The 72,089-nt window shown below is 38.2% G+C and overlaps 3 protein-coding genes across 3 annotated transcripts; 1 reads left to right on the top strand and 2 right to left on the bottom strand.

Annotated features, from left to right (window-relative positions):
* Positions 1–33,006: 33,006 nt before the first annotated feature.
* LOC102670358 (uncharacterized) lies at positions 33,007–33,561 on the bottom strand. Its single transcript, XM_006596746.1, has 2 exons — positions 33,376–33,561; positions 33,007–33,294 (listed from the first exon to the last, which is right to left on the bottom strand). The coding sequence occupies exons 1-2, from the start codon at positions 33,559–33,561 to the stop codon at positions 33,007–33,009; spliced, it is 474 nt and encodes a 157-aa protein (XP_006596809.1).
* Positions 33,562–37,590: 4,029 nt separating this feature from the next.
* Positions 37,591–39,084, bottom strand: LOC100789391 (uncharacterized). Its single transcript, XM_006596745.1, has 2 exons — positions 38,080–39,084; positions 37,591–37,998 (listed from the first exon to the last, which is right to left on the bottom strand). Exons 1-2 carry the CDS (start codon positions 39,082–39,084, stop codon positions 37,591–37,593), a joined length of 1,413 nt encoding a protein of 470 aa, XP_006596808.1.
* Positions 39,085–57,814: 18,730 nt separating this feature from the next.
* On the top strand, positions 57,815–62,467 carry LOC100788862 (protein TRACHEARY ELEMENT DIFFERENTIATION-RELATED 7). The gene is made up of 2 exons (XM_003544029.2): positions 57,815–57,937; positions 61,901–62,467. Exons 1-2 carry the CDS (start codon positions 57,815–57,817, stop codon positions 62,465–62,467), a joined length of 690 nt encoding a protein of 229 aa, XP_003544077.2.
* The last annotated feature ends 9,622 nt before the right edge of the window (positions 62,468–72,089 follow it).

The raw sequence follows: 72,089 nt of genomic DNA, 5'->3' as shown, positions 1-72,089 counted from the left end.
CTTAATCTCAGAACAAAACTTTGCTAGGTAAAGAATAAATTCTCTAAGCTCAGTGATTCTCTTGAAACGATATCCTTTTGTTTCTCTTTAAATTCTCAACTTAATCACTTTTCACTTCTTGCTCATTTTTCTTCTTTCTTTAATGTTGGAATGAGTTTCCTTTTATAGTTGTTGTGTTAAACCAGTAGCCTAAATACCTTAAGAGGGGGGTGAATTAAGTTTCACAATTTTTCCACTAACAAACTTTAACCCCCCCCCTTTTAAATGATAGGCTTAGAATGAAAAAGAAGAAGAAGAAGAAGCAATAAATTTAACAATGAAGTTCTCTTAGAATATCTCTCTCTTAGTTTTCGAAGTCAGACACACATATATATAGGCCCTTCGTGCCTTTTCAAAATGGTTTGAAGAGATGTGTCTTTTCAAAAAGCTTTTTCTAAAATTCTTCTTTGGTAATCAATTACAGGTTTCTGGTAATCGATTACACAGTTATATTTTGAAGGGTTATGACTTTTCAAATTGAATTTTAAGAGTTCTGTTGCTGGTAATCGATTACACATCAATGGTAATCGATCACACATTCAAAATTCAAATTTCAAACCCTTTTACGAAGTTGATTTGCAAACTTGTCTTCTTGTAATCGATTACATTGCCTGGTAATCGATTACGAGTGCCTTGATATGTTGGAGACAATGTGTTTTGAGGCAAAAGCTGATCTTGAATGAATCTTGAAGCAATGCTTTCTTGTTGAAGCAACCTTGTATTAATCTTGAAGTAATGCTTAACCTTTGAATGGTTGTTGAAGTAATCTTGAAAGCAACCTTGTATGATTATTCTTTGACATCATCAAAATCATGTATTTATACATTCAAAATCTCCCCCTTTTTAATGATGACAATCATTATCAAGTGAATTCTTCTCAGCATCATCGTAACATGCATTATTCATATTCTCCCCCTTTTTGATGATGAGAATAACTATGAACCAAATTCTTTTCGGCATCATCAAAACCTGAAACCTCTTTGATTCACATTCTCCTTCTTTTTGATTATGACAATAATCCGTAGGTTAGGAGTAAAAAAAACAAAAGAGTATATATCTGTATAGTTTACTCTCCCTTGATTTTGCAATGATTGCTTATATAAAAAAATAGATAAGTCCCCTTACTATCTTATCTTTTATCTATCTCTCCCCCTTTGTCAACATCAAAAACAAATCATGAACAGAGAGGAGAATAACATTAAGCAATTTATAATGAATTAAAAGAGTAGAGCATGCCATACCGTTCAAAGTACCATTTCTTAGCCCAAAAGAAAATGTTACCGCTTGTTTGAATATATGAGAATCAAATTATATCAAAAGGCCTTAAAACTAACTATTTTTTACTCACAAAAATAAATATTCAGTATAAATAATCAAAATATATAATAATCAAAAACAATCATCAAAAGTAATCAATAATCAACATAACTCTCAAAGACAATCATCAAGGACAATCAAAACTCAATCAAAAATAATCATCAAAAGTAATCAGTAATCAACATAACTCTCAAAGAAAATCATCAAGGACAATCAAAACTCAATAAAAAAAACAATCATCAAAAGGATTATTGATAAATCTTGTTGGACAAGTGGCCTCAATAAATTAAGAGGGGGGTGAATTAAGTTTCAAAATTTTCCCACAAACAAACTTAAACCCCCTTTTTAAATAATAAGCTTAGAATGCAGAAGAAGAAGAAGAAGAAGAAGAACAAGCAATCAATTTAACAATATTCTTTTAAATGCCCAAGACAAAGTAAACTGCAGTAAAATAACTAAGATAAGGGAAGAGAGAAATGCAAACTTGATTTGTACTGGTTCGGCCACTTCCCATGCCTACATCCAATCCTCAAGCAACCCACTTGAGATTTTCACTAACTTTGCAAAAACCCTTTTTACAACTTCTGAACACCAAAGGAATCCCTTTCCCTTGTGTTCAGGAAACTCACAATTCAAGAGACAACCAGTCTCTTGATGACAACTTACTTTCTGAGATGAACAAAAAGATTTCTCTCCTTTAGAGTGGATAACACAATTTGATGTTCCTGGATAAACTCTCAATAAATTTGCAAGTGTTTGCCCAAGAGTTGTTGAGAGAGCATTTGACAATGAAGTTCTCTTAGAATATCTCTCTCTTGCTTTTCGAAGTCAGACACACATATATATAGGCCCTTCGTGCCTTTTCAAAATGGTTTGAAGAGATGTGTCTTTTCAAAAAGCTTTTTCTGAAATTATTCACTAGTAATCGATTACAGGTTTCTGGTAATCGATTACATAGTTATATTTTGAAGGGTCGTGACTTTTCAAATTGAATTTCAAGAGTTCCATTGCTGGTAATCAATTACACATCAATGGTAATTGATTACAACTTTTAAATTCAAATTTCAAAACCCTTCTAAAAGTTGATTTTTCAAAATTGTCTTCTGGTAATCGATTACACTGTCTGGTAATCGATTACCCGAGCCTTGGATGTTTTGGAAACATTTGAGGTAGAAGCTTGATCTTGAATTATTCTTGAAGCAATGCTTGTTTGTTTAAGCAACCTTATATTAATCTTGAAGCAATGCTTAACCTTTGAATGTTTGTTGAAGTAATCTTGAAAGCAACATTGTTTGATTATTCTTTTGGCATCATCAAAACCTGCATGATTCACATTCTCCCCCTTTTCGATGATGACAATCATCTGTAGGTTAGGATGAACAAAAAAAAATTATCTGTATGGTTTACTCCCCCTTGATTTTGCAATGATTGCTTATATGAAATAGTTGAAGATTACATATATTTCATATAAAAAAACTGTCTCATAAACCCTTATTATCTTATCTTTTATCTATCTTTCCCCTTTGTCAAACTCAAAAACAAATAATGAGTAGAGAGGAGAAAAACATTCATCAATATATAATGAATTAAAAGAATAGAGCATGCCATACCGTTCAAAGTATCATTTCTTGGCCCAAAAAGAAAATGTTATCTCTTGTTGGAATATATGAGAATCAAATGATATCAAAAGGCCTTAAAACTAACTATTTTGCACCCACAAAAATACATATTCAGTATAAATAACCAAAATATATAATAATCAAAAACAATCATCAAGAGTAATCAATAATCAACATAACTCTCAAACACAATCATCAAAGACAATCAAAACTCAATCAAAAGCAATCATCAAAGACAATCAACATAACTATCAATCATAATCATCAAGGACAATAAAAAACTCAAGCAGAAAACAATCATCAAAAGTAATCATCAAAGACAACCAACATAACTATCAATCATAATCATCAAGGACAATCAAAAACTCAAATAGGAAACAATCATCAAAAGTAATCATCAAAGACAATCAACATAACTATCAATCATAATCATCAAGGACAATCAAAACTCAAGCAGAAAACAAGCATCAAAACTCAATTAAAAGTTAAAAATCATAGGGAAAAAAAAATAGACAAACATTAAAATCATGTTGTTGGATAAATGGCCTTTATCACATAATCGATGAATACTTAATAAACTATGCTTAAGATCATCAATAAGTAAAGCATTTTCTATGGAGGTAGAGGAATTCGTACCTATTTTTCCAATTCCAAAAATTTTACCTTTTTTTGTTGTCTCCATAGATCACATATTCACTATCTTTGGGAGAAATATGAATAAACTTTGATGCATCTCCCGCCATGTGTTTGGAGTAATCGCTATCAATGTGCCAACTCTTCTCCTCTTTCATAGTCTTTCACCATGAGATCCAAATTTATGATTTCATTTTCTGAATTACTTGAAGAATACATGCCATTATCTTCCCAAGTGATGCATGTTTTCTTTTCTTTCTTTTCTTTGAAATTTCTCTTGTCGGATTTTCCCATTCTTTTCTTTCGCATTTATAGCATTTTGGGACTAAGGAGGAATCTTCTCCTTTCTTCTTTGGATTGATATTTGATCTCCTTTGATTTCCTTTGTTTCTTAGAAATTTGTTGAATCTCTTCACAAAAAATTTGAAATCATCTTCTTCTTCTATTGCAAGAGACATATTAGTGAGATCTCTTGATTCTGTAATTGCTGTTACTTTTGGTTGCCATTGCCTGCTTAAACATCTCAACACTTTGTTAATAAGATCTTCATTAGGAAATATTTTTCCCAATGATGCAAGATGATTAAATATATGAGTAAATCTCTTTTGCATATCTTGTATGGTGTCAAATTGATTCATTCTAAACAGTTCATATTCATGTGTGAGAGTGTTTATTCTAGATCTCTTGACATCAGTTGTGCCTTCATGGGTTACTTGTAATGTATCCCACATTTCTTTTGCATTTTTACAATTTGAGACTCTAAAATATTCAACCATGCCTAATGCAGAAGTGATTATAATTTTGGCCTTTAAATTGTATTGAACCTTTCTTCTTTCATCATCATCCCATTCTTCTCTAGGTTTTACTATAGTTGTATTTCCCACTACCATTGTGGGAATGAAGGGACCTATTTCAATGGCTTCCCATATATTTAAATCTAAGGCTTCTATCAAGATCTGTATTTGGGTTTTCCAATAATGATAACCCTCACCATTGAACATAAGAGGCCTATTAATAGAATTTCCCTCAGGAAATGGAAAGTTAGATGATGCCATAATTATTCTTGAAGTTTTAAACTTTAGACAAGAATCTTGCTCTGATACCACTTGTTGAACTAGTGGTCTCAATAACTTAAGAGGGGGGGGGGGTGAATTAAGTTTCAAAATTTTCCCACTAACAAACTTTAATCCCCCTTTTTAAATGATAGACTTAGAATGCAAAAGAAGAAGAAGAAGAAGCAATCAATTTAACAATGAAGTTCTTTTGAATATCTCTCTCTAACTTTTCGAAGTCATACACACATATATATAGGCCCTTCATGCCTTTTCAAAATAGTTTGAAGAGATGTGTCTTTTCAAAAAACTTTTTCTGAAATTCTTCACTAGTAATCGATTACAAATTTTTGGTAATCGATTACACAGTTATATTTTAAGGGATCAGGACTTTTCAAATTGAATTTCAAGAGTTCCATTGCTGGTAATCGATTACACATCAATGGTAATCGATTACCCATTCAAAATTCAAATTTCAAACCTTTTTTAGAAGATGATTTGCAAACTTGTCTTCTGGTAATCGATTACATTGCCTGGTAATCGATTACGAGTGCCTTGATATGTTGGAGACAATGTGTTTTGAGGCAAAAGCTGATCTTGAATGAATCTTGAAGCAATGCTTGTTTGTTGAAGCAACCTTGTATTAATCTTGAAGCAATGCTTAACCTTTGAATGGTTGTTGAAGTAATCTTGAAAGACACCTTGTTTGATTATTCTTTGACATCATCAAAATCATGTATTCATACATTCACATTGTCGCAACCTACCCTTTGGCGGGAGGAGGATGCGAGGCTCACGGGTGCGTCTTCCAAGAAAGGAAAAATGCGCAGAGTCGCCACCAACGTTTATTCGAGGAAAATGTCGGGAAATCCAAAAAGTGGTCTACGAATCTTAAGAAGTAAAGGTTCGGGAGTTGTTTACGCATGGGGAAGGTATTAGCACCCCACACATATGTCACAAGGGACGAAAACCTTTAATGAAATGTGCAAAATCGTGACTTCAATTCTTAGTTTATTTTCCCATTTTCTGTTTTTTTTTTATCTTTTTGGGGTCGACAAGAGCGGGGCTCTCGCTCCTACGTATCCTCAATTGCGATGAGGAACTCAGACCTACGTAGTTCTTTGAAAAGCAAGAAAGTTATGCGAGGTGTTGATTTTAGACTTTTAAACGGTTCGTTTTAACCGATAAAAGTAAAAAAAGGGACACCGTTAAGGCGTTGGACCTTTGAACAGATTCAAATGATTTTCTTATGGACAAAAGCTTGATTTGTGAGTTGATTTTAGCTTTGGGTTCACTTGGTTATTTCTCTACTCATTAAAAGAGAACTTTCAAAGTAAATGACCGGTTGAAACTTACCTTTTTGGTGATTAACCGAGGTTACAACATAAACGATCGGTTGAATTTTATTTTAAAGGTGATTAAATGAGATTACCACATAAACGATTGGTTGAAATTCATTTTAACATTGATTAAGTGAAATTACGGCTTAAACAATCGGTTGAAACTTGCTTAAAACAAAGAAAAAGAATACCGCCGGTAGAAGCATGAAGATGAAGATATACAAAGCAAGAATAGACCCCTAAGGGTGCATAGAATGAATTCAAAGCTTCAAAATAGAAAACTAACCGGTCGAAGGTCGAAAAATGATGAAGAACAGTTGAAGAACGACAAAGAATGTTCACAAAATTGATCACAGAAACATCACGGAAGCATTACGGAAGCGCCTCGGCCTTGATTTTTCTTCTTTTTTCTCCTCCTCCTCCCTAATTTCAGTGAAATATGCTTACTAAGGATGCTGAACCCTTTCCCCTCAACCCCCCATGCCTATTTATAGGAAAATGGGGGGAGGAGGTTGCAACACATCTTGCCCAAGCGAGCTGGTTGCTTCACCTTGAAGCCTTCTAATGGGCCTAGGTGGGCACAAGGGCTGAGGAATGCCCCCAAATTGACCATTTTGCCCCCATTTTGAGTATTTGGCTCATTTCCTTCCGAAATGTCACCAAACCCTACGGATTGCGCAACAATTGGTGTTAAGCAGCTCAACTCGATTGGCGAAAATCCACATATTGACAAACAATCATCCCCGGAGGAAATTAGGATATGACAGTTGCCCCTCTTTACTTATATTTTATTGGAGATAAAAGGGAAGTAAATATAAGACACTAATTTCGTTCGATCGATCTCTCCACCCAACTGACCACTAGCCTAATCAGCGAAATTTGTCAAAAGAAAGAGCATAAGAGATATCAGGTGCATGAACAAAAAGGCCTTGGAGCCTTGAAAGCGATAAAAACGGATGATTGTGATGGTCTCTGCATGCCATCAGACTTGATTGTCTCTAGATAGCAAAGGAGACTTTAGTAACTTTGAAAACAATAAAGAGTGGAAGAGGGAACTGCAATAATCTCGGAAACAATTAAAATCTCGGAAACAATCCCGCATGCCATCGGACTCACTTCTCTTTGGATGGCAGAGGGAACTGCAATAATCTCGGAAACAATTAAAAACAGATGACCATCATCGTCTCCGACACCATCGGACTTGCTTGTCTCTGGATGGTAAAGGAGACTAAAATAGTCTCGAAACAACGAAAACGAATGACCATGATGGTCTCCACATGCCATCGGACTTGATTGCCTCTGGATGACGAAAGGGAGACTACAATAGTCTCATTCGAAAGACATTGAGTCTTTGACCAAAGAGGCAGATGACCATATTTGTCTGTACGTGCCATCGGACTTGATTGTCTCTGGATGACAAAGGGGAGACCACAACAGTCTTGGTTGAAAGAGTCTTCGACAAAGGGAGCAGATGACCATATTTGTCTCTGCATGCCATCAAACTTGATTGTCTCTGGATGACAAAAGGGAGACCGCAACAGTCTCGATTGAAAGACATTGAGTCTCCGACAAAGGGAGCAGATGACCACATTTGTCTCTGCATGCCATCGGACTTGATTGTCTCTGGATGACGAAGGGGAGAATTTAATAGTCTCGATCGAAAGACATTGAGTCTCCGACAAAGGGAGCAGATGACCATATTTGTCTTTGCGTGCCATCGGACTTGATTGTCTCTAGATGACGAAGGGGAGACCGCAACAGTCTCGGTGAATCTTTCAACTAAAACACGAACACGCCTAGCAAAGAAACAAACCTCCAAACCGATCAGAGCAACATATATTTTTGAAGAAAAACAATGTGTCTATTGGGGAAGGAAAGCATGCTGATAGGATTTCTCATAGCAACAAATGAGATTTGGGATATTAGCGTTTCGTTTCTAAATGAGCATTTAGAAGAAACATTGGGTCCAATTGAAATAGAGGGAAATCACTCAAAGTGTATAAACCTCACACAGGCAAGTGTTTCATCCTAATTCCGAACCACAGATATGTCATGACTTGACTTTGCAAATCATGGATTAATAGGAATTTTTTAGGAAGTTGGATTTTGGTGGGGAATTTGGCTTTTAGGTGTTCTAGCCTATCCCTTGTCTTTTTTTTCTCTTTTCTCTTTGGTTTGATGCGGAACAAGCGCGTGCACAAAGGGTTTGGGTGGCAACTAGGGAGGTGTCTGCTTCAGGCATCCCCCAGGTTTCAAACAAACTTTGTTGCTTTTTTCCTTTTTCTCTTTTGACAATTCTGCACATTGTTCAGACATTGTCTGGTCCTAAGAACTTTTTTGTATTCTTTCTTTCTTTCTTTTTTACTTTCCTCCAATCATTGATTGGTTGATTTTCTTTTTCTCTTTTCTTTTCTTTTCTTTTGAAGCACATTTATAACCCAAAGATAAAAGAAGCTTATTTTGGGGAGATCCTTATATTCTTTCTTCCAAGGGTAAGGGTAGAAATTCCTATCCTGGGTAAAGATTTATGGCCAAAGAGTTGAGGTTTGGCTCAAAAAGGCTTGCGGAAGGATGGACATGATGTATGTTGGGATCTATGTTTAGCAAGTGATTCAGGAATAAGGGAATGCCCCAAATTATTTCCACAACACGCATATAATGATGATGATTAGAAATTCATGCAAAATTGATCATGCATGCACCCATGCGGACACTCAAGCATCAAGTTTGGTGGCCATGTAACACTAAGGCTTAGGGTTCATTTCCCCCATTCAAATCAATCCAATGTTTCTAAAAAATGCTCTTTATCAAGTTATGCACACATCCGAGGCCATTTTAGGCATTCGGGAAAAATATTTCATTGCATTAACCCTTTAAGTGCACACATTTTTGTTGGATCAAGTGGCCTCAGAATAATTAAGAAGGGGGGGTTGAATTAATTATTCCTAAACCTTTACTAATTAAAAATTTACTCTTATAAGGCTTTTACTTATGTTGTTAAGAAAATAAGGAGTAGAAGAGAAACTTAACAGAAAGTAAAAGCAGAAATTAAATGCACAGCGGAAAGTAAAAGGGTAGGTAAGAAGGAAACAAACACACAAGAGTTTTTATACTGGTTCGGCAACAACCCGTGCCTACATCCAGTCCCCAAGCGACCTACGGTTCTTGAGATTTCATTCAACCTTGTAAAAATCCTTTTACAAGCAAAGATCCACAAGGGATGTACCCTCCCTTGTTCTCTTTGAACCTAGTGGATGTACCCTCCACTAGAACTGATCCACAAGAGATGTACCCTCTCTTATTCTCAGTCAACAACCCAAGTAGATGTACCCTCTACTTGTACCATAAAGGATGTACCCTCCAATGTGTTAAGACAAAGATCTCAGGCGGTTAAACCTTTGATACTTTGTGAATGAGGATACAAAAGAATTCTCAAGCAGTTAGTCCTTTGAACACTTTTGTATTAGGGAAAGGGAAGAATCAAAATAATTCTCAGACTGTGTTGTTTTGAATTCTTTGACAAGGGAGAAGGGAGACACAAAAGAATTCAGGCGGTTAGTCCTTTGTTCTTTTGGAAAAGGGAGAAGAGAGACACAAAAAGAATTTAGGCGGTTAGTCCTTGGCAAATTCTTTTTGGCAAAGGGAGAAGAGAATGAAAAGATGAATAGCACAAGTTTTCAAGGTTTGGAAAACCAGAAAACTTCATAAAGCTTTTGGTACAAAGAAGAAGAAGAAGTTCAAAGAGATTCAAGGCTTGTAAAGGATTGTATGAATAAGTGTTCAAGATGCTTGAAATGCAAAACAAAGCCTTGCTTTTATAGACTCTTCATGTCTGGTCAAGACAACCATTTAGAAGAGTTATAACTTTTAGAAAAACTTAAAACCAATTTGAAAAAGTCAAAAACTATTTGAAGAGTTACATATTTTGATTTTATTCAGAAACAATCACTGGTAATCGATTACCAAATCAGTGTAATCGATTACACAAAGCTTTTATGTGAAAGGATGTGACTCTTCACATTTGAATTTGAATTTCAATGTTCAAAGGCACTGGTAATCGATTACCAAAACATTGTAATCGATTATAGATTTTTGAAATTAATTGGAACGTTGTAAATTCAATTTGAAAACTTTTTCAAAACCATTTTGCTACTGTTAATCGATTACAGCAATCTGGTAATCGATTACCAGAGAGTAAAAATTCTTTGGAAAACATGTTTTGAGAAAAATCATGTGCTACTCAATTTTTGAGAAAAAACTTTTTATACTTATCTTTATAAGCCTTCTCTTGATTCTTGAATCTTGAGTCTTGAATCTTGATCTTGATTTTTGAGATCTTGAACCTTGAATCTTGATTCTTGACTCTTAACTTTCTTCTTGAGTCTTGAATTCTTCTTGATTCTTATCTTGAACTCTTGAATTGTTCTTGATTCACTTGAGTTGTTCTTTGATTGATCTTGGATTCACATGAGTTGTTCTTTAGTTTATCTTTGAGCTTTTTGTCATCACCTTTGTCATCATCATTTGTTATCATCATTGTTATCATCAAAACACCTTTGAATCACCTCTGATTCACCATGAAGCTTTGCTTTTACAATTTTTTTTTCAAAAATCCTTTTATGTTCTGACCCGTGAATTTCCCAAAGAAAAACTGGCAGTCATTTTCTTTTAAAAGCGTGTTGGCTTTTAGTTAATTTTTTTTCTTTTGGCTTTTTCTTTCAATCAAATTCTTTTAAGCAAAAACATTAGAAATAGTTTGCAACCTGGGCACAGTTGGTATCCAAGATTACGCATTATCGAAAGGAATAAAAGACGTGCTATAAAAATACACAAGACCTCTATTTTTGGTGTTTCAGGAAAACCATCGTAGAGTACATGCGACAATATACTAGAAGCGGTAAAATTACTCACAATGAGATAACAGATAACTGAAAGCAATAATGTCAAGTTTAGTTTTATCATAATGGAAATAACAAAAATAACTGAAAGCAATAATGTCAAGTTTAGTTTTATCACAATGGAAATAACAAAACAAAATGAAAGAAATAATGCCAAATAAAGATAAATCACAAGTTTGGCGACCCTAGCCGTACGACTCCGCCTCCTCCAAGGAAAAAGTCCATCACATCGGCCATGTCATCGTCTTCCTGGGCCTAGTCTCCATCTCTGGAGGTCCCTGCGGGCCCTGCCCCTGTCTGAAAATCGGGCCAATCTCCAGGCCATGCTGTCGCAACCTACCCTTCGGCGGGAGGGCGACGCGAGACTCGCGGGATGCGTGTTCCACGAAAGGAATACACGCGGAGTCGCCACCAACGTTTATTTGAGGAAAACGTCGGAAAAACCGGAAAAGACGCGATCTACGAACTTTTAAGTGAAAGGTTCGGGAGTTGTATTTACGCACGGGGAAGGTATTAGCACCCCACACGTCCGTCCCAAGGGACGGCAGCCTTTAATCGAATGTGCGAACATGACTTTGATTTTTTATGTTCCCTTTTTATGTCTCTATATCCTTTATACCCTTTTTATATTTTTCTCTTTTTGTGGTCGACAAGGGTGTTTCCCTTTGCTCCTACGTATTCCTCAATTTGCGATGAGGAAATCAGACCTACATAGTTCTTTCGGAACAAAGTGTTTGGTTAAGTTATTTTTGTCTTTTTTGTAAAATATGTTTTTATTGAACAAAAGGTCATTTAAGGTGTTGGACCATTAAACGGTCTTTTGATTTTGAAAGGAGAGAAACGTTAAGGCGTTGGACCATTAACGACCTCTTGTTTTTGAAAGGAGAGAAACGTTAAGGCATTGGACCATTAACGATCTCTTGGGGTGGTCGACAAAAGCGGGGCTTTTGCTCCTACGTATCCTCAATGAGGAACTCAGACCTACGTAGTTCTTGCTTTTTGTCAAGTGATTCTTTTTTACTTAAGTGGTGATCATTTTAAGGCGTTGGACCTTAAAAATGATCCATTTTACTTAGTGAGAAATTGAAATGACAAACTTCAAAAGCCTATTTTTATGGACGAGCTTGACTAGGCGAATTGATTTTAGCCTTTAGTTTCACTTTAGTTATTAATCAATTCGATTAAGAATGAGAAATCCCAAAGAGAAAACGTCCGATTGATTTTCCGCTTTATTTTACTAAAAGATGTTTTTTGATTATTATATTATTTTTTACCTCTTTTTGATTTCCAACGTGGTTACGGCACGACCGAACGGTCGGAATTCATTTTAACCGAAGTTAACGGATAATACAATTCAAACGTTCGGTGGAAATTTTTTTTATTTTTAAGTTAAGCGAGAAATGACTTAAGTAAAATGGCTTGAGCACGTCAAGAGGGGGTATAAAAAAGCAAATGAAACAAGAATAGAAATACACAAAACACAATGTGGACCACCATGGGTGCATAGAATGAATCGAAAAGCTTGGTTCGAGGTACTTACCCATTGAAGATCGAAGAACGATGAAGAACAAATGAAGAACGTCGAAGAACGGTCGAAACCTTTGCGAAATTCTTCACGGAAAACGTTACGGAAACGTTTCGGAAGCGCCTCGACTTAGATTTTCTTCACGGAAACAATTTTTCCAAGCAAATTCGAAAGAGAGAGAAGTGCCTAAGGGGTTGAACCCTTTTCTTCTTCACTTCCTCCCCTATTTATAGCAAAATAGGGGAGGTGGTTGCCGCCCAGCTCGCCCAGGCGAGCTCAGCTCGCCCAGGCGAGCCAGGTTGCTTCCTCCAGAAGCAACAGCCTTCTGGAGGAATATTCTGGAGGGCCCAAGTGGGCCTGGGTGCTATTTGCACCCCCCATTTTTACTAAGTACACCCCCCTCTGCTTTTTTTTTTGGTGATTCTTTTTTCGTAAAGTTACGGAAACTTACGAATTTCGTAACGATACTTGTTTTCTTTCCGTAATGTTACGGAACCTTGCGGATTACATAATCATCCCCTTTTTGACTTACGGAATGTTACGAAACCTCACTTAATTATGCAACGATGCTTCCGTTTGATTTCCGGTGTGTCATGGAAACTTACGGATTGTGCATCAATATATTTTTTTTTGGTTTTTCGGCATGTCCTGGAATTTCACAAATTGCCTAATGATGGGTGCCAAGCACCTCACAAGGACCAAAGAAAGGTCGCATGTCATCAAGCAAAGGTCCCCGGACGAAATTAGGGTATGACAGTTGCCCCTCTTTACTTGTCTTTTATTGGAGATAAAAGGAAAGTAAAGATAAGACACTAATTTCGTTCCTCTCGATTTGACGAGAGTCGCTGGTGACCATAAAATCTCCACATGCAAATGACTTGTTGTTCCCGGAATTTCTCAAATTGCCTAATGATGGGTGCCAAGCACCTCACAAGGACCAAAGTAAGGTCGCATGCCATCAAGCAAAGGTCCCCGGACGAAAATTAGTGTATGACACTAATTTCGCTCCTCTCGGTTGACGAGAGTCGCGGGTGACCATGACTTGTAGTTCCCGGAATTTCACAAATTGCCTAATGATGGGTGCCAAGCACCTCACAAGGACCAAAGAAAGGTCGCATGTCATCAAGCAAAGGTCCCCGGATGAAAATTAGTGTATGACACTAATTTCGCTCCTCTCGGTTGACGAGAGTCGCGAGTGACCATGACTTGTCGTTCCCGGAATTTCACAAATTGCCTAATGATGGGTGCCAAGCACCTCACAAGGACCAAAGAAAGGTCGCATGTCATCAAGCAAAGGTCCCCGGACGAAAATTAGTGTATGACACTAATTTCGCTCCTCCCGGTTGAGAGTCACGGGTGACCATAAAATTTCCGCATGTAAATGACTTGTTGTTCCCGGAGGAACAAAAGGTGCAGAAGACTATGTCAGTCTCTGCATGCTATCAAGCGTTCTGTCTTACAGATAGCAAAAGAATGTTTATACGGATAACCACTCGGGTATTTCCGCGTATCATCGGGCCCGCCGCCTCTGGATGACACAAGGGTGCAGAATGACCAAATTTTGTCTCTGCTTGTCATCGGGCCCGCCGCCTCTGGATGACAAAAGGGTGCGGATAACCGTAAGGTATCTCCGCGTATCATCGGGCCCGCCGCCTCTGGATGACACAAGGGTGCAGAATGACCAAATTTTGTCTCTGCTTGTCATCGGGCCCGCCGCCTCTGGATGACAAAAGGGTGCGGATAACCGTAAGGTATCTCCGCGTATCATCGGGCCCGCCGCCTCTGGATGACACAAGGGTGCGGATAACCGTAAGGTATCTCCGCGTATCATCGGGCCCGCCGCCTCTGGATGACACAAGGGTGCATGTCACATGACCTCAGGGTCAGTATGACAAAGATTATGGGGCGGCCGACAAAAGCAAGGCTCTTGCTCCTACGTATCCTCCAATGAGGAACTCAGACCTACGTAGTTCTAGATAATTTGTGAGACTTGAAAAGTCTCCATCGGAAAATGCTGACATCTCCAGAAAGGGCGCAGATGACCATATTGGCCTCTGCTCGTCAATCACACTTGGGGTGACTGAATGACGAGGTGCGGATAACCGTAAGGTGTCTCCGCGGGCTACCAGCTCTTGGGTCATGGCAACAAAAGGCGGTGTGGTCGACAAAAGCGAGGCTCTTGCTCCTACGTATCCTCCAATGAGGAACTCAGACCTACGTAGTTTTGGATGGTGTGAGACTTGAAAAAGTCTCGGTGTTTTCTTCGCTAAAATGCAAACATGCTTTAGTAAAGAGATAAATATTCCAACTGATTAGAGCAGCATACACTTTTTTGAGTGAAAAACAATGCGTTTACCGGGGAAGGAGAGTCTGCTGATGAAATCCCCCATAACCTTAACTGAGATTTTGGATGTTAGCATTTCGTTTCTAAATGAACATTTAGAGGAAACACTGGGTTCGACAAAATAGAAGAAAATCACTCAAAGTGTATCAATCTCGCACAGGTAAGTGTTTCATCCTAATTCCGAACCATAGATATATCATGACTTGACTTTGCAAATTATTTCCTATCAAATCAAAAATTACATGTGTGATCATGGATCAATAGGACTTCCCTTGGGAATGGGTTCTTTTGGTGGGTTTTTCGGCTTTTGTGTGTTTTTGGCTTTTGATTTTTTGTTGGCTTTTCCTTTTCTGTTTTTGTTTAGTGTGGGGCGAAAAAGTCGCTAGCGCACTGATTTTGGTTGGCAATTAAAGGGAGAAGACCATTTTAGGTCATGGTTTCCTTTCCTTCTTTTTGTTCATTTGGTGACAATTCTGTATTGTTCATATATTGTCCGGTCTAAAGACCTCTCTGCACATTTCTTCTGGTTTCTTTGACCAGGAACTTTCTTCTTTTTTTTCTTTACTTTCTCCCATTCTTTGGTTGGGTCTTTACTTTCTCCCATTCTTTGGTTGGGACTTTTCTTTCTTTTCTTTTTTCTTTCTCCCTCTCTTTGATTGGGAATTTCCTTGTTTCCTCTTTTTCTTTGATTGGAAATTTCCCTTCTATTCTTTTTTGCTTCCGAGGGTAAGGATTGACATTCTCACCCTGGGTCAAGGTTTATGGTGAGTCAGGATCTTGGCTCAAGCCTTGTAGAATGGCTAGGCATGGTACATGTCAGGGTTTGGTTTGGTTCAAGGATAAAAGGGATGCCCCACATTATTTCCATGACACAAATGCAAACATGATGATTTGGAAACTTCATGCAAAACTGGTCATGCATGCACCTATGTGGACACTCAAGTGTCAAATTTTTATGGTCATGTGATGCTAGGGCTCAAGATTCATTTCCTCTATTTTTAGTCAACCCAATGTTTCCAAAATATTCTCTTTTATCAATTTGTGCATTCATCCGAGTCCATTTTGGGCGTCCGGGAAAATTTTCACAGCATTCACCCTTCAGGTGTATATACATTTTTTCAAAAACTAGTTATGATCAGTGAATTTTTTTCAAAGAAAAGTTGGAAGTCATCTCTTTTCAAAAGCATGTTGGTTTTTCAACTAGACAACTTATTTTTCTTTTTTCTCTTTTTTCTCCCTTTTTTATTATTATCATTTGTTTATTTCTTTTTCTTGTTTGTTTTTTTTTTCTTCTTTTTTTTTTCATGAGGTATTTTGCTATATACATGCATATCCAAGGTATCTTGCTACCTAAACATACATATATATGTTTTGTAAGGTATTTTTGCTATATACATGCATATCCAAGGTATCTTTCTACCTAAACATACATATATATTTTGTGAAGTATTTTTTGTTTACATACATGCATATCTAAGGTATCTTTCTACCTAAACATACATATATATATTTTGTGAAGTGTTTTTTGTTTACATACATGCATATCTAAGGTATTTTTCTACCTAAACATACATATATATATTTTGGGAAGTGTTTTTTTGTTTACATACATGCATATCTAAGGTATTTTCACTACCTAAACATACATATATATGTTTTGTAAGGTATGACTACCTTCCGAGCTTGCGCTTGTTTTATTTAAATTCCCAGGATCATGAGCAACTAGGTGCGTCCTACTATAAAAAGTGATCAAATAGCAGGCAGAAATTTAAAAGGTACTAGGTTGCCTCCTAGTAGCGCTTCTTTAACGTCTTGAGCTGGACGCATGATGGCTTGTAGGTCACGGACCTAGTACTTTGCTTACCTTTGGCTTTGGACTTGGTCGCCTGCTGGTCGGCCATGTGTCGTAGGCAACGCTCTAACCTTTTTGCGGATGAGCTGAGGTGAACTCTAGAGGTGGTGGCGGTGTGTCTATTGCCCGCTACCGGCCATCCCAATGCTGCTGTGGTGTTTCGCCCTGCGCCTGCCTGGGGGCGTAGTACTTCTTGATGAAAGCTCGATTAGTAGGGGGCCTGATGCCCTTGCTGGAGGTGACAGGTACTCCGTAGAACTGACAGAGACCCGTAATTAGAGCTTGACAACTCCAAGACCCTGTTGGACTTCTTCGGGTCCACTGGGTGTCTTGCAGGCGCGATCCCTGCAAACAATAGATGAAATCAGAAATCAGTTGAGCGATGTGCATACTTACCTATGATGACGTGACCTTGCCGGGGGGGTGCGGGCACCCTGTAGGACTGATAGAGGCCCGTAACCAGAGCTGGAAACCCCAGGGCCCTGTTTGACTTTTTCGGGTCCACTGGGTGTCTTTGTGGGTGCGATCCCTGCAAACAATAGATGGTATCAGAAATCAGTTGAACCATATGCATACTTACCCACGTCGGGACGACACAGACCAACTGATACTTTTGCAGGGGGAGATTGGCAATGCGGTCGCTGGGCAGAATGTTGCTAAGTAGCAATGTCATCTATATCTGTATAAGAGTGGTCATGTTGGTGCGCATGATCCGCACTCGTCTCTTTGCAGTGGCACGGGTGAAATCTTGCCCCGGTATGCATAGTAGCTGTGTGATAGCCTCCCTTTCTGGTTGTGCTTGCACAGTTGGCCCTCCTCCAATATCAGGGGGTGGCCTAGGAACCGTTAAAAGGAAACTACTGGCCCCTTAACCGGGAGTGAAAGTCTTGGTTAAGCATTTAAGGATAGAGGACCTTAAATTCTCTTAAGGTGTGGATGTGGGGCACACTGCAAATGAGGACATGTAGCCCTCTAAAGGTGAGGGCGTGCAACCCTCTCAAGGCGAGGATGTATAGTCCTCTGGAGGTGAGGGCGTGTAGTCCTCTCAAGGTGAGGGCGTGCAGCCCTCTGTTGGCGAGGACGTGTAGTCCTCTAAAGGTGAGGGTGTGTAGCCCTACGAAGGTGAGGACATGCAGTCCTCTGATGGCGAGGGCGTGTAGCCCTCTGAAGGTGAGGACGTGTGGTCCTCTAAAGGTGAGGGCGTGTAGCCCTACGAAGGTGAGGACCTGTAGTCCTCTGAAGGTGAGGGTAACTAGTACCCAAGGCGAGGGCGAGTAGCCCTCTCAAGGCGAGGACGTGTAGTCCTCTGGAGGTGAGGGCGTGCAGCCCTTTGATGGTGAGGACATGTAGTCCTCTCAAGGCGAGGACGCGTAGTCCTCTGGAGGTGAGGGCGTGTAGCCCTCTGATGGTGAGGACATGTAGTCCTCTCAAGGCAAGGACGTTTAGTCCTCTCAAGGTGAGGACGTGCAGTCCTCTGAAGGTGAGGATGTGTAGTCCTCTAAAGGTGAGGGCATGTAGCCCTATGGAGGTGAGGACTAGTACCCAAGGCGAGGGCGGGTAGCCCTCTCAAGGCAAGGACGTGTAGTCCTCTGGAGGTGAGGGCGTGCAGCCCTCTGATGGTGAGGACATGTAGTCCTCTCAAGGCGAGGACGTGTAGTCCTCTCAAGGCGAGGACGTGTAGTCCTCTCAAGGCGAGGACGTGGAGTCCTCTGAAGGAGAGGATGTGTAGTCCTCTAAAGGTGAGGGCGTGCAGCCCTCTGTTGGCGAGGACGTGTAGTCCTCTAAAGGTGAGGGCGTGTAGCCCTACGTTGGCGAGGACGTGTAGTCCTTTCAAGGTGAGGGCGTGCAGCCCTCTGTTGGCGAGGACGTGTAGTCCTCTAAAGGTGAGGGCGTGTAGCCCTACGAAGATGAGGACATGCAGTCCTCTGATGGCGAGGGCGTGTAACCCTCTGAAGGTGAGGACATGCAGTCCTCTGATGGCGAGGGCGTGTAGCCCTCTGAAGGTGAGGACACGCAGTCCTCTGATGGCGAGGGCGTGTAGCCCTACGAAGGTGAGGACATGCAGTCCTCTGATGGCGAGGGCGTGTAACCCTCTGAAGGTGAGGACATGCAGTCCTCTGATGGCGAGGGCGTGTAGCCCTCTGAAGGTGAGGACACGCAGCCCTCTGTTGGCGAGGACGTGTAGTCCTCTGAAGACCAGGGTACTAGTACCCGAGGGTCCATCCTTATGAGAAAGCAAGAGACCGACTCATCGAGAGAGCCGGTCATCCCAAATTCAAAAGATTTGGACATTTAGATGTAGGGAATCTATGTAGTTAACATGATTTTGAGGGATGCAAATGCATGCAACCTTTGTTGTGAAATTTGGGTAAATGCGGACTTTATATGAAACAATGCAATGTAATGGAAAATTGTACAATGTTCATGGCATTCTTTCCCTATTTTGTGATTTTGATTTTGATTTGATTTTTTTTTTTTTTTGGAAAACATAGATTGACTGCCCTTTTGAAAAAGGTGATAATTCATGCAACCTCATCCTATCTTTTTGCAAATCTCTCCGGGAACTCCCTCAGAGTGTATGTTCTTTTTTATTTAGTCACTTGACCATTTTGGAGTGACGGCAATGGAGTCGTTTGATGTTTAATCAATCCATTGAAATCCTAGGGTTTGTCCCCTTTTTTTTTGTTAAAAACATCGATGGGTGAGAACTTTTGATCAGCCCCTATGTTCACTTGAGGCTCATGCACGGTGCCCCTCATTGCCCCAGTGTAAGGCTTTGAGGTACCAATCGTTGTCTTTCGTCATGACCTTGTAGCTGGGAACCTATTGAGTGAGAACTTCTAATCTGCCCCTAGGTTCGTTTGAGGTTTATGCATGGGGCCTTTCATTGCCCCAGTGTAGGGCTTAGAGGTACCAATTGTTGTCTTGTTTTCACAACCTCGTAGTGAGGAAGAATGAAAGACGCAATTGATTCTTGCAAAAAGAATTTTCCAAGGACGAGAAATAGTTGAAGGATTTTTCAGCTGATGGATTAAGTCAAATGACTCCTATGTAGAAGCAAGATGTTTTGATGTCTTGATGATGCTAAAGGATTAAGTGCTTCTAAGTTTTATTCAAGACAAGAATCCAAGAAAGTCAAGATATATGATCAAGTTGATTTCTAGAATCTTTTGGAAGAAGTTTCCAAATTGAAAAAACAAAAGGTTTGACCAAAGAATTCTATCATTTCAAATTGAGATTTGCTCTCCGGTAATCGATTACCAGCAGCTGAAAATGTTTATAACAGTCACTAGAAATTTGAATTCAAAATTTATAATGTGTAATCGATTACACATGGATGGTAATTGATTACCAGCAATTTATTCAAATTTTAAAGCCTGTGATCTATTACACAAGTCTTGTATCGATTACCAGAGGAGATTTTCAGAAAATAATTTCCAAGAGTCACATCTATTCAAATGGTTTATGAATGGCCATCAAAGGTGACTTGGAAACACGAATTTAAAGAGAGTTTTCATTGCCCACAAAGTTTATCCTCTCAAAAGATTAAGAGTTTTTCTGAACTGAACTATCTTATCCTCTCAAAAAGATTCCTTGGTCAACCACTTGCATATTCAATAAGGAATTTTGATTGGTCTTCATTGTACAATCTATCCCTTTTAAGAGAGATTTCTTCTTCTCTTCTTCTTACTTCTGAAAAGGGATTAAGAGACTGAGAGTCTCTTATTGTAGAGGATTCTTGAACACAAGGGAAGGGTTGTCCCTGTGTGGTTCAGACTTTGTAAAAGGAGTTTTACAAAGAGAGTGGAAAATCTTAAGTGGGTTTCTTGAGGACTGGACGTAGGCGCGGGAAGTGGCCGAACCAGTATAAATCAAGTTTGCATTCCTCTCTTCCTTTAAACTTCTTTTATTGCTATTTATCTTTTGCTTTAAAGAAGTTTATTTTGATTTGTCTTTTGAGTAATTCATGTTAAGGGTGCATTGTTAATCCAAAAAGAAAGAGTGATAGTTCAATTGGGGAATAGTCTTTGCATCTTAATTCAACCCCCCTTTTTCTTAAGGTAACTGAGGCCATTTGTCCAACATCCTATTCTTGATAACTCACTTCTTTCTAAAAAGACAAAATGAGGTCACATGAACGTCTATATTTTTACTTGAAAACACAGTCAACCAAATGCCTTTTTATTTTTTATTATGAAACTTATTTTTTATTTTGAAACTTATTTGTTTTGAACTTTACTCGTTGTTTTACGGCAACCCCACCAACGTGCAAGACGAGTAATCTATGATTGAACGGTCTTGGAAGTCCAAACTCAGGAGCACAGGTCGCTTGAGCAAACTAACCAATGGCTTGCACTTGAAAATCCTGATGAGTCATTAGAGACATCTAACAACAGTTTTCAAAATTGCCCCATGTGTGGCATCTCTTGTCAATGTCAGGATTTACACGCGATTCTCCTCAAATTTCAGCTAGCCCGCATCAATTAGACCTTGCACCTTACGCCTGAGGGTCATACAGTGCTCAATGGAATGCCCCAGGGCTCCCCCACGATAAGCACACGTTGCGTTCGAGTCGTATCCTCAGAAAAATGGAGGTTGAGGAACCTTGGTTGGGGTTATGGCTACCATTGAATTATTGAGTGGATATGGGATCAAGTTTAGCATATGACAACGGAATTTGGGGTGAACCCTATAGGCTTTTTGCTGCAAAATTCCTTTTTGTTGGTGTTTTTTTGGTTTGTGCTAAAGGTGGTCTTCGTTATTGGAAGTGCGGTAGACAGGCTTTGTGGTTGATTTAGGGATGGCCTTTGTGGATAACTGGGTGGTGGGTAAGGAGGAGGTTTGTTATTGACTGAGTAATGACATTGTTGGGTTTGGTGGGAAACTTGGCCGTATAGGAATGGCAGTCACAGCATGGGTTTCTCCCTCTTTCTCACCCTCTTCATTTGCCCCAGTTTTCTCAGTCGTCCTAGTAGGATGATCAAATTTGCCTCTTTTCGGACCCACATCGATCCTTTCACTGGCGAAGACCAAATCCGCAAAGCTTTGAGGGTGCGTAGCCCACCATCTTTTCATAGTAGAGTATCGATAATGTGTCTACCATCACGATCATCGTCTCCCTTTCCATCATTGGGGGTACCACCTGGGCCGCCAGATCCCTCCACCTTTTGGGCGTGTTCTTTGAAAGATCCGTCCCCCTTTTTGCAAATGTTCTGTAGTTGCATCCTATCCGGAACCATATCAAAATTGTACTGATACTGCCTAACAAAGGCAACCATTAGGTCCTTCCAAGAATGGACTCGGGAAGATTCCAAGTTAGTGTACCAGGTAACAGCTACCCCAGTAAGACTTTCTTGGAAGGAATGTATTAGCAATTCCTCATCTTTTGCGTATTCCCCCATCTTCTGACAATACATCTTTAGATGGTTCTTGGGACAAGTAGTCCCCTTGTACTTGTCAAGGTCCAGCACCTTGAACTTGGGAGGGGTGATGATATTGGGTTCTAGGAACAACTCTTTTAGGTTAGCAAAGGCATAATCTTCACCTCCTTCAATGGCCCTGAGCCTTTCCTCTAGATGATCCAACTTTCCCATTTCTGCCATAGCATGAGGGTTTTTACTTGTCGTGGAATGCAAGAGGTGTAGTTGTGGGTGATACTGAGGGCTTTCCAAAGGGTTTTGTAGGGGTATACCACCAACTGCTTGCCCTTCCGTGGCATATCCGAGGCAAGGCTCGAAGTCGGCTAGATTGTGGTGGGGAATTTCATGTGTCCCCCCCACGGTTTAAGAGACATGTGCATGATCAGTTTGGGGTTGTTGGCTCTCAATGGGTATAGGAGTGGAGTTATTGACATTCTTATTGGGAGTGTACGCCACTTTGGGTGGCGTATAGTTGAGAGGCAAGCCATATGGCGGGAAGGCGTGCTCGTTTTGAATTTGTACATTATGGGGGCTGCCCGTACTTCCCAAATCTTTGCCTACCATATCTGAGGTTGGATGATTCATTTGGTTGATGCCGGATGGGGACATCAGGTTCACCTTAGCAACAACGCTGGTAGCGGCAATTGCAACCGCATTGGCTTCCATTATCTTCTTCACGCTCATCATGGCCTCCATCATTGTGGCCATTTTCTCTTTAATGGCCTCCATGTCGGCCTTCATCTTCTCTTGTATCTCCTCTACTTCACCCATTACTCTAGCTCTAGCACAAGTTCGGTGAGGACGCCGTAAAGCATGTTTTTTTTTTTTTGATAACAATGATTAAGTTCATTTTATTTTATTTTATTTTATTTTTCAAGGAAAGAATGCAATGAGCAATGCAACCAATGAAAAGCATGGATGTATGCGAATGATGTACAGTTGAAGATTGCGAATTTTTACGCAGGATATGGGGTTGAATCAATTTAGATTTTCAACATGGTCCATGACATCTTTGTCAAGGTGAAACTGGAAGTAACAAGGACATCAACAATCCTAAATATGTTTGGCAGTAGACGAAGCAATGATGTGACTCGATTCATCTTTTGCCCCAATTTTGCAAGACGGTTACTTCCATATTTTGACTTGATGAACCTTTTTATAAAAGCATGAGCATGGTTCAACCCTATAATCCAAGGAATGGCAATTCTGATCGCCAATACTTCAACAACATCTCATAGGGATGAATGACTCGGGCATACTTTAAGCTATGCATGGAAAATGTAATTATGAAATTGAGATGCCCGAAGAAACTCCATTTCCTAGTTAACCATGCATTAGGTACCATGTTCAATTATTTTGTTTTGTTGTTGTGTGTTTTTTTTTTTTTTTAGAAATGGGTTTATGATCCCAACATGGTTGGCTCATGGTGCCTAACACATGCAACTAAGAATGTAGTGTGAAGTTTCACGCTTCCCCTTTTTTGTTTTTGTAGAGGAAAACACAAGGATGAGCAAACATGAAAACAAATGGTATGCAATTTTGCAGATCAAAAAGTTTGTTGAACGCATATGCATGATGATGCCATGACTCATGCAAAATGTGAGGCTGGAATATGATAACGGACAAATGCAGGAACGATATGTTCATTATGATGTTATGAAGAGATGCTTATGCGATGCATGATATGAATGCATTTTACGGACACGAGAGCCCGAAAAATTATCTCTTCTTACTTGCGCATTTGGGGGCGCAGTGCCCCATGTGTACAATTAAGAAGGTGATATGGACCTTCCGGCTTCCCGTGACAAAGGACGAGACCAACATACAATGCATGCTAGAGATAAAATGTGGGAGTGACTTGATTCGCACTGATTTTTGGAGTAAAACGTGGGATAAACTCATTTTTTTCAAAAAGTTATAACTAGTCAAGATCTGAGCGACAATACAAACTTCCTAGCGGTTTCTAATCATATGGTCCATTAAGTCTATCATATGCTGACAATAGCTGAGAAGTCCGTGGATCTCCTCGGGGGCGGAGTAGGTGTCCGCCACTACTTTGGCCTTGGCTAGCAATGGGGGAAGTTCTTGACTCCTGTTCAAAGTAAGAGCAAATCGGTCCGTCCACATTGTTGCCTCTTGGTGCAATGAATCAATTACCCTTTCCCTTGCTTCCCTTTCTGCTGATATCTTGGTGTACTCATCCTCTAGCCTTTGCTCGTGAGTCGCCGCTAGATTTAGCTTCTCTTTGCACTTATCGATGATGGCCCACATATTCCCTTCAGTCTCGCTTAACTGTTGGGACAAATTTCTTTTCGACCTAAGGCAAACCTTTAGCTCGTCCTTCAAGATCATGCCTTTGACCCGTGATGATTCCTTTCACCTCTTCGGAGCTTGAGCTCACTATTGCTGCCCTATAAAGCCCCTCAAAACTTTGCTTTGGTCGTGTTCTTCCTTTCGGGCCTTCTTGGTTTCTCATTCCAAGGCTTCATCGGTGGCCATATTGACATCCCTTAGTTCATCATACTCTTTTCAGACTTTGATGGCTATGGACTTGAACTTCTCTTCGACTACCCAGGCTCTTTCAAGCTCTGCCTTTAGGGCTTGTACCTCATCACTTTCTTCCGAAGCTTTAACCTCATCGTCTCTCACAGTCTTTAGATTTGGGAGCCAATCCAATCCTTGTGTTCGGACTCTCAGCCACTTATGATAGCCGCCGATGATCCCATTACTGCTTCCCCTAAGCTCTCTGTCCTTTCTTCACGCCGCATCCCATGCCTTGCGAACTCCTTGGAGTACCCTCGCGTTGTGGTCACTGAAACCTCGTGCGATGAAAGGCGTGATGCTTTCGTCTGATGGCACTCCTCTCATGGGACATCCTTCGCATGAAGATAGAATCCTGATTCTTCCTTCCTTCTAGCGAGGGAACCATTTAACAGACGCCCCTCCATGCTAGCCAAGAGTTGGTGCACAACAAACAATTCTTGCGCCGCTCTTTTCACATCCCCGGTCGAACGTGTCATACATGGCCAAAATGGCGACGGCCGGGCTTTCCTTGCCATGATGAAAGGCGAGGAAAGCGTCAATCGCTGCTAGGTCCACTAACCCTTCCATATTCGGAAAGAGGACAACTCCAAAGATCAAAAGCGCCAAGATGTCAATAAAAGAAAGCCCATTCGCCTTGATTTGCCAAGGCCTTTGCCCTTTCCTCCAAACACTTCCTTGGTACTCCGACTACTCCATTTCTGTTTTGCTTTAGACGTTCCAACTCTTGTGCTGAGATTTTCACTACCTTGGCAACTCTTGTCGTGGAGGGATAGAACCCAAAGAAAAGATATGGCTTCCTTCCTCCCAGTTGGCATCCCAGGATTTCTTCCAACTCTTTCACAGTCGGCACTAGCTGGAAGTCCTCAAATGTGAAGCACCTTAGGGGCTGGTCATAATACTGGGAAAGGGATGCAATCGGTTCCATGGAGACTTCTACCCTAGCTAGGTCCCAAATCTTACCATAGGCTTTGCGGAAGGCTTGCCGTTGAAGTTGACCCATTAATTGCCCCAACTCTCCTAAACTAGTGACCTCTAAGCTCTTGATTTTGACTTGATAGAACCTCTTTTTAAGCGAAGGCTTTTGACTTGATCCCATGTTTTACTAAAGTGAAATAAAATCTAGTGCGAATCAAAACTCTGACATCTATCATGGGTGGAATGGATGAATGCATGAAGAAATGCATATGACACAGATGCAATTTACGAATTCGGGAGCCCGAGAAACTGTCTCCTTCTTAGATACAATGTCTAGGGGTAGCAAAGTGCCCCAACGTATGTATTTAAAACGGTGACACGGACCCTTCGTTGGTTTGTTTACAGAGGGGATCAAGACAGAACCCATGTGCGATGCATATGCGAAAGGCGCAACACGGGAATGTACATAGTATGACAATACTCACTGAATATAAGTAAAAGGGTATATGACACTTATGCATGGCAGTGTGAAAAATGGCACGCAGCGTGTTTGCTCCGTGCCCCTATTTAAGGGACCTATAAGGGAGAGAGCTAACTAGGCTTTTAGTAATAACCCCCAAGGTAGTCATATCTCTTTTGATAGTTTCTAGAGGTATCATTCTCTTCGAAAAACATATTGCAGCAGTAGGGACTACTAGCAACAATAAGTTTTCAAAGAAAAAAGCTCTAGATGAGGGTTCACTGTAATCAAGCAAGTCGGAGACCTAGCATGACCACAGATTCACCTCCGCTCCTTATGTTCCCATGAACCCGGGTATAGGGCCCTTTTTCACTCACAGTGTGTGCAAATAGTGTTAGTGTTTGTGTGCATCAAATGAATAAATATTTACCTCAAGCATACAAAAAATGCACTAAAAGCATCAAAGAGTTATATATACAAGAACATAATGAAGGAAAACCAACAAAGGAGTAAGTCATGGTAAAACATTGCACAAGATTAAATGGCCTAACTCTCTAAAAATAGTCCCCAGTGGAGTCGCCAACTGTCGCAACCTACCCTTCGGCGGGAGGGTGACGCGAGACTCGCGGGATGCGTGTTCCACGAAAGGAATACGCGCGGAGTCGCCACCAACGTTTATTTGAGGAAAACGTCGGAAAAACCGGAAAAGACGCGATCTACGAACTTTTAAGTGAAAGGTTCGGGAGTTGTATTTACGCACGGGGAAGGTATTAGCACCCCACACGTCCGTCCCAAGGGATGGCAGCCTTTAATCGAATGTGCAAACATGACTTTGATTTTTTATGTTCCCTTTTTATGTCTCTATATCATTTATACCCTTTTTATATTTTTCTCTTTTTGTGGTCGACAAGGGTGTTTCCCTTTGCTCCTACGTATTCCTCAATTTGCGATGAGGAAATCAGACCTACGTAGTTCTTTCGGAACAAAGTGTTTGGTTAAGTTATTTTTGTCTTTTTTGTAAAATATGTTTTTATTGAACAAAAGGTCATTTAAGGTGTTGGACCATTAAACGGTCTTTTGATTTTGAAAGGAGAGAAACGTTAAGGCGTTGGACCATTAACGACCTCTTGTTTTTGAAAGGAGAGAAACGTTAAGGCATTGGACCATTAACGATCTCTGGGGGTGGTCGACAAAAGCGGGGCTTTTGCTCCTACGTATCCTCAATGAGGAACTCAGACCTACGTAGTTCTTGCTTTTTGTCAAGTGATTCTTTTTTACTTAAGTGGTGATCATTTTAAGGCGTTGGACCTTAAAAATGATCCATTTTACTTAGTGAGAAATTGAAATGATAAACTTCAAAAGCCTATTTTTATGGACGAGCTTGACTAGGCGAATTGATTTTAGCCTTTAGTTTCACTTTAGTTATTAATCAATTCGATTAAGAATGAGAAATCCCAAAGAGAAAATGTCTGATTGATTTTCCGCTTTATTTTACTAAAAGATGTTTTTTGATTATTATATTATTTTTTACCTCTTTTTGATTTCCAACGTGGTTACGGCACGACCGAACGGTCGGAATTCATTTTAACCGAAGTTAACGGATAATACAATTCAAACGTTCGGTGGAAATTTATTTTATTTTTAAGTTAAGCGAGAAATGACTTAAGTAAAATGGCTTAAGCACGTCAAGAGGGGGTATAAAAAAGCAAATGAAACAAGAATAGAAATACACAAAACACAATGTGGACCACCATGGGTCCATAGAATGAATCGAAAAGCTTGGTTCGAGGTACTTACCCGTTGAAGATCGAAGAACGATGAAGAACGAATGAAGAACGTCGAAGAACGGTCGAAACCTTTGCGAAATTCTTCACGGAAAACGTTACGGAAACGTTTCGGAAGCGCCTCGACTTAGATTTTCTTCACGGAAACAATTTTTCCAAGCAAATTCGAAAGAGAGAGAAGTGCCTAAGGGGCTGAACCTTTTTCTTCTTCACTTCCTCCCCTATTTATAGCAAAATAGGGGAGGTGGTTGCCGCCCAGCTCGCCCAGGCGAGCTCAGCTCGCCCAGGCGAGCCAGGTTGCTTCCTCCAGAAGCAACAGCCTTCTGGAGGAATATTCTGGAGGGCCCAAGTGGGCCTGGGTGCTATTTGCACCCCCATTTTTACTAAGTACACCCCCTCTACTTTTTTTGGTGATTCTTTTTTCGTAAAGTTACGGAAACTTACGAATTTCGTAACGATACTTGTTTTCTTTCCGTAATGTTACGGAACCTTGCGGATTACATAATCATCCCCTTTTTGACTTACGGAATGTTACGGAACCTCACTTAATTATGCAACGATGCTTCCGTTTGATTTCCGGTGTGTCACGGAAACTTACGGATTGTGCATCAATATATTTTTTTTTGGTTTTTCGGCATGTCCTGGAATTTCACAAATTGCCTAATGATGGGTGCCAAGCACCTCACAAGGACCAAAGAAAGGTCGCATGTCATCAAGCAAAGGTCCCCGGACGAAATTAGGGTATGACACATGCCACTACGACTTCAAACTACTCATGAGTAGGCCACGCATAAGGGTTGGGATCTTGGCTCTGTTGATGTAGGGTGTACTGATAAAAGCTCTCATTCATCCGTACCTGACCCCTATGGTTGGCCACTTACTGGTCAGCCACATGTTGTATACAAAGTTCCAACCTCTTTAGGTGAGTAGAGGTGGACTCTAGAGGTGGCGGTGATGTGTCTGTAGCTGCTTACTACTAGCCCTCCTCTGGGTGTTGTGGTGCCTAGCCCTGTGCCTGCCTGGTCATGCAATACTTCTCAATGAAAGCCCTATTAATAGGAGGCCGGATAAGCTTGCTAAGGGTGACCGACACTCCATAGAACTGACAGAGGCCTTTAATTAAAGCAGGAAATCCCAAGGCCCTGTTGGACTTCTCTGGGTCCACCAGGTGTCTCGTAGGCGCAATCCCTGCAAACTGGTAAATAGCATTAGAGATCAGCTGAGCCACATGTACACTCACCTATGTCAGTATGGCGTAGACCAGTTGACACTTCGGTAAGGGGAGGTCTAAGTTATGGTCGCTAGGGAGAATGTTGCTAAGCAGCATCATCTTGATTTATGTGAGAGTGGTCATGCTAGTGCGCATGATCTGCACCCGTCTCCCCACCGCGGTCCGGGTAAAGTCCTGCCCCGGCACACACAGAAATTGGTAATAGCCTCCTTATCAAAGCCTGAAGCCTGACTCCTCCTCTGGCTATACTCGCACTGCTGGCCTTCCTCCAAGATCAATGGATGCCTCAGAAACTGGCTGATGGCATCTCCGTCAAAGGGAATCCACTGACCCCTCACCCAAGAGCGCATGTCTCGAACCCCCTCTTCCGTAGGCCAGGCATTAGCATAAAACTCCAGGACTATTTCAAGATCGAACTTAGCCATGGGTGATACGAGCGGAGCCCAATGCCTCTGGGCTATCTCCTCTTAGAACTCAGCAAACTCTTTGTCCCTCAGCTAGACTTATCTCTCTCTAAGGAACGATCAGCCTTTGATGGTCTCAAACCACTGCTGGTGTTCCGGAACCTATGTCTATCGAAGTCCACACCGGCATGTGGGGCTGCACTGGAACCCTTTCCAGCTCTGTCTTTCCTGGACCTCTTGGCGGGGAGCTTTCTCAGAGCCATCTCCTGCGAGGACACAATTTGTAAAGTTAGTTTACAAGAAATAACCACTTATCACAATAAAAAGCCAAAATCAAACAAAAATGGTGTACACTTCTTTCCAACAAAGCGTAAATGTCAAGGTGAATTTAGAGAAAAACTTACACATCGATGCGTGGGTTTCTCTAGGACATACATATATTTATGCACACATATTTTCCCTTGGTGAAAAAAAAAACATTTTATGAGATACACCTTCTTCCGTTTGCAAAGAATTTTCTTATGCTACCTACTAAGCTATGCAACACACATGCACATTTTACAAGGCACTTTGCCTACCTATCTAATCATACATACATATTTGCAAAGCATTTTTGCTACCCATCTAAACATACATACATATTTGCAAGGCATTTTGGCTACCTATCTAACATATATACATCGGCAAGGTATCTTTGCTACCTATCTAAACATACATACATATTTGCAAGTCATTTTAGCTACCTATCTAAACATATCTTGAATGGTATTTTTGCTATATGTCCATATTTCACTCACATATATTCACACATACTCACATTTGCTTGAAGAGCAACTTTTATGCTACCTATTCATATTTATGAAATAAAATTATATGTTCACATTTTGAGAATCATTTCATGCAATATCTAACATAGATACACATTTTGCAAAGTACTTGGGTACTTATTCAACATACGTACACTTTATTTGAAAGGTATTCGCCTCTTGCTACCTATTCTATACATACATGTACATGGTGAAAAACATTTTCACACCATCTAAATGCAAAGAAATCATCATGGTGCAGCCCAAACCAAGTGCTGGTCTAAAGGGGAAACCTCACCAACATGCTCTCATTTTAATGCCTCCTTGCATTCAAAACCAAAAGGCTTAGGTTCCTAGGTCTAGATCCTATTTTTGGCACTTATTCTAACTTTACAAGCTGCCCATACACTCAAGAATGGCGGCCATATATGCACAAGTCAGTTCCATAAACTAAAACTCACAAAATCATGTGCGAATGCCATTCAGGCATTTCACCGAGCACTTGGTGAGTGCAGATTTAGACATGAACAAAAGGGGAATGGGGGCAATGTGGCATGCCCATTCATTGCAAAATACACCTTAGGCCTACGGCCATTCCCTACAACTCCCTAATTCAAACAAACCAAGCATGAATTCAAGGATGAATTGCTTCACAGATTTTTGCAAAAAATGAGCAAATAAAGCACTAAAACGCATCAATGGTGAGCCCAAGAGCAAAGGGGAAGCGCACTTACTTGTAGGGAGTGAACACAAATGCAAAAGGGAGAGCAAGAACCCAACAATTGGCTTGGGGTGTTGCTGGTTCGTGAATCCCGTAACTTAGAATGTGGGGGGGGGGGGGGGGGGGGGGGGAAAAAATGGGGTGAATTCATTAAGCCCCCCCCCCCCCTCCTTTTAAGCTTTCTCGTGTAGATATGCTCGCCCAGGCGAGCTAACCCTGTACTTTTTTTTTCAAAATTTCTCTGCAAAAATCTAAATACCCCAATTGTTTGTGCTTGTATATATATTTTTTAATTCCTAGGATTGCAAATAAACTAGGCATATTCAAACATAACTTAAGGAAATAAACGAAAAAAAATAAAAAGCAAAAATTCTAAAGTTATTAGGCTGCCTCCTAGTAGCGCTTCTTTAACGTCTTGAGCCGAACACTAGATGATGGTTGATTGATTACGGGCCTTGCACCTGCTCGTACCTGCCCCTAAGCTTTTGAATAAAATAAATGGCATCACGCAGTAAAATGTGAAAGAACACCACAAATCACCTTTTGCTTACCTTTGTCTTGATTTTGGTGTGGTACCGACTATCACTCAAAACAAATCTTCATTTATCCTCCGACTCATAGGACGACAAAATGCACATGTATGCATGCTCATGATTAGGCAGTTTAAGTGTAACAATTAAACAAGTGTTATTATGTTCAATTTTACTTAAACGCTTTGCGGCACCCCATAGATTGAGCCAAATGGCTCAAGATTCAAAACGAGAGTGTGTACTCTAAAGCAATAAAAGACACAACACAAGGAGTTGGAATACAAATCATCAATCAGATGTTTATTAAATGTTGCGATTATGGTTTACAAAGAATTGGGAGACTTCGGGGATCCCGATAAGTCTTTGGAGCACAAACATGTATTGACTCCTCTAGTTTCCCCAAGTGCTAAGCAAAATATCATTTGACGACATTGAAATTCACAGGCGAAGGCAATTCTTCATCATCTATGCTGGCAAGAACCAATGCTCTGCCTGAAAAGGCCTTCTTCATGACGAAAGGCCCTTCGAAGTTTGGAGCCCATTTTCCCTATGGTCCATCTGGGCGTGGGATACCTTCTTTAAGACAAGATCCTCTTCGTTGAACTTGCATGGATGTACCTTCTTGTCGAAGGCGTTCTTCACCCATCTTTGATATAATCGCTCGTGGCTCATGGTTGCCAATCTCTTACCTTTTATAAGGTTTAGCTGATCAAAGCGTGCTTGGGCCCATTCCGACTCTTTCAATCTGGATTCCGCTAGAATTCTTAAAGAGAGGACCTCTACTTCAAACGGCAACATGGCCTCCATCCCATACACTAAAGAAAATGGAGTTGCCCCAGTTGATGTGCATATTGAGGTTCGATAACCATGCAGCGGGAAAGGGAGCATCTCGTGCCAATCCTTGTATGACACGGTCATTTTTTGAACAATCTTCTTGATGTTTTTGTTTGCCACCTCAACTGCCCCATTCGTCTTGGGCCTATATGGCGTGGAATTGTGATGTTGGATCTTGAAATCCTCACACATCTCTTTCATCATCTTGTTGTTCAGATTGGTGGCGTTGTCAGTGATAATCTTCCTAGGCAACCCATACCGGCAAATTATCTCCCTTTTGATGAACCTAACCACCACGCTCCTTGTTACACTGGTGTATGAATCCGCTTCAACCCATTTGGTGGAGTAGTCAATGGCGACCAAGATGAAGCAATGTCCATTCAAAGCCTTGGGCTCAATAGCTCTAATCACGTCTATTCTCCATATAGAGAAGGGCCATGGCGTTGCCAACACGTTCAAAGGCATGAGCGAAGCATTGACATTATCCGCGAATGCCTGGCACTTGTGGCATTTTCTCACATGGATACAACAGTCATTTTCCATGGTGAGCCAGTAATACCCTACCCTCTGAATCTTTCGGGCCATGGCATGTCCATTGGCATGCATCCCAAAGGACCCCTCATGCACCTCCACGAGCATTTGTTCGGCCTCTTTGGCGTCCACACATCGGAGCAAGACCATATCATGATTTCGCTTGTACAAGATACCTCTGCTTAAAAATAAGTCAGTTGCTAACCTTCACAACGTCCTCTTGTCATTGTCGGAAGCCTCCCGTGGGTACTCCTTGTCCTCGACGTATCGCTTAATATCAAAGTACCACGGTTTACCATCTTGCTTCTCTTCTGTCAAGCAGCAATGTGCAGGCTTGTCGCGACATCTGAACTTGATGTACGGCAAGTCTCCATGCGGGGTTAGTTGAAACATGGATGCTAGAGTAGCAAGTGCATTGGCCATCTGATTCTCCTCTCTGGGAATATGGTGGAAGGAGATATCATTGAAGAACTCTGTCAGTTTCTTGATGTAGGCCTGATAAGGTATCAATTTGTGATCCTTGGTCTCTCATTCTCCTTTCAATTAATGGATCGCCAAGGCTAAGTCTCCGTATACTTTAAGCAATTTGACGTTGAAGTCAATTGCTTCTTGGATCCCAAAGGCGCATGCCTCGTATTCAGCCATGTTATTCGTGCAATCGAAACCTAACCTTGCCGTGAAGGGTATGCATTGATTGTCGGGAGTGGCCAAAACTGCCCCAATTCCATGGCCTAGGGCGTTGGACGTGCCATCGAACCACATGGTTCACTTATTCCTATCTTCATCCTCCACCTCTTCCTCGAACTAGGCCATGATGTCCTCATTCGGGAATTCTAGATGCATGGGTTGGTAGCCGTTGAGGGGCTGCTGAGTTAGATAGTCTGCCAAGGCGTTTCCCTTTATTGCCTTTTGAGTGACATAAATAATGTCAAACTCAAACAGGAGAACTTGCCACCGAGCGATCTGTCCGGTGAGAGCGGGCTTTTCAAAAATGTACTTGACCAGGTCCATCTTGGATACCAACCAAGTAGTGTGGCTTAGCATGTACTGCCTTAGACGATGGGCTGCCCACACCAAGGCACAACACATCCTTTCAAGCAAAGAATAATTCATCTCACAACCCGTTCCCTCTTTCCGGAATCGTCATGCTGCCCCAGCATACACCCCATCGACTCATCCAAGAGGCCTCCCATGCGCCAGTGGCATGAGCAGAAGAGGATTCATAAGGTATTGCTTGATCCTTCCGAACACCACTTGACAGTCGTCATTCCACTAGACGGACTGATTCTTGCACAAAAGCTTAAAGAGAGGCTCACAAGTGGTCGTGAGCTGCGATATGAACCTCGCTATATAATTTAGGCATCCCAAGAAACCTCGAACCTGCTTTTCAGTATACGGCTTGGGCATTTCAAGGATGGCCTTCACCTTGTTGGGATCCACCACTATCCCTTTCTGGCTTACCATGAAGCCGAGCAATTTTTCCGACTTAACCCCGAAGGTGCACTTGGCGGGATTCAATCTTAACTAGTACTTCCGCAGTCTCTCAAACAACTTCTGCAAGTTGACAACATGTTCCTCTTCGGTTCTAGACTTGGCAATCATGTCATCCACGTAGACTTGAATCTCTTTGTGCATCATATCATGGAATAATTCTATCGTAGCCCGCTGATAGGTTGCCCCAACATTTTAAGCCCAAAGGGCATCACCTTGTAGTAGAATGTTCCCCATAGGGTGACGAGCGTAGTCTTCTCCATGTCCTCCTGCGCCATCTTTATCTGTTGTAACTCAAGAACCCGTCCATGAAGGAAAACAAAGCGAAATTGGTTGTATTATCCACAAGGACATCGATGTGTGGTAAAGGAAAGTTATCCTTTGGACTGGCTCGGTTTAGGTCTCGATAATCCACGCACATTCGTACCTTCCCATATTTCTTAGGGATTGGCACGATGTTGGCTACCCATTTGAGGTATCGAGCCATGGCCAAAAAGCCAGCGTTGAACTGCTTTTTCACCTCTTCTTTGATCTTTAAGGACATCTTGGGCTTCATCCTTCTTAGTTTTTGTTTTACTGGGGAACAACCAGGATTCAGTGACAACCGATGTTGTACAATGTCGGGGTTCAAACCGAGCATATCTTGGTACGACCAAGCGAAGATGTCTTGGTAGTTTCATAGCAAAACTACCAACTCATCTTGGACCGGTGTGGTCATGCCCATGCCAACCTTTACATCTTTCTTTTCATCGCCAACGCCCAAGTTCTCGATTTCTGTCTCTTCTTGGTGTGGCTTCATTTCTCGGTCTTCCCATGCGACCATCCTTTCTAGGTCCGGGGGAAACCCCAAATCTTCATCTTCATCCTCAGCTTGGTTTTCTATTCGCTCAAAATCGACGTCAAGGTCCTCAGCATTAGTACCTTCACAGGATTCATTGTTGGATTTGTACCGTTTAATCGCAACAGAAATAAACAAGTAGACGAATGAGAATGGATGAAGGTGCAAGAATAAATGAAGGAAAGATCATATTTTATATATATCTGATAGCAAAAGACAAACACCCTAACAAGGAGAAAACCCTAAAGCCTAGGCCCAGCTATAGGGTTAAGACTAACAAATTACATTATGTTTGCCACGAAAACTCTGGGTCGCTCAACAACTTTCCTGTTCTTTAACTCAAACTCAGGAAGGCATGGCTATACCCAATTCAAATGCTCTTGGGGGGCTTCGTCGTGGATCATGGTGACTCGCCCTTCACACCTCTAGCTCGCGCTTACAAAGCTTTTGCTGATGTGACACGGAGGAGTCTCTTTCACTTACAGCCCTTGCTGTTGGCCCATGCTCCTGACCTTCCTTTCTAAGGCACTTCTTCTCACATCGACGCATGTGGGCTTATATCCTAGCCCGAACCTTCTGCGGTTCTCCTTGAATTACACCAAGCTGGCCACGCCATCATCGTTTCGACTTAAGCCCATTTCGGGCTCATACCCATGCCCTAACATGACTCAGGCCACCATCAGCATGGCGTTGGATGAAGATGGTTGCACCGGGAGAGACTTAACAGAGGCGTTTCTCACTACCTCGAATGATTGAAAGGCCATTTCCAAGGACTTCTCTGCAGCTTCCACGTACGGCATAGAGGAAGGACAACTTACCAGAATGTCTTCTTCCCCTGAGACGATGATTAACTGCCCTTCCACCACAAACTTCAACCTTTGGTGGAGCGTCGAAGGGACCACCCCGACTGCGTGAATCCAAGGCCGACCTAAAAGGCAGCTATAGCCTGGGTTGATATCCATCACTTGGAAAGTGATTTGACAAAGATGAGGTCTAACCTGAATTGGGAGGTCAATCTCCCCTATTACGTTTCGATTGCTGCCGTCAAAAGCCTGTACTATAATGGAGCTTGGCCTTAGATGTGACACGTTGAAAGGAAGCTTGTCCAATGTACTCTTGGGCATGACATTAAGTGAGGAGCCGTTGTCGATGAGTACCTTAGCCACAATGTGGTCCATACACTTGACGGACACATGCAAGGCCCTATTATGCCCTTGCCCCTCAAAGGGTATCTCCTCATTGGTGAAGGTGAGGTAATTATCGGCAGTGATGTTGTTGACGATGCCCTCGAAGCCCTCCGTAGAGATATCTTGGACCACATGGGCTTTATTTAATACCTTAACCAGCAGCGCCTAATGAGGCTCAAAACTCGTGAGTAGTTCCAACAGGAAGACCCTAGCTAATGTCTTGTTGAGCTGTTCAACCACTATGAATTCGCTTTGTTGAATGATCCGAAGGAATTCATTCGCTTCTTCAACGGATACCTTCTTTCTACCGAAGTCTCCTCTCTCAGCGAAAATCTCGGCCGGGACATCCTCATCTAGAGTTAGGCTTACTTTCTTGCTTTCCTCCGTGCCTACCTTCGCTTTTCCCTTGGCGTCCTTGGATCGTACCAACGGGTCAAGTGCCGCGAAGACACGACCACTACGGGTCACACCACTTATGCTGGTGATGTTGGTAACTTTGGCAGAGGATATGTCACCCCTGACGGCCTCGTCCTTCTTTTCGTTTGGCTTTTGAGGGGCGTACCTCCAAGGGACCGTCTTGTTGCTTCTGTAAGGGAATGGGATAGGCTTGCTACCTGGGATAGGTCGAGAGCCTTGGGGTTTTTGGGAGGCAACATCTCTGGTGAAGTGTATCACCAAAGGTTTGGGTTTGCTTGGGCTTTTGTCTGCTGATTGCATACACACATGTTGCTCTCCGTTGCTCGCAACACCAATTTCAAACCGGCCTTGGTCCATCATTCGCTGTAACAGCTCCTCCACCGTTAGACATGTTTCCATGTCATGCGATGCACCCAGGTGCATCAAATAGGAATCCCCTTTGTGCCCATCAAGGGGAAACCATGCTCGCCTCTTGCAGTGCCTCAAATATAAACCTTCTAGAGGTTACCACGTCCTTCATTTGCTTCAGGCTCTGCAGTCCGCACTCCTCTATTGTGTTTACTATCGGTCCTTCATGATTGGCAAGTAGATTTGTCTTTACATTCAGGCCGTCTTCTTGGAATGTTAGCCACCCCACGTCGATCAAGCTTTGGACTTTATGCTTAAGGGCCACACACTGTTCGATTGAATACCTTGGGGTACCCCTATGATACGCGCAGGTCGCATTGGGGTTGTACCACCGAGGGAAAGGAGACTAGTAAATCCTTCTGGGGGTCACTACCGCCATCTGGTTGGCGATCAAAGATGGCAACAAGTCCCCGTACAGCATCAGAATAGGGGCAAACTCTGGAAGCTTCTTCACTGGAGGGTTCCTCCCAGATTGGCGCTCGTGCTAGGATTGGAACCGCCAGTGGGGAAAGGTTGTGTGGGAGTCGAGCTTTGAGCTGGAGCCCTTGGTGGCTGAACGGATGTCCTTTGCTGGACGAGCACCAAGTTGGAGGGGTTTCTGGCATGGGCCGAAAAGCTTGGATGATGCTGGGTATACTGGTAAGTATCATGAGGGGTGTGCTTGGGTTTCGGCCAAGTAGGAGCCGAGGTCACGGCGTGGGCATCCCCTTCTTTCTTCTTTGCCTCGATTGCTCCGAATCTTATGTTGCTTGTACCAGCAAGGGAAACATAGTCGAACTTTCCCCTTTTTAGGCCTACTTCAATCTTCTCGCCCTCAAATACTAGATCCGTGAAGCAAGAGGGCATGTAGCCTACCAACTTTACATAGTAGAACACCGGCAGCGTGTCTACTATCATTGTGATCATCTCTCTTTCTACCAAGGGGGGTGCCATTTTCACTGCCAAGTCCCTCCACCATTGGGCGTACTCCTTAAATGATTCATGCTCCCGATTGCTCATATTCTGCAATTGGGTTCTATCGGGAGCCATGTCAGTGTTGTACTGGTACTGCCTAATGAAAGCAGTAATCAAATCTTTCCACGAGCAGATGAGAGAAGCCTCCATATTGGTATACCAGATAACCGCTGCTCTGGCCAAACTATCTTGGAAGAAATGCATCAATAGCTTCTCGTCCCTAGAGTACGCCCCCATTTTCCGACAATACATCTTCAAGTGATCTTTGTGGCAAGCGGTCCCCTTGTATCTATCAAAATTTGGTACCTTGAATTTTGGAGGGATGACAATATCTGGTACCAAACATAAATTTGTCATGTTAGCGAAGGGGTAATCTCCAAACCCTTTGACAGTTCTTAATCTCTCTTCGATGAGATCAAGTTTCTCTCTTCCTTCCACTATCGGAGGTGGCCCCCCTACGAAGAAATGCAGCGCTTGTAGAGGGCGGGGCTGGGATGCTCCCGCGATATTGGGCTGAAGCATAGCATTAAACATCGGCCCCTCAGCGTTGAATGGGGAATATAAGTTGAAGTCACCTTGGTCACGCTCCCGAGGCTCTTCATGGGTACCCCCTATAGGCTGGGGTTGCTGACCCTCGAAGGTAACGGGAATGGCATAATCAACATTCTCGTGCATGGTGGGCGGTGTATAATTGGGGGGTAAGATGTAGGGGTAAGCATTTCTATTATACCCCATGTGCGGGCCGTTGGTGCTTCCCAACACCTCTTCTCTCTGTCCCACCATGTCCGGGGCGGGTTGATGTGCTTGATTTGTGCCAAACGAATGAGTAGGATCTACCTCGACGGCGGTGCTGGTGGCAGCAGATGTGGCTGCATTACTTTCTATTAGTCTTTTCATGCTTAACATGGCTTCCATCATGGAAGCCATTTGATCTTTCAAGGCCACCATATCGGTCTTCATCTGTTCTTGCACCTCTTCTATGTCACCCATGACTCTAGTCTTAGAATGGGTTCGATAGGGGTGCTTAGAGCGCGTTTAGTTATGGTGTTTTCTCCTAAAAGAACAAAAATGTAGTGAGTAATGTGACAGAAATAAATATGAATGCATGCCAAAGATAAGTTGTCGAAGCATTGGAGCAGAGTTTTGAGCAAAAACATAGGATTGAACCAAACTCATTTTTATTAAGGAACAAAACTGTTCATCTCGTTAAAATTAAAGCGAAATTACAAACGCCTTAGTGATTCCTAACTATGTGGGCCATCAGATTGATCATATGCTGACAATAATCGAGGAGCTCGTGAACTTCCTCAGGGGCCGAGTATACATCCACCATCGCCTTTGCTTTGGCTAGCAATCTCAGAAGCTATTGACTCTCGTTCAAGGTGAAAGCGAACCTATCCATCCACATCATTGATTCTCTGTGTAATGAATCAACTACTCTTTCTCTTGCTTCCTTTTCTGCTTGCAGGACTGATACCTTTGCATATTCGTCCTCTAGCCTTTGTTCATGGGTTGCCGCTAGACTTAGCTTCTCTTTGTATTGGTCAATGATGGCCCACATGTTTTCTTCGGTCTTGCCCAATTGTTCGGACAAACTCCTTTTGGACCTTTGGCAAGCCTTCAACTTGTCTCCCAATATCATGCCCTCGACTATCGACTGGTCTTTCTCGGCTCTTCAAAGCTTAAGCTCGCTGTTGCTACCCCACAGAGCCCCTTGGAACTTGTTTCAGCCGTATTCTTCCTTTTGGGCCCTCTTTGTTTCTCGTTCCAATGCTTCGATGGTAGCCATATTGATGTCTCTCCGTTCGTCGTACTCTTTTTGGACCTTGTTGGCCATTGTCTTGAATTTTTCCTTGACTGCTTGTGTCCTTTCAAGCTATGCCTTTAAGGCTTGCACATCCTCACTCTCCTTAGGGGTTTCGACCTCTTCCTCGTTTGAAACCTTTAGCTTTGGGAGCCAATCCAACTCTTGCATCTGAGCCTTCAGCCACTTATGATAGCCGTCGATGATCCCATTGCTGCTTCCCCTAAGCTCTTTATCTTTCCTTTGCACTGCGCCCCACGTCTTGCAGACAGACTCCTTGAAGTATCCTCGCATTGGGGTCACTGAAACCCCGTGCGATGAAAGGCGTGATGCTTTTCTCCGATGGTGCTCCTCTCATGGGGTAGCCAATTTGTCTTATGGCAAGGACAGGATTATAATTGATACAACCCCTTGTTCCCATCAAGAAGACGTTTGAGAATCCTTCACATGAGGACAAAACCCCGACTCTTCCTCCCTTCCATCGAGGGAACCAATTAATGGATCCCCCTACCACACTAGCCAAGAGTTGCTCCTAGTTTGCCTTCCCTTTCTTGCGAGACTAGCCACACATAAAGAGCTGGTGTGTAACAAACAATCCTTGTGCCATTATTTATGCATCTTCGGTCGAAAGTGTCATAGGTATCGGCCAAAATAGCAACGACCGGACTTTCCTTGCTATGGTGATAAGCAAGGAAGGCATCAATCGCCGCTAAGTCCACTAGCCCATCCACATTTGGAAGGAGGACAAGTCCAAATACCAATAGCGCCAAGACATCAATGAACAAAGCCCATTCACCTTGATCCGCCAACACCTTCGCCTTTTCCTCCAAGTGCCTCCTTGGTATTCCAACTATCCCATTTCTGTTTTGTTTTACTTGGTCCAACTCTTGCATTGAGATTTTGACTACCATGGCTATTCTTGCCATGGAGGGATAGAACCCAGAAAAAAGATATGGCTTTTGTCTTCCTAGTGGACATCCCAGGATCTCTTCAAACTCTTCCACAGTCGGCACTAGCTGAAAGTCCCCAAATGTGAAGCACCTTAGCGGTTGATCATAATACTGAGTGAGGGATGCAATGGCTTCGACAGAGACTTCTATCATAGCTAGATCCCAAATCTTCCCATAGGCCTTGTGGAAAGCTTGATGTTGGAGTTGATCCATCAATTGCCCCAAATCTTGCAAACTGGCAACCTCTAGGCTTTTAATTTTGACTTGATAGAACCTTTTCTTAAGCAAGGGAGCTTGATTTGATCCCATGTTTTTTTGCTAGAAATGAAAAGTTCTGTTTGAATCAATACTTCAACACCCCATCATGGAGGAAATATGATGAATGCATGAAGGAATGCTTATGCTATGCATGACACAAATGCATTTTACAAACACAAGAGCCCGAAAGATCGTCTCTTCTTACTCACAAACATTTGGGCATCATGATTCATTTTCAATCATCACCACAGTGCCCCATGTATGCATTTAAGAAGGTGACACGGACCTTCTGACTTCCCATGACAAAATGACGAGGCAATGCAGCAGATGATTGATGACACAATACAGATATACATGTGTGAGAGCACGCGGTTGATAGCACAAAACAGAAATCGTGGAAGCTTGGAACCTCATTCTCAAAGCCTTTGTAAGAAGCTCTTAAAACTCTTTTTTTCTTCTCATTTCTTCATCACCTTCATGCAAAGCCCTTACGCTTGGTTCCAATTTTTTTTCATCTGTTGAAGCTTGAGACTTCAAGATCCAAACCTTTGTTCGTTGAGCATTTTGTGGAAGCTTCATTTAAGGTAAAGGAAGCATTTCATGGAAGCTAGGCTTCATTGTGTGTTGCTTAAAATTTCGAATCTATTGCCATGCCTAGAACTGGATGATGTTTTGTTTTTCTGGAATTTTTAAGGTTAAAAATGAGTTTTTTGGGTGTTATAAAGTAGGGTTAACCTTGAATTTTACTTGAATTGGCCTTTTCTAGCAAAAGTTATGAGTAAAACAAGTTTTAGAATATTTTACCGGATAAAGTTTGTCACAAAATTAATCTAGCAGCGGAATATTTTTCTTAAAGTTTTGACCTAAAAACTGACTTTCTTAGGTGTGAAAATGTAGGGCAGCTTATAAAATTCATGAAATACAAATTCTCAAAACACCTAGGACATTGAAAATAAGTTAGGAACAAAATTTTATAAAATTGAGTAGCAGAGTAACTTTAAACAATAGACAACTTAGGATAGAAATTGTGCCACTAGATAAGTTACCTTAGAATTATTTATTTTCTGAAACTATTGATTTAACTATTATGTTATTATTGAGATAAACTGTAAGATCTGATGACTAATGCATGCTCTGGAATTGTGATGATTCTTTGCTGATAAAATTATTGAAATACATATATGTATATTTGTTATTATTGTTGTTGAATAATAAGACCAATAGTGTGTGAACTCTGACAAATTATATTTGTGGCATGCGAATTTATATTTCAGCTATATATCTATATATTGTTATTTTTCATCTATACACGCTGCGGTTTAGGTTCGAGGGTGTCCGACCCTCGGCAAATTGTTTGTTAGGTAGCCATAACTACAATTGTTATGCTATCTTATTGTTTTGTGTGGGAAGTGGTTTTATCGCTTAAGGGGTCATGATTGGTTCCCTGAGAGTTGTATGTAGGCTTGAGCCTCATCTCTCTTTCTTGTTTGTACATGTTTGTTGATGAATGTGACACAAGGGCTATGCACACATTGTAGTGGCAAAAATCAAGAGGATTGGATAGAGAGTAAGGAACTGATGGTTCTATTTATTTTGTGAGAAGGTGATGTTAGATTGAGAAAGTAGATGATGGATAGAGATACATTGGGTATACTGGGTAGAGAGGTTTAAAGAACCTAGGGGAATTAACGAGAGGTGACTACCCGACATTTAGTTCACCCATTTGGCGCGGGTAACTCACAGGCCTCACTTTGCTACCCTTGATGGGCTCCGAGACTATGCTTTTTTAGTTGGAAGGTTGGGGATCAGAGTATGATGTATCCATATATGGCGATCATTCTCAACTGTCATCCACGTGATTTTGTAAGACCATTAAGAACTAGGAGGATTGGTTGCAAAGGTTGGACCCTTATAGGTGATAAGTAAGTTAGTAATGCGCTTAGGATCTCAAGAGTGTTTTTTGCTTAGAGAAACCACACATAGTGGATAATAAGATGTATTTATTCTTTGTATGATTTTTTTCTTATGGCGTTTAAGGAGCAAAAGACTCACCCCTACAATCAACAACTTTTTTAGTACTGATGATGTCGAGTACACTTAGGTGTTTGTAGGCTTGGCATAGTTCACAAAGAGAGCGGGTATGAACCTGCACTATAGCATGAACTACATATTTCACTTGCCATACTCGAGTCCACGTAGTGCCATCAGATAGAGTGGATGTAGTGCCTTTTACCATAGGTCATTTACGGACCTATTATATTCCATGGGGATTCACGTCTCTCGTAGAGCTCCAATACTATGAAGGTACTCGTTTGTACCTCAGATTGGAAGAGCCATGTCTTGCTTTGGAATTCCTATGGACTCCAGAGGAGTACGACGAGCAGTGCCACATTCACCAATACAGAGGACTGAGGTGACTATTCGAACATGTTGTCCGAGGAGATTGAGGAGTACAGGGAACTATTGAGGTAGTTGGAACCGACATCTAAGGAGGAGAGTGATGATTCTTCTGAGGGCACATCTTAGTTGGTTCTATACTTTTGGTATGATAAATGGTCTGCTCTGGTCCTAGTTTTCTTTACTAACTTTGATGTATTTTGTGAGATATTTTCTCCATAGACATGTATTTTGTTTATTATCACACTATTATGGGTTGTATTTGTATATTTCTCTGTGACACTACAAGTTTTATTTTATTTATGTATGAAAATTGAATTACTCTACATCTGCATTCATTTTGATTTGATGCAACTATTTAGTGTTTTCCAACTAACATGTTTTCTTTTAAAAAAATAATAATATAGGAAGATGTTTTTATTATTTATAAGTAATATTTTCAGTTTAAAATTTGAGGTGTTGTATTTATCGTGAAGGAGCTTCGAGAGTGACTATTGCATCTGAGGGTAAAGCTTTGTAAGTAGTGGACACACTTGCTTGTTCATGTCTTTTCTTAGTTTTGTACTCGTTTACAAGTAGTGCTTGTTCTTCCTCTTTCCTTTGTGATTGTTTTCTTGTTTTCTTCCTTTTTTTCTTGCTTACTGATAATCTTTTTCACCTTTTGGTAATAGAAAAGTTGTTTAACCCTTTATCTTCATCAACTTTTATTTTGGCTAGCTTCCTTTATTTTACCCTTTTGATGGCTTCCTCGTCCAACTTTGGAATATCTTTCTGAAAAAGATCAATTGCCACTTTCATGGCTTTGAGGTTGACCTTGCTGAATCTTTGTTGCTAGCCTACCATATTGCCTTTGACGATCATGTTGTGTTTAGAGTCTTCGTCCATCTTGACAAAATACTGGTAGACTCCTTGGTCCCATAGAATTTTGTTCATAAGTATTGCATAGTAAATGTCGTCCATTCCTCCCAAACTCCTCAAATTGTGAAGAATGTTGATGTAGATAGTGTGTGGTAGATCAAATGGGAGATTTTCCATTAAGTGGAAGAGTGCAAATTTATGTAGGTCAGAAATAGTTGTTTTCAAACTAATCTTGTGAAGAACACTTTTGGTTAGAATGTTGGCCCATATCTTAGCCATATCTTAGCCTTTCACATGGAAGATTGTAAACAATCGTCTTCTGTTCTCCAACTTTCTCAACATTCTCGTTGTAGATGGCTCTTGAAATGTAGGAGTCATAAGCCTTCTCCTAGCCTTCATAGTAGGTGTAACCTTCATAGTGGCATTTAGTAGCTTTAGCAATAATGTCACTTGATAGAGTCACAGTAACCCCTAGTACCTTAGAGACAATGGTTTTATCATCCAAGAACTCAGAGTTTCTCCAAAACATCCTTACAAGCTCTCAGCTTCTAGAGCAACAATTTTTTGAACTGCCTGTCAAGCCTTTTTGACAACACTCCCAATGCAATAAAAAAAAGGATTATATAGTGGGTTGCAATGTCGCCAACAAAGCTGACAGTAACATTACCCATAATCCTCCTTTTTTATAATATTATAATACAGATAATAATAGAGAAATATCTATAATGCAACATAAGATACTGAGGTATCTGAAGTCATAATCGGAATACATTTGATACAGGGTAAGAACTAGGTAAACCAATGTCTTTCGGCTAGAATGAAAGAACAAAAAAATAAAAACATTTAAAAGAGACTTCAAGACTAATTTCCACTTTCTTGAACCTATCTAGATAGTAAAGGCCACCTGGTTCTGGTCAATAAGGTTTGATCTAGTGAGGAGGAATCAGTGTCGGATGATTTCCCAAGATAATCAAGAATCTAAAATTGAAAAATTTTGAATAATAATTAATCAATTAAAGGGATTATTCCATGATCAAGTATAGAAAAGTTTAAATAAATAAATTGTGGCGTTATGCATCAATTATTTTTTCTTTTCACATGTCGCATGTTCAATATAAGTGGTGAATTAATGATTTTGTATATGCTCACCTCCCCCTCTAAAATTTAATTGGATTGGGATTCTCCCAATTCAATTAAATTTATTTCCCAACACACACATCAAATATTCACTTAATGTGTGTGAAATTACAAAACTACCCCTAATACAAAATCTAGTCTAGGTGTCATAAAATACAAGAGCTGAAAAATCTTCATTTCTAGAGTACCCTACCTACATTATGTAGCCCTAAATACAAGGCCCAAAAATAATGAAACCTTAATCTAATATGTACAAAGATAAGTGGGCTCATACTTAACCCATGGGCCCGAAATCTACCCTAAGGCTCATGAGAACCCTAGGGCCTTCTCTTGCATCTCTAGCCCAATCTTCTTGGAGTCTTCTATCCAATTCCCTTGTTGGGTAGGATTGCATCATTCCCTCTCCCTTGAAAAGGATTTGACCTCAAATCCAGAGGTTCTTGAAGCTCTGGGCTTCTTCCCTCAACACCTAAACGAAGATGCTCTGATACCACATGATGTAGCTCTAAGTGGAGCTTGTAGGCCTTGGATCTTCTTCATCAATGGAGTTCTTTTCTTCTTGAAGATCAATTGCAACAGAATGGAGATGGAAGAAAGATGATTGGTGACACCACTTCAAGGAGAAGATGAGTCAAGAAGAAACTCACCACAATAGGAAGCCATGGATAAGAGGTTGAAAGTAGGAGAAGATGAGTGGAGGGAAAGGGAGAGAAGGAGCATAAAATTTTGTGCCTCAAATGAGGTCTGAACTTTGAAGTGTAATTCTCAAATGATCAAAGTTGAAAAAATGCACAAACATGGTCTCTATTTATAGCCTAAGTGTCACACAAAATTGGAGGGAAATTTGAATTTCTATTCAAATTTCACTTGAATTTGTAATTGAATTTGTGGAGCCAAATTTCAGTAATTATGGTTAGTGAATTTTAGCTATGGTTCAGCCCACTAATCCAAGATCAAGTCCAAGATTCTCCACTAAGTGTGCTTAGGTGTCATGAGGCATGTAAAGCATGAAGGGCATGCACAAAGTGTGACTATATAATGTGGCAATGGGGTGTAGCAAGCAAATGCTCACCTCCCCCTCTAAAATTTAATTGGATTGGGATTCTCCCAATTCAATTAAATTTATTTCCCAACACACACACACACACCAAATATTCACTTAATGCGTGTTAAATTACAAACTACCCGTAATAGAAAAAATAGTCTAGGTGCCCTAAAATACTAGGGCTGAAAAATTCTACATTTCTAGGGTACGTTGCCTACATTGTGGAGCCCTAAATACAAGGCCCAAAAATAATGAAAGCTTAATCTAATATGTACAAAGATATGTGGGCTCATACTTAGCTCATGGGCCCGAAATCTACCCTAAAGCTCATGAGAACCCTAGGGCCTTCTCCTGCATCTCTAGCCCAATCTTCTTGGAGTCTTCTATCTAATGCCCTTTGGGGGTAGGATTGCATCATCGATTTTTACAAAAATCGATGTTAACAAAGTCACGTTAACATCAGCTTTTGAAAAATTGATGTTAACCAACTCAACCGATGTTAACACACTCAAGTTAACATCAATTTTTCGGAGACCCAATGTTGATGAAGTCACGTTATGTACGATTATTCCACTGTGTTTTGGTTTATCAGTGTAAACAATTCACAATTGACAATTAAACACTTACAGCCATGCCAGTGTAAACAATTCTATCATGGAGAAGCAATGAAGGCAGGTCAGGTGGCGACCATTTAGGTCGATGTTCGTTGTATGAAACAGACCTTTCAACCTAATTCAACCACACAATTAATTGAGTTGCCACAACATATAAGCATGACTATAGGAAATAAAAATTAAAAATAGTATACACTATATAGGTCACTTAGCGAAAAAATAAAAATAAAGTAGGTCATCTAATCTATTTCAACACATGTTTAATTCAACAATACTAAGCACTGAAGCTAGGACACTAAATTCTAATTTACAATTTGCACTAGGAAGTAAGTACTAAGTAGCATGTTATGTGACCAAAAAACCTAGCACAAATCAAATGCTGAGACAAAAGTGATAAAATATAAAATTACTTGAGCGAGAATGGCCGTGAGTTTGGAGGAGTCGAAGATGTAGAGATAAGGAGAGGTGTCAAAGTTTTAGGGAGTGTTGAGGAGCATTTTAGGGGAAGAAGCACCGACGAAAGCTTAGCGAAAAAATAAAAATAAAGTAGGTCATCTAATATATTTCAGCACATGTTTAATTCAACAATACTAAGCACTGAAGCTAGGACACTAAATTCTAAATTACAATTTGCACTAGGAAGTAAGTACTAAGTAGCATGTTATGTGACCAAAAAACCTAGCACAAATCAAATGCTGAGACAAAACTGATAAAATATATAATTACTTGAGCGGGAATGGGCATGAGTTTGGGGGAGTCGAAGATGTAGAGATAAGGAGAGGTGTTAGAGTTTTGGGGAGTGTTGAGGAGCATTTCAGGGGAAGAAGCACCGACAGAAATCTAAGTTTTGACAGTTGGAATCTGCAAAACAATGTCTAGAACGCGAGATATAAATTTTTTACCGCGACAGTGAAAACTGGTACTGCACAATCGAATTTTCTGCATAATTTGACAACTTTTCTGCATAATTTTGTAGATTTTTAAAATCTAACTTATATACATCCAATTCCACTCAAATTTGATCCTACAAGTCCTAAACCATGTATAAATCATGTTCAAACTAATTACAAACCTCAAACAAAGGTAAATCAAAATATAGGTATCCAAAACCAACAAAATTTAGTGAGTTTTCAAGGTTTGAAAGGTGAAAGTTAGAATTGGGTGATGTTGGGGTAAATTCTCATCTTCATCAAGTCTATAACATTGAATTAGACTTGCTCAAACTGATTTTAGAGTAAAATCTCCACCTATTCAAAATTGGACCTCTCAACACTCAATTTACACTATAAATGGCTCTCTTTTCACATTTGCTACTAATTTTTCTCATTTGCTCTCACTAAGCTTCCCTACAAGTCCTAATTGACATTCTAAACTAGAATCAACTCACTTCAAACTCAGATTTCCACTAACACCAAATTTGGCCTTCTAAACCTCAAAATCTCACACTTTTCCACCTACAACACTACCTTCCTCACATTTAACTCTAAGCTAACTCTACCAATCTTCTCTACCAGTTTACTAACTGCATTTTAAGCATACATATACATCAAAACATCATCATTTAACCATCAATCAACATGGGTAGTTTTGCTTAAATTAAACATATCAAGTTTTAGCATGATTTACAACAATTTCCTTCACAAACAACTACCTAAAATATTGATGTCAAATTGTAATGATAAAGTAAATGTATTGCAAAATACAACTGATTTGTTAATAATTCCTTTCAAGTAGCTGTCGGGCCTATTATGCAAGGAACAAAACCAGATGACAACATTGTCCTTAGGCAAAATAACGATCATTTGCCAATGTGCATTGCATTGGAGAATATTAAGTTATCATAAAGCATACATGATTTAAATTGATTTGTTCAATTTAACTTACCAATTCAAGTAGGCTCCTAGGTACACGACTCTTTGTGAATTTTGCATCCATTTCTTAATATAATCTTTTGATTCAAATTGTGATTGCCCAAATTTTTGTATGGACTATGGCTGGAGGAATCCATACACATCGACATTCCCCACTGGCATACTTGTCTCAGCCATGTGCCTATTGTTATTAAAATAAAGTAAATTATGCATGAATTTAAAACAATAAGTTAGGTAATATGCAATAATGTAAAGTGACTTGCAGAATCCACAATTGTATAATAGAGATGCTCAGACATTGACCACCATGTACTATTTCAGAAAGATCTTCATGATTTATGTACAATGGGAAGTTATCATTATACACCCTAAACACGATAGCATCCCACGACACCTACAACGGCATGAGGAAAAGATACAGGATGGTCAATGTCATCAGGTATAGGGGATCCATGTCAGGATCTGGCATATCTGCAGGTTTCCCCAGTCCCTCGACTCCCTATTTATCCTACACAGGTAAACATAAGCAAATGACAATGAAAACTTGATTTGTACCAAATTGTACTTTAATAATTCTTAAAAAAATGAAATACTTATTCTGAAAAAGACTTTACAAGATGTGTCCATCTCAAACTTCCTCAACATCGACCTTCACTTGATCATTTCCCAAAGGAATGTTGTGGATGGTCGTCGACCCCTCATAAACTCTTCCAAGAGCAACCAGTCGGGGAGGACTGTCTTCGACATGCAACCTACATTTGTTTGATTCACCCATTTGTAGGTCCTACCTCGAGGGATCAACACAACTTTCCTTTATGCTGACATGAGCAACAGAAGGACCAACCTCAGTCTTAGGAGGCAGTGCGAGTCCCTGTGATTGCATCTGGGACTGCATCTGGATGAAGGACATCATTAAATGTTAAGTCACTTTTTATGTGATCGACTTCTTCAGCTGGTCTTTAATCTTTTGTGTCAGGTGCTCTAAGTCTTTAGGACCCATGGACGAAGAGGTGCGGAGGGCCCTTGAAGTCGGTCCAAAGTAATATTTGATTGTGACACTGGCTCTAGCAGCACGGACACGACTAGGGTGCTCTGGTCGCCCAATGGCAGCAATCAGTACATCCTGACGTCCATGGGTGACAAAGCTTCTCTATGAGGCATGTTCTTCCAAGGAATCCTGTAGTCAACAGATTAAAAAAAATTGGTTTACTCATCCAAAAATTATTATAAAAAATGGCCACTAACAAATGAGAGTCACATACAATCCTATCTGTAATTTCTTTTGTTGCCTCAGATGTTATTTGACCTAATCTTTTCATGCGGGCCATCTTCCACTTCACGTGTTGTCTAATGGGAGATGGAGGATTAACAACTGTGTCAGTGCTCTCGGATTGGGCTGCTTCATCCAATCGTTTATTTTTCTTCTCCTCCATCAACTTTTGTTCTAGAAAATCATAACCCCCACGAGACAACATGTGAGGGGCAATGTTTTTTTTCTAAATAGCTTGCACCTTCTTTTGAACATCTTGTGATAATTACACATAATGGTAACTTAATACAGTTGACAATAATTCATAAATATGAAGTTTAAAAAACAATAAAAATCAATTAACCTCCCATGAAGGGTCTCTACGACTTTGACAAAAATGGTTCCATTTTTCTTTGCTTAAGTTGTACTTTTGATATACTTTGTCATCCTCTCCCTTGTTGTCGTGTGCCAGAGCCCATTTGGAGGTCAAATCTAACTTAAACTGCCTCCCCCACTCTCTTATGGTCTGAAGTATTTTTTTTCTTTGTCTGTTGGACAAATGACCTCAGTTATCTTAAGAAGGGGGTGGATTAATTTCCCACAAACAAACTTTTGACCCCCCCCCTTCTAAATGATAGGCTCATAATGCAGAAGAAGAAGCAACAATCAATTTAATTATGTTCTTTAAACATGCAAGACAAAATTGATTGCAATAAAATAAATGAGATAAGGGAAGAGAGAATGCAAACTCAGTTTTATACTGGTTCGGCCACACCCTTATGCCTATGTCTAGTCCTCAAGCAACCCCCATGAAATTTTCCTTTCTCTTTGTAAAATCCTTTTACAAAATCTGAACCACACAGGGACAACCCATCCCTTGTGTTTAGGAATCCTTACAACTTAAGAGACCCTCGGTCCTGTAATCAATCTGTTTGATTAAGAAGAAGAAGAAGAAGAATTCGCTCTTTAAGAGAAGAATATTACAATTGAAGTTCATGGATGAACTCTTAATGGATTTGCAAGTGTTTACCCAAGAGTTGTTGAGAGAGCATTTGGCAATGAAGTTCTCTTGGAATCTCTCTCATTGCTTTTTGAAGTCCGACACACACATATATATAGGCCCTTCGTGCCTTTTCAAAATAGTTTGAAGAGATGTGTCTTTTCGAAAAGCTTTTTCTGAATTTCTTCACTGGTAATCGATTACACAGTTATATTTTGAAGGGTCATGACTTTTGAATTTGAATTTCAGGAGTTTCATTGCTGGTAATCGATTACAGACATATGGTAATTGATTACATGATCAAAATTCAAATTCAAAACCCTTTTCAACGGCTATTTCTCAAACTTCCCTTCTGGTAATCGATTACACTGCCTGGTAATCGATTACGAGAGCCTTGGATGACTTTGAAACCCTTTGTTTTGAGGCAAGGCTTGATCTTTAAGCAAGGTTTTGTTTGTTGAAGTAATCTTGTATTAATCTTGAAACAGTGCTTATCCTTTTGAAGCGGCCTTGTTTGATTCTTCTTTGACATCATCAAAATCATGTATACATACATTCACATTCTCCCCTTTTTCGATGATGACAATCAAGTGATTTCTTTTCAACATCATCAAAACATACATGATTCACATGCTCCCCCTTTTTGATGATGGCACTCATTATCAAGCAAATTCTTCTTGACATCATCAAAACCTGCATGATTTACATTATCCTCAAATCGGGTGATTCAAGAATATGAAATTCATCCTGCAATACAATTAATACATTTTGTAGTTAGTCAATTTTACAAATTAAGATTTTTAGTACAACCAATTACAACAACATTCAACATTTAATTGAAATACCTGAACATCCTCCTAAATCAAATCCTTTTGAGTTGCAGGGACTTGTTTCCAATTTGGGAGGATGTTGTCAACTTCTTCTTTTCTGTTGACGTTAGTCAGCATTTGTCTGGAGAAAGGACTGAGACAAGTATCAACGGTTGAATAATCATCTTCAATATTAACACCAATTGTTTTTCCATTTAGAACCATTGACCATCTTTCATCACAAGGACCTTGAACATAAAATACATGTTTAGCTTGTTCTGCCATAATGAAAGGCTCATTTTGATAAGTGAGCTTCTTCGGATCTACCAAAGTAAATTTGAAATCATCGGTTTGCACACCAATTTTGCTATCAACCCACTTACGCTTGAAAACACAGATACTAAATTTTACATAATTAACCTCCTAGATTTCTTCAATGACTCCAAAGTAAGGCATGAAAGCTACACGAGGATTGTCATCATGTACAATAGCAAAGTATTGAGATTCAACCCTTAGACTAACACCACTATTTTGCATTGTACTCTTGTTGTCTTGTGATTTTGTGTAGAATGAATACTTGTTGATATTGTATCCTTGCCAAGTTATAACATTACTTTTAGGCTCATCTGCTAACTTCCATAACGTTTCAGATGCATTATGGTCACTGAGGATTATATCTTTAAACCAATTTAGGAAAGTCTTGTTATGCTCTTTCAACACCCTATTCTTGGTCATTTTTGGATTACTTTTCTTGACTAAAGCTTGGTGACGAACTATGTATGGCAGAACTTCATTACTGTTATTCAGTATATACAAATGAGCTTGTTACAATTCTTCTAGACTTGGAGTGATAACATGCAATCCTCTTGAATCCTTACCTCCCACTCTTGAATCCTCTAGAATTTTTCCTTTCCAATGTACTAAAAAGAAACTCAATAGCTTCTTCTACAATGTACCTTTTGACAATAGATGCTTCAAGATGATGTAGATTCTTTGTATACCCTTTTAAAATCTTCATGTATCACTCAACCGGGTACATCCACCGCAAATAAACAGGACCGCAACATTTAATTTCCTTCACCAGATGAACAAGTAAGTGAACCATGATGTTGAAAAAGGAAGGAGGAAAATACATCTCCAACTGACACAAGATAATAACAACCTTGTTTTCAAGCTCATCTAACTTGAAAGGATTAATGACTTTGCTACATATGACACTGAAGAAAAAATGCAAGCGAGTTATGGCATGCCTGACTTTCTTAGGCAAAATGTCTCGTATCGCCACAACTAACAGTTGTTGCATCAAGACGTGGCAATCATAAGACTTTAAGCCAACTAACTTTAGATCTTTCAACTACACAAGACTCTTAATATTTGAAGAGTATTCCTGTGGCACTTTGACACATTGCAGACACTGAAAAAAAACTTATATTTTCCTTTCAGGATAAAGTATGACAAATTAAGGCAAGTATATTTTCTTACCATCAGATCTTGAATGTAAGTGGTCTTGTATACCCATCTCAACTACATCTTCATGAGTATTCAAACCATCCTTTATCTTGCCTTGAATGTTAAGAAGTGTTCCAATGACAATATCACACACATTTTTCTCGACATGCATAACATCAATACAATGTCTGACATCTAGATCAGACCAGTATGGAAGATCAAGCAATATCAACCTCTTCTTCCATATGGAAGTTTTACTTTTTCCCTTATTTTGGGTCTTTTCAAATACAATATTGATGCCCTCAACTCGCTCAAGAACCTGTTGACCAGTTAATGGTATCGGCGCACTATCATGTTCTTGACTTCCATTAAAAGCTTTTTTCAATCACCGGTAAGGGTGATAAGCTTTTAGAAAACGTCGATGCAGAGTGTATATTATTTTTCTTCCATGTTTCGGTTGTACGTAGCTTATGGCTTCTTCATATATAGGGCATGCTCAATGGCCCTTAACACTGTATCCACTCAAATTCCCGTATGCTGGAAAGTCATTAATGGTACAGAATAACATTGCATGCAACTTGAATGTCTCGTTTGATACCCATCAAACACAGCAACCCCACTTGTCCCACAACTTTTTCAAGTCTTCAATCAAGGGATTGAGATAAACATCAATGTCATTTCATGGTTGTCTTGGGTCCAATATCATCATAGACAACATCAAGTATTTTTTATTCATCCAGAACCAAAGAGACAAGTTGTAAATTACTAGCAAAACAGGCTACAAACTATATTGAGTGCTTAAACTGCCATAGGGATTCATTCCATCACTAGCAAGTCCAAGCCTGAGATTTCTTGCCTCTTTTCCGAAATTTGGATACAGACTATTAATCTTCTTCCACTGAGAGGAATGAGCCGGATGGCAGAGCATTCCATCGCAATTTTTCCCATCTGCATGTCATGTAAGGTCTTTTACGTCATCTGCATTAACAAACAAACACTTGAACCTTGTAATGATTGGAAGATACCATAACACCTTCGCTGGGGGACCTTTCTTGGTGCTTTCATCACTGCTACACTCGTCATCATCCTTCACTTTGTATCGTGAAACCCCACACCTGGGGCACTTGTGCATTTCTTCAAACTCATTTATGTACAGTATGCAATCATTAGGGCATACATGAATTTGCTGGTACTCCATACCCATCGGACACAGCATCTTCTTCGTTTGATAGTAACTTTTTGGCAACGTGTTTTCCTATAAAAGCATATCCCACACTACCTGAAGCAGGGAAGTGAAGCTTTTGTCACTCCACCCATATCTGGCATTGACATTAACCAGACTTAACACTGCTGACAACAGTGTCAAAGACTTCTTGCACCCCGTATACAAAGGCTTCTTTGAATCACTTTGCAATGTATCATACATAGGGGCATGTACTTGCTAAAAAAACTCTTGTCCAAGATCATGAATAATTTCCTCTAAGCGATCTCCCATTTGTACATCAACGGATTCAGAGTGGGATTGCCTCTACATGTCTGTCAATTCACCATGCCATATCCATGTCTGTCAATTCACCATCCCGTATGTCATCGAGTACTTGATGTTTCCCGTTCAAATAGTTTATACAAGGAAAAAAATATTTTTCATCCTTATCCGGTCGACTTCTTTAGGAGGTGAATTCCAAGAACTGCTCAACGCCTTCCTCATATGCGGGGCTCATGTGACTTGCATCCATCCAACTTCGATCCATGTAATTAATAACTCTATGATAGTCACAAAGTTATTCTATGCATGAAAACCTCACTTTTTTCCTTAATGGTGTGGCCCTATCCCATTCAGGGATATATATTTTTATAGTACATTCATACATAAAGGTTAACTTTCTTTTCTTAGATTTGATGAAATTTCGATAACATTTCGCATTGATCTCTAAGTACATGACATGAAAACGGTGAAAACAAAATCCACCACAGTCAAGTTCGCACCCAAAGAACAAAGCAAAATGCATTAATTGGAATTTCATCAAATTTAAGAAATTAAACTTAACATTTATGTATGAATGTACTATAAACATATGACTCTTTCAAAACTGTCCAAACGGATATTTTAAGATTCAATACAACGATTAATGCAAATGGTCCACAAGAATCATTGTATTCAGTCTCAAACGGGAATCTAAGGTTCACTCATGATGAACATAACTTGTATATAAATCAATACTCATTAATCACAGTCAACAAATAATAAAAGCATTGGTAACAAACAAGAGCATCAAAACTTTATGAAAAGCATTTATACCTGGGGTGATGATCACTATAATGTCCAACAACGAATTTCATGATGGCGACGCAAACACAAAAATGAAAAGTGCATACAAATTACACAGAATATACAACTGACCCTTACAAGCAGTCCCATATGGTTATATAAGGAATAAAACATATTGACATATGAAAATTATACGAGAAAGCAACAAAAATCACAAATAATATACAACTCACACTTACAAAAAAGAACAACTAAAATCAAATAAAAATAAAGATCAGGGTGAACTTACTAAAATGGCAATATGTCCAACAGTACCAAAAGCAACTTACCCAATATCAGTGTATGCCTGAAGCTCAAGATTACCATCCAAGAAGGAAAGCAATAACAGACCAGTATGAGTAATTTCAAATAAAAAACGAATAAAAAGGTAATTATTTTCAAAAGTAGATAATTATCATGTATCTTAAATAGAATTTTGCCCAATATATCTTTGCCTAATAGTTAAGTTTTAACTTTTGAGATAATTGGTTGACATCACACTATACCACTTGTCTCACACTCCTGCGGTTCAACCTAAATGCTTGCATTTCCATTAGACATAGTAAAAATAACAACAAAAAATTAGTGTAAAACACGAATTTGATCCTCAAAAGGTTTATGATCAGTCCATTAGTCTTTTGCTGTCAATTTAGTTCCTTCTAGGGACTAAATAGATTGACATTTTCATTTTTAAGAAACAAAAACAAATAATTTCCATCTTACAGAGCTAATATGATTGATTCCAAATCTTTCAAACACCAACAATGATAGTCACTCCACTCCACATGCACCTTTGTGTTTTAGTGTGATGAGTGATGTCTGCACAAGAAATTCTAGTCAAGGAGGCACTGGATTCTGAACAATTTGGCTACCTAATTGCAGAAACATCAAAGATAACTTAAGTGTTGTGAATGTACTGTGAAGATATAAGTTCCTAACCACATTGGCTCCCAATCACACAATAAACAGCAAACAACTCAAATTGATTCAAAACAAAACTGAAAGAGAAAAAGTTATATGAGCTAGGATGAGTTTAGATTTAGGACTTACCTTGAGAAACTAAAGAAGAAGAAGAAGAAATCACGAGCGAGAGAGCTTGAGTTAGAAGAAGAGGGAGAAGAGGGAGGAGTTCACGGCGTCGTGAGTTGATGGTCAGAAGGGGTTGCTGTGTCACGAAAGTGAGATTGTGGCCAAGAAGACGGAGGAGTTGCAATGTCGCAGAAGGGAGAGGTTTAAACCAAGGGTGGAAGTGATAGTGGGCACGAGAGGAGAGTATTTATATATAACAAAATTGATGTTAACATTTAACGATAACATCAATTTTTTCAAACAACTGATGTTAAAATTTCCATGTTAACATCGATTTTAGTAAAACCAATGTTAACGTGACTTTCATTAACATTATATAATTTTTGCTAAAACCGATGCTAACATCTCTTTGTTAACATTTGTTTTTTACAAATTCATTTTATTTACAATTATGCCACTGCTCTTTTGTTAACATCGATTTTTATCAAAAATCGATATTAAATTTCTTTTTTCTAATAGTGTTTCTGGACTTATTATCTCCTTAATTGTGCTATTTTAGGTTGAAAACATGTTTCAGTTGTACATGAAATGCATTATAAGTAGATCCTTTTTGCATTGGGTACCATCAAAATATTGATATATGTATTGCTTACAATTGCCAATCCAATCACAATTTCACTTTATTTAGGTAAAAATAAATAATTTAAAAACTAAAATCATATTCAGACATTTAAATAGTCGTGACGGTGTTTTCAAAAGAAGAAGCTCATGATATTATATGTTTTGCAAGTGGGCGATAAAAACAAGTGTATACAAATGCAAATAAATATACTACGATAATTACGACAAAAATCATCCTCATCAGGATACAGACGGTTCAAGTCTACAGCCAAATCTCATGCCCTTTCCTGATATATTTGGGAAGGACATCCAATCGGAAAGATGGGCAATGGGGAAAACACGTTAGGTGATGGGTCCGAGTTTGCATGGAAGGGTGGAAGGGCATTAGGAGTTATTGAGTTAGGATCATACGACAGAGGAGTGAAATCCAAGAATGGATACGTGGTGGGGGAAGGCTACGGAACATAAGACTGTGGAACATAAAATTGTTCATCATGATGCAAACCATATGCATGTGCTTCTAACCCTGATGATTGATGTTGGGAGTTATACATGAATTGAGTAAAATTGTTGAAAGCTTGCAAAGGAGTCAAAAGAAAAAGTTTCACCACAGGGTTGAGCCGGAGGCGGTGGGAACTCCCAAGCGTCGTGTTGCCTTCTTCGTCAATGAAGTCCGCATCCTTCCCTATGACCGATGACAATATTGACATTGTCCAGTGGCTGTGGAAAATGATGCGTTGATAGAGGAATTTGTTGTGTTGGTACGGTTATGTGATCCATTTCATTAAGAGCTTGCAACACATTTTCGGCCAGTCTTTTGGGGTTTTCGAGCAAACAGCTTGCGAGAAACATTTTTTGCAGTAGACATGAGTAAGTTTTGAATACTGTTGATAGAAAAAATTTCAACAGATTCAAACAGCAAAAAGAAAAAAAAACAGTAAAAGTATTTGGCTTTTATGCGAAAAGTTGTCACCAAGTTTCTACGCTTATCGTGCTGATGTTTTGAAGCGTGGAGATGTTACTGTTTTGAAGCTATGTTCTCAAGCTTGGAATTCACGTCATTTTTTATTCACTTTATCGTTTCCAAGCGGTGGACTTAGACAAGGGGTAGCAGTTGTTTTATGCTTTGGTGTCTAGCAAGTATATATGATTGTTTCACAACCTACATACTTTGACACTTATACTGTCAGAGGACTTATTTTTTGCTTTTAGCTTAGTTTAAAGTGCAAAAATAGATTAATTCTTGGGTTCATTTACAAAATACGGTGCAATTCTTGCAAGAATCAGAAGTGTCTATGAATGGCAAAACTCGTATTCCTGTTCGACGTAGATGAAGATGGAGTCGGCGGGAGGGTGCCAGGTCGGTGTTGTGAGAGCTTGGCAAATAACTTGTTTTTTTTCCCTATTTTAATTCAATAACTTTATTTTTGTTTTTTACAAAATTCAATAATTTGTTTTTTTTTCGGTATTTTAATTCAATATTTGGTTAAGAAAACAAAAATCTGATGTATCAAATTTAATTGAAGTTTATTAATCTCAACCATATGTTATAATGAAATTAAAGGTCAAAATTTGTGCATTTTACTCTCTAAAAGTATAAGATGCAATTTAGAGGCCAATCCTCAAATTACATGTTTAAGAATGTTCTTATCATCTAAAATTGGCCCCCATTAGTATAGCCTTTGGCCAACAAACGCGAGCGTACAGGGCTTGAAAGACTGCATACGAATGCGATTGATATTTTTTTAAAAAAAAAATTAAGTTTTTAGAGTCCCAATTTTTTCATATTCTAATTTTAGTTTTTAATTTTTTTTTTATAATTTTTAGTTTATAACAAGTTTTTATCAGTATCTTTAGTCGTTCAAATTGTTTTTGTTGATTTTTTGTCTCTTATTTATTTTTATGACTTATGATTAATCTTTATTTTATTTAATTATTTTTAATCTCTTATTTTTATATATTTTGATCTAATTTTGAACAATAAAAATAAATGAGAAGCTAATAATGATTAAATTTTTTGAAAGACTAGAAATGTCAATAAAAGCTAGCTAATAAAAACTAAAAGTTCATAAATAAATTTTAAAGGACTAAAAATTAGAATGTATAAAAATACTGACGAACTAAAAATTTAATTAATTTTATTTTTTAATACATGTTTACTGTTTAGGTGACACGCTGTACGCTACACACGTATCAACAAGTGTCAAAGATCAATTTGTAACATTTTCACTGGCGGCTTAGTGTAATAGTCACCACGCCTGTAAAGGTTCAATTTTTTTTTATTTTTTTTAGTTTAATTACCATTTGAAACAATTTTTTAGGTAGCATTGGATGGCGAAACGCCGGACATGGAGTAATTTTTTTCCAAAATTATCAAAAGGAGTAATATTTAAATTATTTTTAATTACTCATTTGGTCCTATAATTTCATCATTTATATCTTCTAATTTTTATAGTTTAAAAGTGATTTTTTTAGTCTTTACCATTTACATTTTAATTCTCTTTTTCTTAGTTTGAAAGTAATTTTGTTAGTCTTTATAATTTGTATTTTAATTTATTTTTAGTCCATATAGTTTGAAAGTAAATTTTTTAGTCCATATATTTTATATTTTAATTTTCTTTTAGTCTTTATCATTATAATATGAGTAATATTATCAATTATAATTAACTACAAAAATATTAACAAATAATTCGTAACTAATTTATCGTAAAATAATTTGTAATAAAAAAATAGTTGATAATTTATTACTAATTTGTAGCTAATTATTTTTATAGTAAGAACTAAAAGGTAATTAAAATAAAGATCACTTTTAAACTAGATGGATTAAAAGAGAATTAAAATACAAACTATAAGAATTAAAAAAAGCACTTTTAAATTACAGGGATTAAAAGAGAATTAAAATCTAAACTATATAGATTAAAAAAACCACAAAAAGTAAAAATCTTGAAATTATAGAGATCAAATGAGTAATTTAACTTTTAAATTAATGCTTCAAAAGAGATAAGTGGTAAGTTATCCTACGACTTTTAAATTAAAAGTTGTAAATTGTGTTATAACTTTCTTTTTCTTTTCTTTTTTGATTGAAGTTGTAAAAAATTTTATTACTTTAATTTTTATTTTTTTTTCCAACATGATTTTAAAGTCTTTTCAACACAACTTTAAAGTTGTAAGGATTTCTTTTTAAAAAGTCCTAAATAAATTTTTATTTTAATTATGTAATGAATTAATGTATGTTTTCTATTTTGGTTTTATTTAATATTTTCTATATTTTTATAGAAAATATTAAATAAAACAAAAAAAAACATACATTAATTCATTAAATAATTAAAATTAAAAACTTTATAATTTTTTTTAAAAAAAATCCTTACAACTTTAAAGTCATGCCAAAAAAAAATACAAAAATGAAATCATAAAATACTTTGCAATTTCAATAGAAAAAAGAAAAAAAAATTCTTATAACTTTAAGGTCGTGTTGAAATAGAAAATTGAAGATGTAATATATTTTACGATTTTAATGGAAAAAGAAAAAAAAATATTTCCTTACAACTTTAAAATCGTGTTGAAAAAAAAAATTAAAATCGTAAAGATTTTTATTATTTCAAAATTATTATTTTAATGAAGAAAGGAAAATTATATTGTAGCATAATTTAGGACTTTGACTTCAAAATTAGTAAGATAACTTAGGGCTTGTCTTTTCCAAGTATTAATTTAAATTTTACTTTTATTTTTTATAATTTTGAAAAGAAATTACCTTCTTCTGTCGGTCGTTTCGCCCGCATTGGATACTGGGCAATTAGTCTATTGCAGCTAAATAATAATCGCTAAAACTATTTTTTTAGGAGTATAATTACATCACACAATATTAACTGAAGTTAAAAAGAAAAACAAAAGTAATGCTCATGATAAATGTAAAGTAAATTGATGGTACATTACCCAGGATGCTGAGTTTTCCAATTATCATCTCGCACAGCATAGGTATTACCATCTTTTCAACCAATAAAAAAAAAATAGAAAGAAGAGCAAGCAACACAAGCCAAACAAGCTAAGTAAGTCCAATGAGAAGTGTTTTCCACTGCAAACAACCCGTAAGAAAACTTTGCATGAGAGTTAAGTTACTAAAACCATTGCCTAAATTCATACCCAACATTTTTCTTATAAATCTACCGCAAAATAACACTCAAGCCACATCACACCAACTCAAAGTATCATCTTTTGAAAACATAACAAAAGAAATTCTAAATGGCCTCAACTCAACCCAACAATGTCTACTTTCCAAATTTCCCTCCTCCATCACCGTCACACCCCTTCAATCCTCCACCACCACCCCCTCACTCATTTTCTCCTCCTCCTCCACCATTTGCAACACCACCACCACCACTTCGTCCAATTTCTCCTCCACCCCCAAAGGTGCTCCCACCACCGCCACCTCGTCCTGTTCTTCCTTCTCCGCCGCCACCTCGTCCTGTTCGTCCTTCTCCGCCGCCACCTCGTCCTATTCGTCCTTCTCCACCGCCACCACCTCGTCCCGTTCGTCCTCCTCCCCTCCCCCCTGCCCCTCTTCCACCTTCACCCTCTCCAAACAACCCCACAATCGTAATAGTCGTGGTTGCCTCATTGGGTGGCCTCTTGTTGCTCTCAATGCTCGCTTTTGCTCTATTCTGCTGCATTCAGAGGAGGAAGAAGAAGACACAAGAAACCGAAGTCATTCACTTTGATGAGCACAAAACGGTAAAGGAAACCATCGTGCCTGGTCCTTTCGGACGGAACACAGTTGTGGTAACGGTTGAAGATGATGTGCATATTGACGAAGAAATCAAGAAGAAGAACGAGAAAGGTGGTCACGGTCTGCATGCAAAATCCTCTTCGCCTGAAGCAGATCAAGGTACTTCTAGCAGCATTGTTGAAGTTGCAGCTACTCCTCCTCCGCCTGAAAATCATGATGATCATCATCACCAGCCTGAAAACAAGCTCTGATCGAAACAAGTATAAATATATGTACTTTCAAACGGAGAATTGCACATCCTTGTACAAAGACTCCCAACGAGGATCGTATAATTTCACGTAACTTCAGTGAATAAATGAATATCCTTAATTCTTTCTTTCAGCTTTATAAACCCTTCTTTGGTTAAATCTCCCTTTTTTTAATAGTGAAATCTCCATCTACCTTGTCAATAAAACTTTGGAAGTTTGAATTAATTAAATATATAAATCAAATTAAGTTGATATTATTTTCTTTAATTTTAGGTTATAACTACAGTTAAAATTTAAGATTTTAAATAACAAAACCACTTCGAGGATTATAATACGTGACTTTAAGCATTTTGGACAAATAAATCTTTTTCTGATTTTTTTTTCTAATTAATTTTTCTTATGGATTTATATGGAGGGTCAGTACCTAGTTGAGGGTACGATGGTAATTTTCTCTTATAATGTTGAACTATTTTCATTTGTCTAAGTCGTTATTGTTCTTAGCTAAGGGGGACAAGTAGGGCGTGCAAAGATAATTTGACGATAAGTCAGACAATACCTTAATATAGTTTTGAAAATAATAAATAAAAATGAACAATTATTTTACCTAGAAAGTCTCGCCTTGTGTATACATTTTCTAATGGACCAAAGGATCCATGGCCATTACCTTTATCTTAATTTGCTATTAATCCATTATTCTACAGTAATGACTCTTTAATACGGATGTTATTAATGTAACATGAGGTTTTCCAAATTTATCTTAATTTGCTATTAATCCATTATTCTACAGCAATGACATTTTAATATGGGTCTTATTAATGTAACCTGAGGTTTTCTTTTGGAAACATGTATATATAGTACTAGAGTGTTATGATCCTTGTCATGATAAATATTATTTAAAAATATTTTTATAAAATAAATTTTAAATATATATTTTTAATTTTTTCTGGTAAGAATTATTTATAATTTTTATTTGTTTATTCTTACCATTTAGTTATTAGTTATTGTTGTTTGTTATTAATAGTTTTGTTTTATATATAGTAGACTTTAAAAAAAATACAATGAGAGAAATGATAATTAAGTATATATTAAGTAGGTTAGTAATTTATTAATTTTTGAAAAATAATACTATAAACAATCTAAACATAGAGTTATTGGCTATAATAAAAAGCAAAATAAAATATCTATAGAATGACATTTTCAATTATGTATTTGTAAATTAAAATTTAAATTCATGTGATGAGTGTCATTCAAAACATATGTGTCGATTTTTGAAAAAAGATATAAAAAATTTTAATATAGAAGAATTTTTAAAATTTTGAATTAAGAATTATAAAATAAAATTAATATTTTTGTGCTAGATATCAATGTATCATAAATATAATAATTTTTAAGTTATTAATTATTATTATGTAGTATAAATAGATTCAATTAATTATTATATTTTATAAAACATGGAAATAATAAAAATAAGAATTAAACTTATGTTAAATAAATTATTTATATTTTATCTTAATTTGAATATTTGTAATTTTGAATCAAAAAACATTAATGCTATTAATTAATCTGAATTGAAATTTATATTACTCCTAATAACTTTAAATTAAATATTTTTTTAAAAAAATAATTGAGTATTTCATGTTGAATATTTTTTATTTTATAATTAAAATATTTTATTTACTTACTGAATTACAATGAGATGAGAAATACCTTTGTGGTCTCTCACCTAAGAAAAAAAATATAAACCGGTATTTTACAACACTTAATAGAATTATGTATTTTAACATATAAACCAGTCAAATCAATTTTTTTAAATTTATTATGCAAATAAAAGATATTTCTATTTGTTTCTACATTTTAAAATTTATTCTATTTATTAACTTTTTTTAATCCAATTTACCTATCAACTTATTTAATTATTGGTATGCATAGTTATTCTAGATTGATTTATCTTTGAAGATACATCTCTTTCTCATTTTTTGTTTTGTTTCCTAGACAATCTTCTATTCTTCCATTTTGTTTGAATTAAAAATATAAATATTAGATAATAATAACTTTCATGATTTCATGCAGTGATTGTGAAAGTATGTTCAATCAGAAGATACTATAAAGATTTTTGTTTTTGAATGTCATAATTATCTTAAAATTATTTTATGTAAAAATAATTATGCATAAATTATTATGTATGCAAATAAGTGTGAAGTTAACACATAAACAAAAAATAACGGAGTACATCCAAGGAGAATATTATTCGAAATTGACAAAGATATTTATTTAAAAGGTTTAAATGCAACTTTGATCCTCTTATTTTGCTCAATCCACAAATTTAGTTTGTCTATTTTAAAATAGAGAAATTTGCTTCATTTGTTAAAAAAAAAAAAAACTTGAGTTTTATCTTTTATTTCAAAAATAGAGAAATTTGATCCTCTTATTTTAGAAAAATTATAATTTTAGTCCGATCATAAATTTTGAATATAGTTTATTTCTTTTACTTTGATATAGTTGAACCTTGGACCAAACATATTCATTTTAGATATCATTAAAAATGGTTTAATTAATTATAAGGTAAGAAATAAAACGTAGATAACATTGAAGACTGAATCAAAATTATAAATATTTTAAAATATGAGGATCAAAATTATGAATTTTCTAAAATAGAAAAACTAAATGTCTCTATTTTGAAATATGTGGACTAAAATGATAGATTTTTTTAAAATGGAGGGATCAAATGTTTCTATTTTAAAATAAAAAGATTAAAATTACGAATTAAACAAAATAGGAGAACCAAAGTTAAAATTAAGCCTCTTAAAAGTTGTATATAAAATATGTTTATCAATTTCATATTCATTTATAACAATTAATTTTTTATTACTTACATCTGTTAATAAATAATTTGTTTAATAATAATAATAATAATAATAATAATAATAATAATAATAATAATAATAATAATAATAATAATAATAATAATAATAATAATAATACATATGTAGTAAAAAAGTTTAATTTGTGTAATTAATTATCATAAATCGTTGTTAATGATTTTTATTATTATAATTATAATTATAAAAAAGTATGATTGCAATTAATTATTATAATTACATTTGAATTATTATTATATAATTTAAAATGAATTTTCTTAAAAAAATAAATTTATTACTTAGAGTTCTTGAAAATATTATGTTTAAATATTTTTATTAAAAGTATTTTTGTACGTAATATTATAGATTCGGTGGGCCAAGACCTACTCAACCTAGTAGCTTTTTTAGGTCGTTTCTAAGAGTACTAGGCGATAGGGGTACAGAACATATTCATATTGAAAAAAAATACTTGCTTTTTATTTATATATAATAATATATAAAGAAAATATCTATTTTCATGTATTCATTTTGTATTCCTATTTTATTCTTAGAAAATAACACTGGTGTAGAAATATCATTAATCGCCTTTGAAAGTTATGTTGTGGAAAGTGTTAACTTTTTATTACAGTCTCTTAAAAATCGACTTAAAAAAACGTTAATTTTAAATTGATTTTTAAGCAAAAACCGTCTTATAATGTTACCCTTCTAAGATGAATTTTCACTAAAAAACATTTTAGAATAATAACATTCAAAGATGATTTTTAGTTTAAGATCATTTTAAAATAATAACATTCAAAGACAATTTTAAACTAAAAATCGTGATTTTTAACTAAAAATTATCTTAAAAGGATGACATTCTAATATGATTTTCAGTTAAAAATCATCTTAGATGTTGTACTTTGGATGACTCTTTTTTATCAGGTCACCAAGCTTCTCAAACAATGAATATAGAAGAAACCTTTAGATCACTTACAAAAGAATAACTTGTACAAGCTATGAATTACTAACTTTTAAGCAATACCAAAATGTTAATGAGAATTGCTTTGAAAACAAACACGACACAAGTCTTAGCATTTTGGCTTTAATTTAGATATTATGGTTGTGCCACTTCATCTCCATGAGAAATGGAGCAAGTATTATGACTCCTGTCAACTGGAAATATAAAGAAAAATTCCATACAATCCAATGGGAAAAATTTTCAACTTACTAACCCAGTTGCGTCATTTATCAAAGATGTCAAATAGAAGGCAAATCAATTATCACTCAAGCTTCTAGCATGAAATCAGAAGGCTTAGCATCATGTTAAGTAATCTATAATCCAATCCCAAATCAATTATTACATAGTAAAGTCAATGAAATATTTCAATCAACTTAAACATCGAAACCAAGTGAAAATGCTGAATTAATTTGGTCTCAACCTATGCTTTTGTTTCCAGCACTATCAAATATCAATTCATCATGATGTAAGCAACAAAGCAAAACAACACACTATAAAAGCAGGCAACTAATCAAAAAGGTCTGCCAAACCTTTAAAGAAGAAAATTTAGTATCAATGATCTGCAATTTAGTCCTCCAGTCAGTATGTGCTTCCTCACAGTATGTATGATCTGCAATTTAGTGGATGAAAATTATGCACAAATTAAAGGTTGAACTCATAAAATACAGCACAACCCCTACCAACAATGTAGTTTGCAGTCATAGGTATCATCAAACATCATTACCTCAAGTTAGAAACATTAAAATCACAGATAAGCATTCATATTTACAGGAGTCCATGACCAATTAAAATGTGAAAGCAATATCCCAAGTTAGCACTAGCTTCAGTTTAGTGTGCTTGAGAAATATTTATTTCTAATATTTTGCTGGGTAAAATTCATGTGCAGCTTCAGTGCAAAAGTACCCGCAAGTAAAAAATGGAGTCAGCAAAATATTAACTAATGTTAGAAAGAGAAAATTTCCAGCAGAAAAACAGGTACAAAACGAAAAAGGTTTTATCATTGTCATAACACATGGATATAAGCAGTTCACCTTAAACATTTCTTCTGGATTATCATTATAAAGAATCTGGATTAGACAGGAAACAGAGTTCTGCTCCTCTTTGAAATCATCTTCATCCAGCCAAAGGGGAGAGGAAAAAAATAAGTATAATGCAAGGAGAATGGATCACAAAAATAAGTATTATTTTATCTTACATTTATAAGAACATATGTAACATTAATGGGAGAAGTCAAATAGGCATTGTAAAAATAGACAAATGAGACTAGTCATGGTACTAAAATGACCTCATCATTAGGGATCCCATCAGAATCCTTGATAAGCCCCTTTATCAGTTCAAACAATGCTTCAACCTACACAAGCAAATCATGTTATGTTCTAATAAGAACTCACACCAGAAAGCACACAAGTAAGATATAACACCTTTTCTGAAGTAGAAATGCATTTTCCGTTTTTCATAATGCTTTGAATAATAACAGTTGCCATGACCTTCGTAGTCGGAATATGAAGGTATTCTATTACGCGAGGATAATTTGAAAGCTTCAACGCAATCATAATATCTTATATTTCTCTAGCGGAGCACTTAATAGAGCAACAATCTGCTTAGTTACCCTGTTGTCCTCAATTTTCCCCTTGCCAGAGAGTTTTTCACACATGCTCCCTAACAAGCATATACAGTTAGAGCAGATGTCTTACAAAACACAGGAATAAGTTTGCTTCCTTACATTAAAAGAACTACTGTTATGGCCGAAATCCCTAATCTGCAATTTCCTAGAATTCGAGAGCTAGGACTTTCCAGAAGCAAGATAGAGAAGATGAGTTTTATTCATTTTGCCCCCTTTCATTACATAGTAATTGCTTCATATAGTATTCTTGTGAATTGATACTAACAAAATTGTTAAATTCTGATGCTAGGGCCTAACAGAAAAAAAAGCTTTAAAAGATTCAAGAAGATTCCATCCTAACAGAATTGCAAAGCTCGTGGGTAATTCCCTAATGGGCCACTCTAAGCCACGTCAGCTTCCTTTTCCCTTTAGACAATAAAGTCCTTCAGGTACTGTGGTTTGGTCACCCTTCTCCTCTGCCTCTGGTTCTTCTCTGTTAATAACTGCTCTGTTTGTGTTTCTGTTAATGGTGATTGTGGAGCTTCATTCATAACATTCCCCTGTGCTTCGAAAAGCACCTTGTCCTCAAGGTGATACTCTGCTTTGAGTTCATCCCAAGATTCCCACGTAGCATCATCTGGGTGTAGGCCTTTCCACTGGACCAATACCTTCAGCCTTGGAGGATCCATTTCTGTATCCCATTTAGTGTTGAGGATAGGCTCAAATGGGCTATCAAAGGAATTAATTCAAGGTAAGTCCATTTGGCTAGAAGCTTATAAGAACAAAATTGCCTAAATTATTTCCAAATATGCATGTGAATTAGGAAGCATCAACAAGAATCAAGCCAAGGCTATTGTGCAAAATCAATGGGGCAAAACACACCAAAAGATTATGATGATGGATGGCTCAAATTCTCACAAAGGTAAACTTATCACTTTCAAATTGAGCTTTCAAAACTATCATGACATGTAGAGGAAAAACAAGGATTTCAAATCACAAAATGTCAAGAGACTTTTATTTTGAGAACAATTACCCATTACTTGAACATATCCTATAATTCAAAGAAAAACATGCAAATTTAACACAACAAAACTAATAAAATTAAACTAGAACCCAACAAAACTAACAAAATTAAACTAATTTAACACAACTATCAAAACCAAAACCAAAGAACACTCCCCCCCATACTTAAACAACACATTGTCCTCAATGTAGCACAAGTAAAAGATTAAAAGCAATTAAACCATCAAATAGAGTCGGACAAATGTAATAAAAGTAAAGAAGGAGATAAGAGAAAGAAAACTCCCTAAGTCATGGCGGAAAAGAAGTAAGCTGAAGTAAGGAGATCTTTTGAGCAAGGACAACCCCCAATGTGTAATTGGATGCATCGCACATTAGCTCAAATGGGGTTGTCCAATCAGGTGCCTGAATGATAGGGGTGGTAGTCACCACACGCTTGAGGAAATTAAAAGCCTCTTTGCATTTATCATTAAAGTCAAACTCCACCTCCTTTTGCAACAAGTTGGATAGTGGAAGGGCTACCTTGCTAAAATCTCTTATAAAGCGCCTGTAGAATCCTGCATGACCAAGAAAAGATCGCACCTCTCGCACGCAAGAGGGGTAAGGTAATAGTGAAATAATAGAAATTTTTGTAGGATCTACTGCAATGCCCTTATTTGAAATAATGTGGCCTAAAACTATACCTTGCTCAACCATAAAATGACATTTTTCAAAATTTAGAACGAGGTTAGTTTCAGTGCATCTATTCAAAACCTTTTCCAGACTATCCAAACAAATATCAAAAGAGGATCCATATACAGTGAAATCATCTATAAACACCTCTATGCTCAAAAGGAGTCGATGAATGCCTTACCCACATGGCTCAAAGCCTTCAATGAATTGAAAATGAGTCATTTTATTCGATATGCTAAACCCTCCTCAGTTTTGGATTCTTGAACAAATTTTGTAATTTTTTATATTCTTAGTATTCATGTATTTACTTATCAAATCACATAAGCATTTCCTGAAAACACCTTTTCGATAACATATGGTCCATCCCCAATTTGGTGACCATTTACCAAGAACTTTCAATTTCGTAGCCATTGGTAATATAACTTTACAGACCAAATCTCCAATTTCAAAATATTTTTTCCTCAATTTTTTATTATAGTATTTATCAACTTTTTCTTTTTGGCAAATAATGTTTTCTAAAGCAATTAAACGTTCTTCGTCTAAGACATTCAACTCGTCATACATCATATCCCAATAGTCTGGATAGAGATTTTGTTTTGTCTTTGAATTTGAATCGAATTTATATTTATTTCGATAGGTAACATCGCTTCGTGCCCATAAACCACCTTAAAAGGAGTAACACCAATGGCCCTTTTGGGTGAATTTTGATAAGCTCAAAGAACTTGATCTAAACTTTCATTCCAACTCCTAGGTTTTTGGCCAACATGTTTCTTAATTAAGCTTATCAAAATCTTATTTATGGCTTTGACTTGGCCATTTGCTTGTGCATAATAAGGTGAACAATTTAATAACTTAATATTTCGAGAATTGACATATTGAATCACTTTTCTACCAGTAAAAATTGTTCCTCGATCTGTTGTAAGTGTTTCAAGAATACCAAATTGAAAAATAATATTTTGTTCTATGAAATTTATTATGTCCCCTTGATCAACATTTCTCAAGGCAATTGCTTCTGCCCACTTGGTAAAGTAGTCCAATGCAGCCAAGATATATTTATGTCCTTTCAAAGAAGATGGATGAATTTGACCTATCGAATCTAAAGCCCATCCTTGAAAAGACAAGGTTTTGTTACTGAATGTAACTCACTTGCTGGAACTTGTTGGATGAGACTATGTTTTTGGCATTCTTCACATGATCTTGCATAGCTAATGCAATCTTTCAAAATATTTGGCAATTAATAGGCTTGTTGAAATAACATCCACTTCATCTTTTCACCAGCTAGGCGAGAACCACATTCCTTCATGAGTTTCAACCAAAGCTATATAAGCTTCTGATTCTCCCAACCATTTTAACAAGACTCCATCTATAACCTTTTTATACAACTCATCTCCAATAATAACATAATTTACAACTATATACTTTATCTTTTGATCCACAGATAAATTAGGATTTTGAAGGTAATCGACTAAGGGTTCTCTCTAGTCGTGAGTTGTCAACACATTTATATTTAAAATTTCTACTTCTTCCTATAATTTTTCCTTGATAGTTATCAAAGTTTTGAAATTTTGCGATGCAATCCTACCCTCTAAGGGCATTGGATATAAGATTCCAAGAAAATTGGGCCAGAGATGCAAGAGAAGACCCTAAGGTTCTCATGAGCCTTAGGGTAGATTTTGGGCCCATGGGCTAAGTATGAATCCACTTATCTTTGTACATATTAGATTAAGGTTTTATTATTTTTGGACCTTGTATTTAGGGCTCCATAGTGTAGGGAGGGTACCATAGTAATGTAGGATTTTTCAACCCTTGTATTTTAGGGCACGAGACTAGTTTTTGTATTAGGGGTAGTTTTGTAATTTCACATGCACTAAGTGCGCTATTTGATGTGTGTGTGTTGGGAGAGAAATTTAATTGAATTGGGAAAAGCCCAATCCAATTAAATTTTGGACCATCCTAAGGGGGAGGTAAGCATTTGCTTGCTACACCCCATTGCCACATTATATAGTCACACTTTGTGCATATCCTTGATGCTTTACATGTGATGTAGGCTCCATTGGAGCTTGTAGGCCAAGGATCTTCTTCATCAATGGATTCCTTTGCTTCTTGGAAGATGAATGGCAGCGGAATGGAGAAGGAAGAGAGAGAAGAGATGCCACTTCAAGGAGAAGATGAGTCTAGAAGAAGCTCACCACCATAGGAGGCCATGGATAAGAGCTTGGAGGAAGAAGGAGATGAATGAAGGGAGAGGGAGAGAAGAGCACGAAATTTTGTGCTCTAAAAGAGCTCTGAAATCTGAAGTTAATATTCAAATGATCAAAGTTGAAAAAAATGCACACACATGACCTCTCTTTATAGCCTAAGTGTCACACAAAATTGGAGGGAAATTCAAATTTCACTTGAATTTGAAATTGAATTCGTGGAGCCAAACTTTGGAGCCAAAATTTAACTAATTATGATTAGTGAATTTTAGTTATG

Source organism: Glycine max, chromosome 14 (genome assembly GCF_000004515.6).
Source record: "Glycine max cultivar Williams 82 chromosome 14, Glycine_max_v4.0, whole genome shotgun sequence".
In the NCBI taxonomy this organism is placed as follows: Eukaryota; Viridiplantae; Streptophyta; class Magnoliopsida; order Fabales; family Fabaceae; genus Glycine; species Glycine max.
The sequence above is the reverse complement of the archived record's forward strand: the minus strand, read 5'-3'. Positions and strand labels throughout refer to the sequence as shown.

Coding starts and splice junctions, on each gene's coding strand:
- LOC102670358 (XM_006596746.1), bottom strand. CDS start 33,561: ATGTGGTTCGATGGCACGTCCAACGCCCTAGGCCATGGAATTGGGGCA. Junction 33,295..33,375: donor TCAACGTCAAATTGCTTAAA/GTATACGGAGAC, acceptor ATACCTTATCAG/GCCTACATCAAGAAACTGAC.
- LOC100788862 (XM_003544029.2), top strand. CDS start 57,815: ATGGGCAATGGGGAAAACACGTTAGGTGATGGGTCCGAGTTTGCATGG. Junction 57,938..61,900: donor AATCCAAGAATGGATACGTG/GTGGGGGAAGGC, acceptor CCACCCCCAAAG/GTGCTCCCACCACCGCCACC.
- LOC100789391 (XM_006596745.1), bottom strand. CDS start 39,084: ATGGGTGACATAGAAGAGGTGCAAGAACAGATGAAGACCGATATGGTG. Junction 37,999..38,079: donor AATGGTGGAGGGACTTGGCA/GTGAAAATGGCA, acceptor TACTATGTAAAG/TTGGTAGGCTACATGCCCTC.